The 72,089-nt window shown below is 47.3% G+C and overlaps 2 protein-coding genes, 1 long non-coding RNA gene and 1 other non-coding gene across 5 annotated transcripts; 3 read left to right on the top strand and 1 right to left on the bottom strand.

Moving 5' to 3' along the window:
* Positions 1 to 13,571: 13,571 nt before the first annotated feature.
* On the top strand, positions 13,572 to 13,644 carry TRNAA-CGC (transfer RNA alanine (anticodon CGC)). Its single transcript has one exon. It is a non-coding gene; the product is annotated as a tRNA-Ala (tRNA).
* A 4,776-nt stretch (positions 13,645 to 18,420) lies between these two features.
* Positions 18,421 to 41,658, top strand: LOC147976022 (uncharacterized). 2 transcript variants are annotated; one of them, XR_015601291.1, is made up of 3 exons: positions 18,421 to 18,838; positions 20,137 to 20,208; positions 41,388 to 41,658. It is a non-coding gene; the product is annotated as an uncharacterized LOC147976022 (long non-coding RNA). The 2 variants fall into 2 exon arrangements; XR_015601290.1 differs by lacking the exon at positions 41,388 to 41,658 and adding an exon at positions 33,895 to 34,187.
* A 10,868-nt stretch (positions 41,659 to 52,526) lies between these two features.
* Positions 52,527 to 53,328, top strand: LOC125553894 (uncharacterized). Its single transcript, XM_048717545.2, has one exon. The coding sequence runs from the start codon at positions 52,693 to 52,695 to the stop codon at positions 53,140 to 53,142; it is 450 nt and encodes a 149-aa protein (XP_048573502.1). The 5' UTR covers positions 52,527 to 52,692; the 3' UTR covers positions 53,143 to 53,328.
* Positions 53,329 to 55,144: 1,816 nt separating this feature from the next.
* Positions 55,145 to 56,650, bottom strand: LOC147976021 (uncharacterized). Its single transcript, XM_087519712.1, has one exon. The coding sequence runs from the start codon at positions 56,577 to 56,579 to the stop codon at positions 55,821 to 55,823; it is 759 nt and encodes a 252-aa protein (XP_087375838.1). The 5' UTR covers positions 56,580 to 56,650; the 3' UTR covers positions 55,145 to 55,820.
* Between the last annotated feature and the right edge of the window lie 15,439 nt (positions 56,651 to 72,089).

Here is a 72,089-nt window from a genome sequence, read left to right as displayed (position 1 = left end):
GGGGAGTTGTGGGTGCGGGCTGGTTTTTTTAGTTCGGGAACACCTAATCAGGCTCTATATAGGGTTTTGTGATCCAAATAACTATTCTAATCCCAGGATTAGAATAGTGTTGTCCTATATATATATATATATATATAGGTTTGAGGGGAGGAGAGGCAGTCAAGGGGCCGCCCCAAGTAGAAGAAATCCTACTTGGGGTCCTCCCAATTCGGCCTCCCCCTTTCCATGTATGCATGAAGAGGAAGAAAAGAGGGGGTGAGGGAAGGAAGTGGGAATCCTAATCCACACTTTCCTTACCCTTCCCCCTTTGCCTTCTTCTCCTCCTATAGCCTTATAGGGCAAGGTGCTGGTGTGTTCCTTCACAAGGCACCTTCCGGTGACCCGATAAGTACCTGATACCCTCCGGAACACTTCCGATGTACGAATACAATCGTCCTATATATCAATCTTTACCTCTCGACCATTTCGAGACTCCTCGTCATGTCCGTGATCTCATCCAGGACTCCGAACATTATTCGGTCACCAAATCACATAACTCATGTTGGGGAACGTAGCAGAATTTAAAATTTTCTACGCATCACCAAGATCAATCTATGGAGTTATCTAGCAACGAGGGAAAGGGGAGTGCATCTACATACCCTTGTAGATCGCGAGCGGAAGCGTTCAAGAGAACGGGGTTGATGGAGTCGTACTCGTCATGATCCAAATCACCGATGACCTAGCGCCGAACGGACGGCACCTCCGCGTTCAACACACGTACGATTGGGAAGACGTATCCTCCTTCTTGATCCAGCAAGGGGGGAGGAGAGGTTGACGGAGATCCAGCAGCACGATGGCGTGGTGGTGGAAGCAGCGGTGATCTCGGCAGGGCTTCGCCAAGCTCAGCGAGAGGGAGAGGTGTCACGGAATGGAGAGGGAGGCGCCAGGGGCTAGGGTGCGCAGCCCTCCCTCCCCCCTCTTTATATAGGGGTCCAGGGGGGCGCCGGCCCCTCTAGATCCCATCTAGATGGAGGGCGGCGGCCAAGGGGGTGGCTTGCCCCCCAAGCCAAGTGGGGCGCCCCCACCCCTAGGGTTTCCAACCCTAGGCGCAGGGGGAGGCCCAAGGGTGGGGCACCAGCCCATCAGGGGCTGGTTCCCCTCCCACTTCAGCCCATGGGGCCCTCTCGGATAGGTGGCCCCACCCGGTGGACCCCCGAGACCCTTCCGGTGGTCCCGGTACAATACCGGTGACCCCCAAAACTTTCCCAGTGGCCGAAACTGTACTTCCTATATATAATTCTTCAACTCCGAACCATTCCGGAACTCCTCGTGACGTCCGGGATCTCATCCGGGACTCCGAACAACTTTCGGGTTACCGCATACTAATATCTCTTCAACCCTAGCGTCACCGAACCTTAAGTGTGTAGACCCTACGGGTTCGGGAGACACGTAGACATGACCGAGACGACTCTCCGGTCAATAACCAACAGCGGGATCTGGATACCCATGTTGGCTCCCACATGTTCCACGATGATCTCATCAGATGAACCACGATGTTGAGGATTCAATCAATCCCGTATACAATTCCCTTTGTCAATCGGTACGTTACTCGCCCGAGACTCGATCGTCGGTATCCCAATACCTCGTTCAATCTCGTTACCGGCAAGTCACTTTACTCGTACCGTAATGCATGATCCCGTGATCAACCACTTGGTCAAATTGAGCTCATTATGATGATGCATTACCGAGTGGGCCCAGAGATACCTCTCCGTCATACGGAGTGACAAATCCCAGTCTCGATTCGTGCCAACCCAATAGACACTTTCGGAGATACCCGTAGTGCACCTTTATAGTCACTCAGTTACGTTGTGACGTTTGGCACACCCAAAGCACTCCTACGGTATCCGGGAGTTGCACAATCTCATGGTCTAAGGAAATGATACTTGACATTCGGAAAAGCTCTAGCAAACGAACTACACGATCTTTGAGCTATGATTAGGATTGGGTCTTGTCCATCACGTCATTCTCCTAATGATGTGATCCCATTATCAATGACATCTAATGTCCATAGTCAGGAAACCATGACTATCTTTTGATCAACGAGCTAGTCAACTAGAGGCTCACTAGGGACGTGTTGTGGTCTATGTATTTACACATGTATTACGATTTCAACACAATTATAGCATGAACAATAGACAATTATCATGAACAAGGAAATATAATAATAACCATTTTATTATTGCCTCTAGGGCATATTTCCAACAGTCTCCCACTTGCACTAGAGTCAATAATCTAGTTACATTGTGATGAATCGAACACCCATAGAGTTCTGGTGTTGATCATGTTTTGCTCTAGGGAGAGGTTTAGTCAACGGATCTGCCACATTCAGGTCCGTATGTACTTTACAAATATCTATGTCTCCATTTTGAACACTTTCACGAATGGAGTTGAAGCGACGCTTGATATGCCTGGTCTTCCTGTGAAACCTGGGCTCCTTGGCAAGGGCAATAGCTCTAGTGTTGTCACAGAAGAGAGTCATCGGGCCCGACGCATTGGGAATGACTCCTAGGTCGGTAATGAACTCCTTCACCCATATTGCTTCTTGTGCTGCCTCCGAGGCTGCCATGTACTCCGCTTCACATGTAGATCCCGCCACAACGCTTTGCTTGCAACTGCACCAGCTTACTGCCCCACCATTCAAAATATACACGTATCCGGTTTGTGACTTAGAGTCATCCAGATCTGTGTCGAAGCTAGCATCGACGTAAACCCTTTACGACGAGCTCTTCGTCACCTCCATAAACGAGAAACACATCCTTAGTCCTCTTCAGGTACTTCAGGATATTCTTGACCGCTGTCCAGTGTTCCATGCCGGGATTACTTTGGTACCTTCCCACCAAACTTATTGCAAGGTTTACATTAGGTCTGGTACACAGCATGGCATACATAATAGACCCTATGGCCGAGGCATAGGGGACGACACTCATCTTTTCTCTATCTTCTGCCGTGGTCGGGCATTGAGCCGTGCTCAATTGCATACCTTGCAATACAGGCAAGAACCCCTTCTTGGACTGATCCATATTGAACTTCTTTAATATCTTGTCAAGGTACGTACTTTGTGAAAGACCAATGAGGCGTCTCGATCTATCTCTATAGATTTTGATGGCTAATATATAAGCAACTTCTCCAAGGTCCTTCATTGAAAAACACTTGTTCAAGTAGGCCTTTATGCTTTCCAAGAATTCTATATCATTTCCCATCAACAGTATGTCATCCACATATAATATGAGAAATGCTACGGAGCTCCCACTCACTTTCTTGTAAACACAGGCTTCTCCATAAGTCTATGTAAACCCAAACGCTTTGATCATCTCATCAAATTGAATGTTCCAACTCCGAGATGCTTGCACCAGCCCATAGATTGAGCGTTGGAGCTTGCACACCTTGTTAGCATTCTTAGGATCGACAAAACCTACCGGCTGCATCATATACAATTCTTCCTTAAGAAAGCCGTTAAGGAATGCCGTTTGGACGTCCATTTGTCATATCTCATAATCATAGAATGCGGCAATTGCTAACATGATTCGGACGGACTTTAGCTTCGCTACGGGTGAGAAAGTCTCATCGTAGTCAACCCCTTGAACTTGTCGATAACCCTTAGCGACGAGTTGAGCCTTGTAGATGGTCACATTACCATCTGTGTCTATTTTCTTTTTAAAGATCCATTTATTTTCTATGGCTCGCCGATCATCGGGCAAGTCAGTCAAAGTCCATACTTCATTTTCATACATGGATCCTATCTCGGATTTCATGGCTTCTAGCCATTTGTTGGAATCTGGGCCCACCATCGCTTCCTCATAGTTCGAAGGTTCACCGTTGTCCAACAACATGATTTCCAAGATAGGGTTGCCGTACCACTCTGGTGCGGAACGTGTCCTTGTGGACCTACGAAGTTCAGTAGCAACTTGATCTAAAGTTTCATGATCATCATCATTAACTTCCTCTCTAGTCGGTGCAGGCACCTCAGTAACATTTTCCTAAGTTGCGCCACTTTCCGGTTCAAGAGGTAATACTTCATCAAGTTCTACTTTCCTCCCACTTACTTCTTTCGAGAGAAACTCTTTTTCTAGAAAGGATCCATTCTTGGCAACAAAGATCTTGCCTTCGGATCTGAGGTAGAAGGTATACCCAATAGTTTCTTTAGGGTATCCTATGAAGACGCATTTTTCTGACTTGGGTTCGAGCTTTTCAGGTTGAAGTTTCTTGACATAAGCATCGCATCCCCAAACTTTTAGAAACGACAGCTTAGGTTTCTTCCCAAACCATAATTCATACGGTGTCGTCTCAACGGATTTCGACGGAGCCCTATTTAAAGTGAATGCGGCAGTCTCTAAAGCATAGCCCCAAAATGATAGCGGTAGATCGGTAAGAGACACCATAGATCGCACCATATCCAATAGAGTGCGATTACGACATTCGGACACACCATTACGCTGAGGTGTTCCAGGCGGCGTGAGTTGTGAAACTATTCCACATTTCCTTAAGTGCGTGCCAAATTCGTGACTCAAGTATTCTCCCCACGATCTGATCACAAGAACTTGATTTTCCTGTCACATTGATTCTCAACCTCACTCTGAAATTCCTTGAACTTTTCAAAGGTCTCGGACTTGTGTTTAATTAAGTAGACATACCCATATCTACTCAAGTCATCAGTGAGGGTGAGAACATAACGATAGCCACCGCGAGCCTCAACACTCATTGGACCGCACACATCAGTATGTATGATTTCCAATAAGTTGGTTGCTCGCTCCATTATTCCTGAGAACGGAGTCTTGGTCATTTTACCCATGAGGCATGGTTCGCACGTGTCAAATGATTCGTAATCAAGAGACTCCAAAAGTCCATCTGCATGGAGCTTCTTCATGTGTTTGACACCTATGTGACCAAGGCGGCAGTGCCACAAGTATGTGGGACTATCATTATCAACCTTACATCTTTTGGTACACACTATGAATATGTGTAACATTACGCTCGAGATTCATTAAGAATAAACCATTCACCAGCGGGGCATGACCATAAAAGATATCTCTCATATAAATAGAACAACCATTATTCTCGGATTTAAATGAGTAGCCATCTCGAATTAAACGAGATCCTGATACAATGTTCATGCTCAAAGCTGGCACTAAATAACAATTATTGAGGTTTAAAACTAATCCCGTAGGTAAATGTAGAGGTAGCATGCCGACGGCGATCACATAGACCTTGGAACCATTCCCGACGCGCATCGTCACCTCGTCCTTCGCCAATCTCCGCTTATTCCGCAGCTCCTTTAGTGTTGCCGGCCTTCTTGTCCGCTAAGTATTTGGGGCAGTTCTGCTTCCAGTGACCACTTCCCTTGCAATAAAAACACTCAGTCTCGGGCTTGGGTCCATTCTTTGGCTTCTTCCCGGCAGCTTGCTTACCGGGCGCGGCAACCCCCTTGCCGTCCTTCTTAAAGTTCTTCTTACCCTTGCCTTCCTTAAACTTAGTGGTTTTATTCACCATCAACACTTGATGTTCCTTTTTGATCTCCACCTCCGTTGATTTCAGCATTGAATATACCTCAGGAATGGTCTTTTCCATCCCGTGCATATTGAAGTTCATCACAAAGCTCTTGTAGCTCGGTGGAAGCGACTGAAGGATTCTGTCAATGAACGCGTCATCCGGAAGATTAACTCCCAGCTGAGTCAAGCGGTTATGCAACCCAGACATTTTGAGTATGTGCTCACTGACAGAACTATTTTCCTCCATCTTACAACTGAAGAACTTGTCGGAGACTTCATATCTCTCGACCCGGGCATGAGCTTGGAAAACCATTTTCAGCTCTTCGAACATCTCATATGCTTCGTGTTGCTCAAAACGCTTTTGGAGCCCCGGTTCTAAGCTGTAAAGCATGCCGCACTGAACGAGGGAGTAATCATCAACACGTGACTGCCAAGCGTTCATAACGTCTTGGTTCTCTGGGATGGGTGCATCACCTAGCGGTGCTTCTAGGACATAATCTTTGTTGGCAGCTATGAGGATGATCCTCAGGTTCCGGACCCAGTCCGTATAGTTGCTGCCATCATCTTTCACCTTGGTTTTCTCTAGGAACGCGTTGAAGTTGAGGGCAACATTAGCGTGGGCCATTTGATCTACAAGACATATTGTAAAGATTTTAGACTAAGTTCATGATAATTAAGTTCATCTAATCAAATTATTCAATGAGCTCCCACTCAGATAGACATCCCTCTAGTCATCCAAGTGAAACATGATCCGAGTCAACTAGGCCGTGTTCGATCATCACGTGAGACGGACTAGTCAACATCGGTGAACATCTTCATGTTGATCGTATCTTCTATACGACTCATGCTCGACCTTTTGGTCTTCCGTGTTCCGAGGCCATGTCTGTACATGCTAGGCTCGTCAAGTCAACCTAAGTGTATTGCGTGTGTAAATCTGGCTTACACCCGTTGTATTCGAACGTTAGAATCTATCACACCCGATCATCACGTGGTGCTTCGAAACAACGAACCTTCGCAACGGTGCACAGTTAGGGGGAACACTTTCTTGAAATTATTACGAGGGATCATCTTATTTAACCTACCGTCGTTCTAAGCAAATAAGATGTAAAACATGATAAACATCACATGCAATCAAATAGTGACATGATATGGCCAATATCATTTTGCTCCTTATGATCTCCATCTTCGGGGCGCCATGATCATCGTCGTCACCGGCATGACACCATGATCTCCATCATCATGATCTCCATCATCGTGTCTTCATGAAGTTGTCTCGTCATCTATTACTTCTACTACTATGGCTAACGGTTTAGCAATAAAGTAAAGTAATTACATGACGTTTATGTTGACACGCAGGTCATAAATAAATTAAGACAACTCCTATGGCTCCTGCCGGTTGTCATACTCATCGACATGCAAGTCGTGATTCCTATTACAAGAACATGATCAATCTCATACATCACATATATCATTCATCACATCCTTTTGGCCATATCACATCACATCGCACATTCTGCAAAAACAAGTTAGACGTCCTCTAATTGTTGTTGCAAGTTTTTACATGGCTGCTATAGGTTTCTAGCAAGAACGTTTCTTACCTACGCCAAAACCACAATGTGATATGCCAATTTCTATTTACCCTTCATAAGGATCCTTTTCATCGAATCCGATCCAACTAAAGTGGGAGAGACAGACACCCGCTAGCCACCTTATGCAACTAGTGCATGTCAGTCGGTGGAACTAGTCTCACGTAAGCGTACGTGTAAGGTCGGTCCGGGCCGCTTCATCCCACGATGCCGCCGAATCAAGATAAGACTAGCAACGGCAAGTAAATTGACAATATCGACGCCCACAACTGCTTTGTGTTCTACTCGTGCATAGAAACTACGCATAGACCTAGCTCATGATGCCACTGTTGGGGAACGTAGCAGAATTTAAAATTTTCTATGCATCACCAAGATCAATCTATGGAGTTATCTAGCAATGAGGGAAAGGGGAGTGCATCTACATACCCTTGTAGATCGCGAGCGGAAGCGTTCAAGAGAATGGGGTTGATGGAGTCGTACTCGTCGTGATCCAAATCACCGATGACCTAGCGCTGAACGGATGGCACCACCACGTTCAACACACGTACGGTTGGGAAGACGTCTCCTCCTTCTTGATCCAGCAAGGGGGGAGGAGAGGTTGATGGAGATCCAGCAGCACGACGGCATGGTGGTGGAAGCAGTGGTGATCTCGGCAGGGTTTCGCCAAGCTCAGCGAGAGGGAGAGGTGTCACGGAAGGGAGAGGGAGGCGCCAGGGCCTAGGGTGCGTAGCCCTCCCTCCCCCCTCTTTATATAGGGGTCCAGGGGGCGCCGGCCCCTCTAGATCCCATCTAGATGGGGGGGCGGCGGCCAAGGGGGGTGGCTTGCCCCCCAAGCCAAGTGGGGCGCCCCCCACCCCCAGGGTTTCCAACCCTAGGCGCAGGGGGAGGCCCAAGGGGGGCGCACCAGCCCATCAGGGGCTGGTTCCCCTCCCACTTCAGCCCATGGGGCCCTCCGGGATAGGTGGCCCCACCCGGTGGACCCCCGGGACCCTTCCGGTGGTCCTGGTACAATACCGGTGACCCCCGAAACTTTCCCGGTGGCCGAAACTGGACTTCCTATATATAATTCTTCACCTCCGGACCATTCCAGAACTCCTTGTGACGTCCGGGATCTCATCTGGGACTCCGAAAAACTTTCGGGTTACCGCATACTAATATCTCTTCAACCCTAGCGTCACCGAACCTTAAGTGTGTAGACCCTACGGGTTCGGAAGACACGTAGACATGACCGAGACGACTCTCCGGTCAATAACCAACAGCGGGATCTGGATACCCATGTTGGCTCCCACATGTTCCACGATGATCTCATCGGATGAACCATGATGTCGAGGATTCAATCAATCCCGTATACAATTCCCTTTGTCAATCGGTACGTTACTCGCCCGAGACTCGATCGTCGGTATCCCAATACCTCGTTCAATCTCGTTACCGGCAAGTCACTTTACTCGTACCGTAATGCATGATCCCGTGATCAACCACTTGGTCAAATTGAGCTCATTATGATGATGCATTACCGAGTGGGCCCAGAGATACCTCTCCGTCATACGAAGTGACAAATCCCAGTCTCGATTCGTGCCAACCCAACAGACACTTTCGGAGATACCCGTAGTGCACCTTTATAGTCACTCAGTTACGTTGTGACGTTTGGCACACCCAAAGCACTCCTACGGTATCCGGGAGTTGCACAATCTCATGGTCTAAGGAAATGATACTTGACATTCGGAAAAGCTCTAGCAAACGAACTACACGATCTTTGAGCTATGCTTAGGATTGGGTCTTGTCCATCACATCATTATCCTAATGATGTGATCCCGTTATCAATGACATCTAATGTCCATAGTCAGGAAACCATGACTATCTTTTGATCAATGAGCTAGTCAACTAGAGGCTCACTAGGGACGTGTTGTGGTCTATGTATTTACACATGTATTACGATTTCCGGATAACACAATTATAGCATGAACAATAGACAATTATCATGAACAAGGAAATATAATAATAACCATTTTATTATTGCCTCTAGGGCATATTTCCAACAACTCATATAATACAAAATCGTCATCGAATGTTAAGCGTGAGGACCCTACGGGTTCAAGAACTATGTAGACATGACCGAGTCACCTCTCCGGTCAATAACCAATAGCGGAACCTAGATGCTTATATTGGCTCCTACATATTCTACGAAGATCTTTATCAGTCGAACCGTTATGACAACATACGTTGTTTCCTTTGTCATTGGTATGTTACTTTCCCGAGATTCGATCGTCGGTATCCACATACCTAGTTCAATCTCATTACCGGCAAGTCTCTTTACTCGTTCGTAATACGTCATCTTGTAACTAACTCATTAGTCACTTTGCTTGCAAGGCTTCTTATGATGTGCCTTACCGAGAGGGTCCAGAGATACCTCTCCGATACTCGGAGTGACAAATCCTAATCTCGATCTATGCCAACCCAAAAAACACCTTCGGAGATACCTATAGAGCATATTTATAATCACTCAGTTACGTTGTGACGTTTGATAACACACAAGGTATTCCTCCGGTACCCCGGAGTTGCATAATCTCATAGTCGAAGGAATATGTATTTGACATGAAGAAAGCAATAGCAATAAAACTGAACGATTAATATGCTAAGCTAGCTGATGGGTCTTGTCCATCACATCATTCTCCTAATGATGTGATCCCGTTCATCAAATGACAACACATGTCTATGGTTAGGAAACTTAACCATCTATGATGAATGAGCTAGTCTAATAGGGGCTTACTAGGGACATGGTGTTTTGTCTATGTATCCACACATGTATCAATTTTTCGGTTAATACAATTCTAGCATGAATAATAAATATTTATCATGATATAAGGAAATATAAAACAACAACTTTATTCTTGCCTCTAGGGCATATTTCCTTCATTTACCACCGAGTGAACTGAACTCGATGTGTGGGCCTCCACAATATTTGTGAGAAAATAGCCGTCACTTGGTGGACCCCCACCTTCCCTGACGAGGTGGCACCTGGATGTGTGGCTCCATCGTGTGGTTAATTGACTTGTGCGCTCGGGATGATGAAACATTTGGGTATTTTGAAATATTTAGTTATTAGCGATAAAACTTTGAAATTTTCATCTTACATTGTTTTCGAATTTCGTTACAAATCCAACGTCAGATTTTTAAGCATGACAAATCTGACGCTTGGGATGGCAAATTATGTTGTCCCGAGTATAACAATTTTCTTCGGCGTTTTTTCTTCGGACTTGCCATGCTGGCCGAAGTAAATTGACATACCCAGTGACAATTTATTTTGTCATTCTAGGTGTCAGATTTGCCATGTTTAATAATCTGACATTTGATTGTTAACATTTTTTATTACATGGTGAGGTTAAAACGAAAAATAAAACTATTTTATCATACCTTAATCACGCCTTCCCGAATGGTAGATTTCCGGTCATGGGAAATGTAAGAAAACATGTTTTCAGACTAAAATCATGCTTTTGTGACTCAAGCGAAAGATGAAAATGGAACAGGGAAAAGGCATCGTATAAAAACAATTCCTTATTTAACACTATCTTAAATTTCGTTTCCTTATTTAACACTGGAAAACTTTTTTTCCCTATTTGACAACGAGTCTAAAATTTTATGCCTTTTATAACACTTTCGTCCATTTTAAGCCTAAATGATACTTGAAAAGACCTTTTTGCCCCCCATATGATATATGTGTGTGTGAGGCAGTAGCATATGCACAACATCAATGGAGCAAATAGCGCACACACACGCATCAGCAGTAGCAAACACGCAGCAGCACATATGCACACGCACACACACTGTAGCACGCAGGCATGCATCAATGCAGCATCACACGTGCACAGCAGCACCCACGCAGCAGCAGCACACAAACACGCACGTACGCGCGACAGCCGGTACACGATACCCGAACAAGTATTTCATTGATCCCATTGTAAGAGCACATAGAGCTAGCTTGCCTGGGTACTGTGGGTATTTAAATATGTATATGTCCATGCAGCAGCCGGTACACAAATACCTGAACAAATATACATACATGGCTATGTGTATTGTGTACGTGCAGCACAGACGTGTGGGTATTCAAAAGTGTATGCGTACACCGGCTAGAGTCATAAACCACGTACATGCTACTACCGTGTGCATGGCCTTCGATGCATGCGTGCAATTGTACGTGGGCAATTTTGCCATGCATCACGTACAAAGCTAATGATAGACCATCTAATGTATGCATCTACTATATCATGTATCTATATGTACATATATTCTCCCGTGAAGACCGTGCACTAAAAAAACTTAGACATTCAAAATAGATTATGTGAGCTCCATATGAAAATCCAATAAATAATAATATAATAATTATTAATAAAGATGATAAAAAAATCATCGAACAGCACGCGGGCACAAACATACCACATGAGAGGCAAAATGGTATTTTCAAGTGTCATTTAGGCTTAAAATGGACAAAAGTGTCATAAAAGGCATAAAATTTAGACTCGTTGTTATATAGGGAAGAAATTATTTGTCGATGTCAAATAAGGCATAAAATTTAAGCACAATGTTAAATAAGGAATTCTCTCCATCGTATATGGCATACATATCTTGTGCTGAAATCCTCACACATATAGTACCGCTCTCAAGCCAACTCCAACGCTAGATCTTATCATGTCCGGTCACGTCCGTTTGAACCCAAACGAACACATAACCCGGCCCAGTGCACAACTTTGTCCTCAAATCTTGTCCTTTTTGATCCGCCTCGACCCATTCCAGATGCATACTTGGGCCATCTTTGCGGTCGCGCGGACAACGAACGGACGGGCACGTGTCCTCTCCGCGTCTGCGTCGAGCCCGTGTGTTGGTGGTTCAACTACCTCCCACCGCTCGCAGTCAATGCACACGTGTGGTTGGGCCCGCAAGTCAGCCACACAGACGCCCCTGACCACGTCCTTTTCTATGGGCAAGCCGTGGACTCCAGTCGCCGTCCCCATCCACTTCCCCACCACCACCTCACCATTGCCTCCCCAATCGGAGACACAGAAACCTCAGCCACCGTCGACCTTGCTCCCCCGCCGGCCATGGGGTTCTGGAAGTGGCACCCAGGCAAGAAGACCAAGCACGACCATGAGGCAGGCTCGTCTTCTGGTAGCGCGACCAGCCACTCGACCTCTCCGGTTCCGTTCTCCGTCTCCCCTTCGGTGGCCGCGCCACGCTTTAGGCCCTACGTCGGCGTCGAGGTGTGCCGCCGGTACTGGGAGACAGGCACCCCGCTGCCGTGGTCAGATGCCCGTCTCCCCAATAGGTGGCATCTGAGCCCGGATCGGGTGCCCATTCCCCCCGTGCGGGGGACAGGCCGCACCCGCCTGTAGGAGATCGCCTGTCGTCACGCCAGGATCCTGCGCGAGCTCCTCGGTGACCGCAGGTATGCCGTGGACTTGCCACTGTGGGACACCTGGTTTCAAGATGAGCACGACATGCGCCGCGCCACCTTTTTTGTCAGCCGTGGGAGCCCGCCCCGCGTATCCCACAGTGCGTGTGCGCTAATGCCGCCAAGCGTGCGCGGCCGCACGCGGATCCGTGACCTGATGCCGACGCCGTCTCCCTCTCCATCGCCGCCACCACCGGAACCTCCCGCCATGATGGTCGAGGAGGAGGAACAGCTCCTGCAGGCCGTCATGGAGGACTCCGAGAGGGAGTACATGCACCAACAGGAGGAGTGGCAGGCATGCAGTTCATACTTGAGTTCTCGACCTCCGGGGACGTCTATGTCCCAGAGTTGGACGTCAAGCCGGAGGTCAAGGCGGAGCCTGCAGAGGAGCGTGCACTGGCGCCGTGGTCGCCACCCCAGCACCAACGCCCCAGCCTCCTCGGCCGCCTACACAGTACGCCCCTGGCCCAATCTGGGGGCCGCCGCCGCACCTCTGGACGCCCCCACCCTACATCGACCTCACGAGCGATGACAGGGATGGTGGCGCCTAAAGACGACGGCTGCGACAACATCAGCGGCGACGAAGAGGTCTTCTGCGGCACGCGGGCCGGCCGCTTATCTTTTGCTTTGTTTTTTCGTTCAATGTTAATTAAACTAAGTGTTGTGGTTGGGCCGTGAGGACAGCGGACTTTTAAATATGTTTTTAAGCCTTTTAGCTATGTTATAAAATGTCTTATTTTGCTTTTGCATGTGTTCTTTTTCTTTGTCCACCGTAGACAAGTTGCGGTTGGGGCCGTGCCTTAGGCGCCTTGATGTCAGCCCGGCCTGACACGGATATCCGTTTATTCATTCCTATTTTAAACGGATGAAATCCAGACAAAACAAACGTACAAATGGGGTCTAGCGTTGGAGTTGGTCTTACTTCCACGTGAAACCGGCGAGCTGCAGGATTACACTTCCTTGTCCAGACAGTAGTCCCAGTGAACACTAAGTGATGACTTGATAATAAATCAATTAGGGGGTGTAGCTCATATGGTAGAGCGCTCGCTTCGCATGCGAGAGGCACGGGGTTCGATTCCCCGCACCTCCATTTCTTTTAATTTTAGGCCGCCAAGCTGGTTTTTTAAGGAACAACTTTGACCGTAGCAGTTTTCTTTCCTAATACTAGGTGAATGGGTCACGGGTGGGAGTGTTTGGACTGTGCCCACTCTACGCGCATGGAATCCTTCGTCATCGCCAAAGCACTTATCCGTAGCATCTTACACTTTCCATCACCCCAGAAGCACTTATCCGCAGCATCTTTCAGGGTCGTGGTCGTTTCTAACCTTGCAAAAAGGAACGAGCCGCCAGCGAACACACGGTGACTACATCGCTACGTTGCCAACGTCTACATCGCGTATGGCTTATGACTATGTTTACAGAGGGAGTACCTTGGAGTCTGTCCACTGCCTCTGTTACTCTGTCATCCCGTTGCCAACGCCGGATGTCTCATCTGTCTACTCCCCGTCAACGATGACCACGTGAGCATCATAATAGTGACCTCCCACTTATTTTGCATATTTAAAATTATCTCGTGTACCCTTGTGTCCAGTCCTATCTAAGGTCATCTTCATCGCCGACTCTCAAACCATCAACATCCATTTGAATCACGCATTTCAGATCGTGAAAGCCATCCAACGCGGTCTTGTATCGATCCGAGACACAGTCCGGATGTACTTTCTCTCGCAAACCGGAGACAAATGTGGGGCATTGCGGAAGTCCAGACCGCTGTCACGCCCGCTTCTTACCGCCCTGGCTAACCTAAACCTCCTCCTTCCTCGCCCGCGCGCGTTCCCGTTTGGCGCCAGCTGCCCACATCCATGCCGCTGTAGAGTGCACCGCTCCACATTGAAGACGGAGGACGGACGCGACCTCTCCGTGCCTCTACCATTGAAACGGCGCGTCAGCCGAGGATGTCACCCTCTGCATGCCTGGCTTCCGCCATTGAAGCGACGCGTCGGCCGAGGATGTCACCCACTGCATGACCGGCTGAACATGCCTCCTCATCGCATTCAAACACCTCCATTAAACCCATGTGGAAACCGAGAAACCTACTCTGGTCACACGTCCGTTCACGAGCGGGCCGGCATTAAACACAAAGCCGGGCAAGGACCTCTCGTCCGCCCTCTATTTAGAGGAGGCCAGACGCCGGGCAAGAATCGCCAGCGATTCCCCGCACCTCCATTTCTTTTAATTTTAGGCCGCCAAGCTGGTTTTTTAAGGAACAACTTTGACCGTAGCAGTTTTCTTTCCTAATACTAGGTGAATGGGTCACGGGTGGGAGTGTTTGGACTGTGCCCACTCTACGCGCATGGAATCCTTCGTCATCGCCAAAGCACTTATCCGTAGCATCTTACACTTTCCATCACCCCAGAAGCACTTATCCGCAGCATCTTTCAGGGTCGTGGTCGTTTCTAACCTTGCAAAAAGGAACGAGCCGCCAGCGAACACACGGTGACTACATCGCTACGTTGCCAACGTCTACATCGCGTATGGCTTATGACTATGTTTACAGAGGGAGTACCTTGGAGTCTGTCCACTGCCTCTGTTACTCTGTCATCCCGTTGCCAACGCCGGATGTCTCATCTGTCTACTCCCCGTCAACGATGACCACGTGAGCATCATAATAGTGACCTCCCACTTATTTTGCATATTTTAAAATTATCTCGTGTACCCTTGTGTCCAGTCCTATCTAAGGTCATCTTCATCGCCGACTCTCAAACCATCAACATCCATTTGAATCACGCATTTCAGATCGTGAAAGCCATCCAACGCGGTCTTGTATCGATCCGAGACACAGTCCGGATGTACTTTCTCTCGCAAACCGGAGACAAATGTGGGGCATTGCGGAAGTCCAGACCGCTGTCACGCCCGCTTCTTACCGCCCTGGCTAACCTAAACCTCCTCCTTCCTCGCCCGCGCGCGTTCCCGTTTGGCGCCAGCTGCCCACATCCATGCCGCTGTAGAGTGCACCGCTCCACATTGAAGACGGAGGACGGACGCGACCTCTCCGTGCCTCTACCATTGAAACGGCGCGTCAGCCGAGGATGTCACCCTCTGCATGCCTGGCTTCCGCCATTGAAGCGACGCGTCGGCCGAGGATGTCACCCACTGCATGACCGGCTGAACATGCCTCCTCATCGCATTCAAACACCTCCATTAAACCCATGTGGAAACCGAGAAACCTACTCTGGTCACACGTCCGTTCACGAGCGGGCCGGCATTAAACACAAAGCCGGGCAAGGACCTCTCGTCCGCCCTCTATTTAGAGGAGGCCAGACGCCGGGCAAGAATCGCACCACCAAGTCCGCTGCTCCCCATCTCCTGCTTCCATCATTTTCTCCACCCTTTCGATTGCATCCGACGAGCAGGAAGAGCAGTTCTCCGGCATAAAAGTCAGCTGGGTGGCCCGCCGAGTTCTCCAGATACGAGCGATACAACTCACTGCTCCACCTCCCTCGCCTAGCCCGACGAAGCAAGTTGCCGCCCCAAGCCGACGCGTAGTTTAGCACCTCGCCACTCCAAGCTAGCTCGCGGAGGAGTGACGAGTTGCTCCAGGTCGGCACGTGGGGAGCACAGCGGCACGAGCATCGTCGTTGCCGTGGAGGACGTCGCGTCGTACCGCGCCATCCGCCGTCAACGCACGTGTAACCGTGCCCTGCCAGCAGAGAAAGAAGCCGGGTGCACGAAGATAGACAAGTCGGTGTCCTACGCGTCCACGTCCGCCACCGACATCGCGGGAAAGTAGAACACGGGAGGCCGCCGCTTGGGTCCTAGGAAGGCCACCGCCAACGCATCCCCGACTTGTACAACCGGTGACCTGTCCGATTCTTTATCTTAAACCATAGTCGCCCCCCGCCTGGGCTCCACGGAAGCGGAGTAGCCCCCCTTCCCCTCCGGCTGAAGCATCCTTTTTGCCACTCTAATGAGCGGCGCGGCCAAACATAGAGAAGATACGGGGGAAGAATAACCTCTGGGGCTCCCGGCAGTCTAGTGAGCAGGGTGCCGGACATGAGGAAGACAAAGAGATCCGCCGCGGCCAGCCGTAGACTAGTGTAGTGTATCCGTGTCATGGGAGTGGAGCTTCGTGCGATCATATGTGCACATAGTTTTACCTTTTTAGTTAAAATATGTCCAAAATGTAATGTTTTCATTCGGTTCGTATGAAATCCGACATGTTTATATGAAATCCTGCCGTGTTTGCATGAATTTCATCTGGTTTGTTGAAAAAGTGTTTGAAATGTATGTGGCTACGGTTCGATGGCGGCCTTCCGTATCCGTGTCCGTGTACTGGACCCCCCCCCCTCCCCCCCCCCCCCCCCCCACCACACCCTCCGCGGACGGACGCATGAGGAAATTGACGGGTTACCGTTGTAGATGCCCTAACATCACACAATGTAGCTACCAAATTTAAAAGAAATATATGAGCCATTTCTCCAAAGTTTCAAAGGGCTACAAATTATATAATTCAAAAAAATTTAGAATATATTTTTATGTTTTTGGCGACCACAAGTTGTAATACACGTACCACAAGCGATCATGTATTATGTTTCCTATTTGCAAATAATAAAAGATGCATGCACTTCAATGTAAATGTTGGGATGCATATCGTAAAGTGTAAATGACGGTATTCTTAGATCGCAACAAAGATAACACTTCAATATGTGAAAGACAATACCTCTATGATTGCAAGAAATTTTTAAAACAAATAAACCAAAACAAAGACCAAATCTTATATATCTAAAAAGTCCATCCTCATCTCAACATGCAAACATGTCACATGACCAAACAATTATGGATGAGATAAGACCCACCTCAACATTCAATCATGTATGGGAAAAGATCCATTATCACATGCAACCATGCGTGTTAAAGTACCATTCATTCTTCTATTCTACTTACTAGATGTCTCGTTGCGACGCAGAGACCAACCACACGTATCGCAAAACTCCGCCAGCACTCAACAATGAAGTGACCCTTCTCACCACATCGATAGCATAGCATCTTCTCCTTCTTACGCGCCCACTTGGACGCTCTCTCAGACTCTATCCTGTCGCCTGCCTCAGCTGAAACACCAGTCCCAGGAACTTCTGCGTTGGCCAATGTCGTCACTACCTCCATCGCCTGGCTAGGCAGTTCGGTCGACTGAACGGGATCGGCTGCCACATCAGTAGCCTGGTGGTCCACAACGGCCGGTGACGGAGGCTGTCTGCGGTATCGACCACGACCACCACCACGGTGACCACGGTAGTGTAACACCCCTAGTGTCAAGCTACAGTAATCCCCTACTAATGACGGCAAGTCATCACTGTTACTGTTGCTAATCTCACTTTGATTCAAAACCAATTCAAATTCAATTTTAAAATAAAGTCAAATAAATTATTTCTCCAAACAGTAAAACAAAAATGTTCGCTGGGTTGCAAATATTCACTAACTAAATGTCATGAGTGATTCAACATCATTTGAGATAGCTACTTTCCCCTGGGAATTAAAGCAATTCCAAATCAGCATTTTTAAATGCTTTTCCATTTGTGAAAAATCCAAATCAATTCAAACTCCTCCCAAACTTTTTGTGGCAGCTGCCAAATATTGTAATGTGTTTATTTGGCCCAGTCCCACATTTTACAGAACCACTTTTGGCAGCTCAAATATTGCAAAGCATTTTCTGTAAAAAGAAAAGAGCTTTAGAAATAAAACAAAAAGAAAAAGGAAAAGCAGAGGGGAGAGAAAGCCCCTGCCTCCCTGGGCCTGGGCCCATCCGGACCAGTCGTCCCATCCTAGGCGGCCCACCTCCCCCGGTCGCTCTCTTCCTCCCCTGTTCAGCCGACCGGGGCTCCTCCTGCGCGTCCCCGCCACACCACCTCGCCGGCGCCGCCCCGAGGGGATAAGGGCGACAGCCGCGCCCCCTCGAGCTCCTACCCGCTCTCTTCCACCCACTCTCCCTCCTGGCTTCCCACTCCTCTCTCTTCCCCCTCCCCCAGATCTGCCGCGCCGTGCTGGCCCAGGCGTAGCCGTCGCCGCAGCCTCACCGTGCGCGTGGCCACCAGTGACCGTCCTCCATCCGCCTGCGTCTAGGAGACCCCCCTCGTCCTCGACCACGATGACCGCGACCACGCCACGGTCCTCAGAGCCCCTCTGCCTCGCCGGATCGCCACCTTCCTCCGCTTCGGTCGTCGCCGTCGCCGTACACTCCGGCCACCCCCTGCTGCTACTAAGTTGCCGCCGGGCCTCCTTGTGCCTTCCCGGTGAGCTCCGGTTCCTTTCCCCTCTCCTCGCGCCTCTCTTCTCCCCCCGTAGTTGCTTCCCCCCATCGTGCACGAGCTCGTCGCCGCGGTGGTGCTCACCGCCGTGGCCACGGCTCGCAGAGCTCGCGACCGACCACCCCGTCGTGCTCAGCACCTCCGCCTGCACCCACTGCACGCACCCGCTACTCCTCCCGCTTCCCCTGGCGCCGTCCTTGATGGGCCAGTGCTTCGGCCGCTGCTGCGAGCTCGTCTCCAGTGAGCTCATCGCCTCCCGCCTACTGTCGACTGTGGCAATGGATCCGCGCAAGCACCAGCCGCCCGTAGAGACGCTCCGCGCGGCAAGCCCTGTCCCGAAGCCCCATCGTCGTCGAGCGCCCGAAGGCCACCGCCGCCCGTGCTCCACGCCGACGCCATTTCCGGCCGCCCCGGGGCCGGCCACCACCACGGTTAGCTGCGGCTCGCCGCTCCCGTTTGAACGGCGTCGGCCGCGTCCGTTTTGGCCCCCTGTAGGCGAAATCCGGCCTCCTGAGCGCCTCCGCCGCCTCTCTGTGTCGCCGACGGCTGAACACCGGCCGCACCGACGTGGCCGACCGAGGGCCACCCCCAGGGCACTGCCCGGTGGGTCCCAGGGGCCCCAACTGACCCGTTGACCCCGGTCAAGTGTGCTGACTTGGCGCTGCAGCCACTGACCAGTGGGCCTGTCCCATTTAGTTAAACTAATTAACTCGGTTTTAGTTAAAACCTAATCTAATCGGTTAATTAGCCACTGGCACGTGCCCCCCACATAATTAACCTAGATTTGTTAGTTTAATGCATTGTTAGACTAACAAAGGCTGACATGTGGGTCCCACTGGACCCAAAGGTCGGGTTTGACCTGGCCAGCGAGTCTGTTGACTGCTGACGTCATCAACACGTTATGCTGACGTCATAGTTCCTTTTCTGTCAATTTAAATAATTTCTCGAAATGCTTCAATCTTTGAAAAATCATAGCAATTAAACCGTAGCTCGGATAAAAATGTTTTCTATATGAAAGTTGCTCAAAAAAATCCAACGAATCCGAATACGCGGTCCATTCACCCGTCGCATGCCCCTAGCATGTTGAACATGGAACCGTACCCTCTCTTTCATCTGTCGGAATTCGTCTAACGCCGGGGATTCATCCTCGGATGTTTATCCCCTCCGTCTGCAACATGTAGTACTATGTTAGGACAACCCTAGCTCTGCCTATCAACTTGTTGTCCTGTTATGCACTTGCTTGCTATGTATTTACTGTTTCTTTCCCCTCTTCTCTCCGGTAGACCCCAAGACCGATGCCTCCCCTGTGATCGACTACCTCGACGACACTTCTCCCTTTACAGCAGAGCTTCCAGGCAAGCAAACCCCCCTTGAGCATTCCGATATCGCCCATTTCTTTTCCCCTCATGCTTGCATTAGAACTGCTATTGCTTTCAATATGATCCTACTCTGATGCATAGCCTGTTGTTGTTGCCTGCTTTCATACCTTACCTGCTTATCCTAAACTGCTTAGTATAGGTTGGTTAGTGATCCATCGGTGACCCCCACCTTGTCCCAGTTGCCTCGCTTTATGTTCGATGACTCGATCGACGTGATCGACGTCTAGGCCCCGACACCGCACATCACCCCCCCTAGTTGAACGACTCTGCAGAGTTACCATCGAGTGCCGAGGGTGGAACCTCATACATCACTCCTGATGAGAACTCTGTAGTGTAGCTAATCGGTAGTGGTCATCGAGGGTGATTTCCTCCTTAACCACTTCCGATACGGCTCTGTCGTGCAACCCCTCAAGTGTGAACCTCGAGGGTGGATCCTCTTATGTTCACCTTGATGATCACAGCGAGTGGAATTCACCGGGGGTGATTCCTCGGGTTTTTCCTTTGGTGTTAGATACACAGTTACTATGGTTACTATGACTTTACACTGAACCATGTTACTAAAGACGGGTCGGCTCTGAGGGGTACCCGCGCGAGCTTAATAGCGAGTGATGTGGAGTCGGGTTGACCTGGAAGGTGCCCGCGAGATACTTACGAGGCATGGCCGGGCATTCTTAGCCCTTGCCGCAATGTACTCGAGACGGGGCGACGGGGTCACATCGATCGTGAGTCTCTGCTCGTTACCACGTGCTCCTAATCCACTACGATTTGGATATTTGATCCGAGGGGCCTTTGGCCTGATAGCACTAATCATCACGTGGGCATAGTATGGGCGTTCTGTGTCGTATACATCAGTCGAAGCTTAATATACGTCAGCAACTGAGCGGCGCGTGCCGGGTTGGACTGCGTAGGCTCCTGCCTTGTTGAAGGAGGTAGCTAGGTCTGCTCACCGGCCGCGTACGCAACGTGCAGGAGTTCCTAGGGAGATAGCCCATGACCCCTGGGGGCATAGGCTTAGTCCGGCATGTTGACCTCTCTATTAAGCCTAGGTCGGGTTGCGGCGTATTGTTTGGCCGAGGCCAGTCATGACCCAGGAAAGTGTGTCTGGCCAGAGTTAATCGAGCGTGGTGGGTAAGTTGGTGCACCCCTGCAGAAAACATGTAACGACCCGACCTCAGACGGTCAAGCCTCTGTGTATCAGTGCCATCACTAGATCAGTATGCTGGCACACACAGTACATCAATGTATATATCAAAGGGCAATCACATGTATAAATAACGTAAAACTGATATATACCTTACAAGTCTCAGCGGAAACAATCAACGGGTGTGGAGTCCCATCAACGCCATCGGCAAGTTGAGTGTAGATCGTAACCCTATGACGTAACTCTTACTCGTCGGAAGAAACATATCTGCAACATGAGACGTTGCAGCCGTGTAGGTCAGTGCATTGAATGTACCGGCAAGATCACTGTAAGAAAAACAGATGATAAACTATACTATATGCAATATGGCTTTGTGGCTCTGTATCTGAGTTTTGATTGCATAAAAGCTGGTTTTATTTTCCCTACATCAAAGGAATTAACCAGAGTCTGTACTACGGAGTTTTCTATCATGACATGGTTCCGCCAACCGATGTCGCATAGCCCAAATCATCATAAGTTGCCCACAATTAAGTTATCAGTCTGGTGTTGAGAGTTCCGAGATAGATCCAAGTCCAGAGGCTCAAATTGTCCGTAACCGGGGACACGGATAATCGATTAGGTTTTAACCCTCTGCAGAGGTTTGTACACTTTACCCGCAAGATTCGATCCCTCTCTTTACATTCTCGCACTTCAGGGTGTTTGAGAACAAGATGACCGAAACATGGTCTTCCGAAGAGCTCCTCTGAACACTGTCCGATGCTCATCCAATCCTACTGTAGTTCTAGATCTGCTAGCACCGTCCCAGCCAGAGTCACAACTAAGGTCAACCAAGCCAGAGCCCATAGTGACTTGCGGTTGCACAGGTAAGCTTCCGAGCATGAAGTATTCTTCTGTCTCTTTGAGTCTGGGTGAAGCTTTCCGCAAGATGTCATGGCGCTTCTCCATGCATCCCGACCAACCACTGGTTTCTGCAGGGTGCCCGTCAACCGTCCTTCACCCAGTAGTGTGTATTGAATTCTTGTCTCGAGTCTCGAAATCTTGAGGAGTCCTGAAGATGCAGTCCTTGCCGGTGCCATCATGAAGTTGTCGCCACTGACGTAGAGTCCTCCTTCTTCACACCACTCTCATGCACTCATACCAAACCCCGTCTACTATAGCGTAGCATTAAAACTATGTAACGTCCCGGGTTTGGTAACAGGGGGATGGGTTTCTACCTCATGCATTCTACTCAACTACAAGATTCAATGACACTACTGGAGAGCTTGTTGAAAGGGTGCTACTACATGCAAATAAACATAGGTATGGAGAACATGGTCAAAGTGAACTTGCCTGGTAAGTTGATGAAGATAACAACGCTCTCGAAAATAATGACTTGTAGAACTATTCGTCACTCCGTTGGAATCTATATAATCAAACGTAGTATTCACATAAGCAATCAATTCTAGCAATCAATACTATCAATCAAAAGAACACTTAACTAAATAAAATAAATAAAGAAAACAATAATGAAATCAAAGAAGACCAAAATAAATATCCAAAGAAAACTTTAAAGAAAACTAGGGAAAACCAACACACTATCAACCAATAACTTTCATAACCACACTAAATTAATCTAAACAATTTCTTAATAGAAAATAAAATCTCTTTCCATTAAAACAACAGAAATAAATTATCTAAAATAATTTCTAGCAACAATAACTACAATACTAGCTATTACATTCACTATATACTAGCTATGCTAAAACTGAAATCCTAAACAGTAGCAAAACTAATAAAAATAATTTCTAAAATCATGTACTGAAGTCTAACATATGTATATTTCAATCAACAAAACTTTGCGAAAAGAATTAATTAAATCTAAACAAAACTTAATAAGTTACAAGCAAAACAAAACTACATAGAAAACAGTACAGTTTTTCGCTAAAACCCTAATTTAAATAAAAACACTATAATCTACTGGATAGGCAAAAGTCCTAGTGACCAGGAGCAAAGAGAATCAACTTAAAATATATTTTCAAACTCAAGTTATGGCCAAAATAGTGTTTGAGGAAAATTCATGCAAATTCAAACTACAACTACTCAAAATTGAAATCCAAGTACACAAACAGTAACTTCAACAAATTTGTGACACAGTGCAAAAAGAATCAATCAATTTGGATCTAAAACATAAAAGTTATAAGCAATATAAAATCAGAACTATTCTGTTTTTTTAAAACAGAAACAAAAATAACAAAAAAATGGGGCATTTACATCTATGCCCCTAACTTGATCCCACTACTCAGATTTGCCCCTAATTTCGAAGGGTGCTCAAATTTACCCCTCTGCCGTTAGTTGCCCTTATAAAAATGTCCTTCTGCGTCGTTACTGTCCGGTCAAAGGGCGTCAAAGGGCTTTGACCGTTTTGAAAAAATAGCAAAAAAATCAAAAAAATCTGAAATTTTGTGGGATCGAGGATACTCATGTGCACAAGGTGCGTGCAAATTTTCATGCTATTTGCACACTCTAGGAGCTCATGGCAAAGGAAAAACAGTAAATATGTATGCCCGTGAATAGTAAATTCAAGAAAATAGCAAGAAAATTAAAAAAAAATATGAAATTTTTTGGCATACAAGATGCTCGGCTGCGCAAGGTCTGTGCAAAATTTTGTTGTGTTTGGACAATGTAGGAGCTTCTGGAGAAAAAAACAAAATATGGCTAGGAAAAAACTTTGAAAAAGTACACTATTTTGTTTTTTTGCTAGAGCTCCTCGCATGCCATTTGATAGCAAAATTTTGCACACGCCTTACACAACCGATCATCTTGGATGCCAAAAAAATTCATATTTTTTAAAATTTTCTTGCTATTTTATTTGAATTTACTATTCATAGGCGTACAGATTTATTTTGTTCTTTTGGCATGAGCTCCTAGTATGTCTAAACATCACAAAAAATTGCACGCACCTTGCGCACCTAACTATCTTCGATCCCACAAAATTTTAGATTTTTTAGATTTTTTTGCTATTTTTTTCGAGACAGTCAAAGCCTTTTGACCGGACGATAACGGCGCAGAAGGGCATTTATATAAGGACACCTAACGACAGAGGGGCAATTTTGAGCATCCTTCGAAATTAGGGGCAAATCTGAGTAGTGGGATCATGTTAGGGGCACAAATGTAAATGGCCCAAAAAAATTAACGGGCGCTACGGGGTGTGCGAGCTGAAACTAAACAGCGCTCGAGCGGAAAATAACCAAAACGCGTACGGGCTAAAAGAGAAAGACCGATCGGCTAAACTGACTATACCTGAACCGATCTAAACCTAATAAAAACCGAAACTAAACCAATCTATAAACAGAAAAACCAAACCGTTTGTTAGATCTAATCTGGCACGTCAATAACAGATCGGACGGTGAAGGGGAAGTGGAGAGCTCACCGCGGGGAAGGTCAACGGCGAGCGGCTTGGACGTCGGCGACGTCGGCGCTCCGATCGTCGGCGGGCTCCGGCGAGGGTACGGGCGGACGCGGCGTTCGACGGCGAGTCCAGCGGTGGTCGAGATGGTCCCGTAGGTGGACGGAGGAGGTCGGCGGCGAGGTCGAGGCGGCGGTTGCGTTCAGGCGTCGTCGGTGGCGGCGCTCCGGTGGGTTTCAGGCTCACGCGAGCGCATAGGGAGGTGCGGACGAGCGAGGGGAGTGCAGAGATGGTCTCGGGAGGCGGCGAGGGGGTCGGAGTAGCTCGGTGGGGAGGCAATGGCGCGGCGGCGGCTTCGGCTCCGGCGAGCAATAGGCGGCGAGGGAGAGAGGTTCGAGCGTCTTTTAGGGGCGAAACGGAGAGGAGAGGGGTATTTATAGAGGGGAGGCCGACTTGGGAGAGGGGGCGAATCAGGGAGAGGATCCCGCGATCTCCGGGATGCGGCGGCGGCGGCGCGATCTTGCTGCGGCGGTTGCATGCGGAGGAGGAAGAAGACCGCGGGTGCGCCGAGCTGGGCTAGTGGGTCGTATGTGAGGGGAGAGGGAGGGGACCTGTTGGGCTTCAGCCGTTTTTTTATACATATATATATAAGCACACACAAGAAAATAAAGGAAAAACAATGAGAATTTTATATAGACATATTATATACCAAAATTTTCAGAATAAAATTTCCTAAAACATGAATATATTTTCAGAGGCAAATAAAATCTACAAAAAATTCAAATAAAGTAAATAGTGGTACTGTTGCATTAAAACCCAACAAAAATCATTTTTAAAATACCAAAATGACTTCCAAATTATTTTCTCCTAATTTTCCATTGAAGGGAATCATTTTACCCTTATTTCCATTTATTTAATTTTAGGAGAAAAATAATTTGGTTAAAAGTCAGATAACTCCTAAATGGTTTTAAATTTGAATTTCAAACCACTTCCAACTCTATTTCTTATAATTTGAAGAAGTCATTTTATCTTCTCTCATGAAAATCATTGAGTTGCATAAAGCTTCTGAATTTGAAATATATCCAAATGGAATTCAAATCTTTTCAAAACCTTTTTTCATTTTAAATGGAAGAAGTCATGTCTTCTTCACTCTAGGGTTTTGTGTTTGAATTCTTGGAGATAAAGATGCAAGGTGAAAGTTTGGGAAAGTCATTTCATTCCCTCTCATTCAACTTTCAAAAAGTTTCAAATTCCACTCAATTTCACACAATCAATCACACAACAATCAAACAAACAATCATAAATATCTATTTAATATAACATTCCAAAATTTAGAATTTTGGGATGTTACAAACCTACCGCACTTAAAATGAATCTCGTCCTCGAGATTCGAAGAGGCTAGAAAGAAAAGGTTAGGGTTTGGGGGTCTTCCAGCAAATATTTTGGTCGGAAGGGTCTAGTGTGCTACCACACTTAAAAGCATGGGTATGGTTCCGACAAAACTCATGTACTCCATCCTTTTGTGCTGCCGGTATCGGTGTTCTCATATACTCCGGAATAGCTCTTTCACGGGTTCTCTTCCGGTCGGGGCATAACCTTTTCCTCAAACACGTGTCCTTTCATCCTGGTGACATTCTTCTGAGACTGTGTCTTCTTAGCTGACTGGTCTGTCGCCAATACTAAATAACTATCGAAATTCTCATGGTGGTCAACAATTTATGGCTTCTCCTGCAGGAAAAATGGCCCGGGTTGAATCTCACCGTATATCCTACGATTGGCAACGGTTGTCTGTAAAGGGTTCCATCATCCTACCATTCTATGGTCTTATGGCTTGATGTGTCGACACTCTTCTAAGGTTTTCATGGCTCTCTGATTCTCCATCAACATATGATAGTTCATGATAGAAGTCTCCGCTATGGGGGCCAATCCATCCCGTACTTGAACCATTACTACATATGCAGACATCGAATCACGTATTCTAACACTTGGGCATACTCACAAGCATTGCATAATTTCTCTTGTCGACGAACTGAGTTCGAATAAATCCATTGTTTCTGCAAGCTGAACGAGACATCTAACGTTTCTTCACAACCCTCGGGTTTTCGTATCCTCCTAAAAATGTTGGCTGATTAACTCAGAGTTTTCTTATAAAATATCTTCCTTTAGCAAGAGTGTGCTTGCTTATTATTAACTCCTGGGCCTGTGGGTTATGGTCCACTTCAACTCTTGTACAATTTTAACTCATATATTCGAGGATTATCATTCCATATTCCAACATTACGTCTCCTTTAAATCCAATAGTACTTCTTCCCTCATACCCTTGTGGTGACGATCATACAAAACTCCAACTTATTTGGTCCAGCTCCCTTCTATGGACCGTCATGAATAACACATTTCTTTCTTCATTGATCATGTGTCTTTACGGAGTACTACCACAAAAACTGCACTAGTTTATCCATAAATCATATTATTTTCATATCAAATATTTTATTACATCCTTAACCATTTTTCGTAAATCCAAATTCCAAAAAGTACTTTATTACAAATGCTGCCACCCACATGGTTTGGTATGGTCAGGCATTACGTCCAACTTTATTAATCTTTTCTCCTTGGGGATTCTTCAGTCCCACTGGAATTGTGCGACATGCGCCTTGAAATTCAATCTTCTGTTTCATCGTGGTGGCCTTGAGCTTCATCTCCATCATCTCTGCATGCACTTCTCTTAGGTATTCCTGAGTATAACGGAGTCTTGCTTCAAGTATATCTCCGATCTGGCGTATGGCTTCCATGGCTGCTTCACGAACAGCGTCAAAGAAAGTTGCTTGTGGTACACGTGAGATGAAAAAGTACGGCCCCATCGTCTTTGGGCAAACTCCTTTCATACGGTGGAGGTGTACCTCCACATACCAAAGTTCCACTCCCTTTTTCATGAAGGGGTAGCCTTTGTAGACTGCATCTCCTTCAAGGTGAATATGCTTCATCATGTCCTTCAGGATCTTCAGGTAATCACGATCACTTGTCAGGGTCATGATCGTTTCTGGGACCTTAAGGAAAGACTCATAAAGGGTCGTCATCTGCAGTTGTAAAACAAAAATGGTGCTCAGAATAAGGTACATATCTCCTTGGGTACACATTCATATCATCCAAACAAAACTTCAAACTCAATTTCCAACATCCAGTTTATGCATCACAACTCATTTTCTTCCATGTTCACTCAAAATATTAATTTCCAAGATAAGGCATAACAACTCCTTAAAGCCTTTCAGCATATGACATATCAACTTTACTGAGTCATGAATTATTACAATCTCGGAGTAATCTATTACATAACTCAACCCCGTGTTCTCATGAAAAGTGTTTTCCTTACTACCCTTATTACTGATATCAACATCTCCACTACTCAACTCCAGATTTCTCATGATTTGAACAATCCCTAGCAAAATGTCCTGCTTCCTTGCAACGAAAACAAATAACTTCCGGCATGCCTCGAGGCTTCTTGGTGATGGTGCCTGCTCCTTGAGTTCCTTGCTTCCTTTCGAGACAATCATTGGCATAATGTCCGACGTCCTTACATTCAAAACAGGTAATATGACTCTTGTCCCTCTTTGCAGAAATTGGGTTGTTCTGAGGGTGTCTTTGTTTTCTCTTCCTGGTTTTCTTCGTTCTGATCAAACGTTCTATTCCCTGTGGATCAAACTCCAGTGCTTCTGTCGGGAAGTATCCCAGATACTCTTTTCTTTCCTTGGTGCAATACTGTGAAAAATGCCCTTCTTCTCCACATGAATAACAGGCACTGGAGTAAAATCTGTTGAGGCTTTCTCCATCAGGGTCTTCAACACTTTCCTTAATCACAGGTTCTTTCATAACTTCTCGGAGGGCTTCTTTCATTCCTTCTTCCTGCTTCTGAATAGTTTGTTGCACCGTGGGGTAAATGTGACACTGAGATGGGTAGTGGGTGTTTCCTTCACACAAGAAACAAGTCACCTGACTAGTTGGGCATTCCTCAGCTGGGTGTTTCTCCTCACAATGAGGGCATCTATCCTTGTGTTCCTCCTGGGTGTGTCCTATTTCTCCGCAAACCTTGCAGGCACAAGGTTTATTTCTTGGGGTATCATGGTGCTTCCGGATAAGACGGGATCTTGTCAGAGTCCTCTTGAATTCTTCCCAAGTCCTTGCTCCATTCCATCCCTGTATAGCTTGATGCATCTGCCACCATGTTGCAGCACTTCAAAGTACTGAAGAGCGTACAATACTTCATTCTTCCTTGAAACCAAATTGCTCCCGAAGTGATTCTCATGTTCTGAATCCATAGCTCTGCCTCCAGCTGGGTTTTCGGTCCAGAGAATACCAATCCAACTTCATTCATCATCTACTGGGTCCAAGGGTTTTTAGGGTGAGATAAGAGAGAGGTGGGGAGGGATACACACAGTACAAACAATAGTTTTGAAGAAACGAGTTTTATTTTGTGGCTGTCGAAAAAACATCAAACAAATGATAGCTCACAAATTGTCGCATCTAACGGAAGTGTATAACAGGGGTTTGGTCCTCTAACGGTCAAATAATTCTTCTGATTCTTCAAGTCGTCGGAGTCTTCAACTGGTGTAGCATCAAATCTTCTAATGCATGGTCAAATCATGTTTACTCTGAAATGGTCATTGGTTGTCCAATATCTTGACCTTCTTGGAGCGGCTTCAGTTGATCCTTCGTGTGGTCAAAAGGGAAAAGGGGTATATTCTAACTATTTGAGGTAAGATAGGATATTTTATAAAATCAGTAAAGATGCGAAGTAATGGATTCTTTTGAAAATAAAGTTTTAGAGATTTTCTGTCCTAGGAGCTTTCCGATTTCTAGGGTCACGTCCTACAGTCAACATGTGCTCTGATACCATATCTGTAACGACTCAACCTCAGACGGTCAAGCCTCTGTGTATCAGTGCCATCCCTGGATCAGTATGCTGGCACACACAGTACATCAATGTATATATCAAAGGGCAATCACATGTATAAATAACGTAAAACTGATATATACCTTACAAGTCTCAGCGGAAACAATCAACGGGTGTGGAGTCCCATCAACGCCATCGGCAAGTTGAGTGTAGATCGTAACCCTATGACGTAACTCTTACTCGTCGGAAGAAACATATCTGCAACATGAGACGTTGCAGCCGTGTAGGTCAGTGCATTGAATGTACCGGCAAGATCACTGTAAGAAAAACAGATGATAAACTATACTATATGCAATATGGCTTTGTGGCTCTGTATCTGAGTTTTGATTGCATAAAAGCTGGTTTTATTTTCCCTACATCAAAGGAATTAACCAGAGTCTGTACTACGGAGTTTTCTATCATGACATGGTTCCGCCAACCGATGTCGCATAGCCCAAATCATCATAAGTTGCCCACAATTAAGTTATCAGTCAGGTGTTGAGAGTTCCGAGATAGATCCAAGTCCAGAGGCTCAAATTGTCCGTAACCGGGGACACGAATAATCGATTAGGTTTTAACCCTCTGGAGAGGTTTGTACACTTTACCCGCAAGATTCGATCCCTCTCTTTACATTCTCGCACTTCAGGGTGTTTGAGAACAAGATGACCGAAACATGGTCTTCCGAAGAGCTCCTCTGAACACTGTCCGGTGCTCATCCAATCCTACCGTAGTTCTAGATCTGCTAGCACCGTCCCAGCCAGAGTCACAACTAAGGTCAACCAAGCCAGAGCCCATAGTGACTTGCGATTGCACAGGTAAGCTTCCGGGCATGAAGTATTCTTCCGTCTCTTTGAGTCTGGGTGAAGCTTTCCGCAAGATGTCATGGCGCTTCTCCATGCATCCTGGCCAACCACTGGTTTCTGCAGGGTGCCCGTCAACCATCCTTCACCCACTAGTGTGTATTGAATTCTTGTCTCGAGTCTCAAAATCTTGAGGAGTCCTGAAGATGCGGTCCTTGCCGGTGCCATCATGAAGTTGTCGCCATTGACGTAGAGTCCTCCTTCTTCACACCACTCTCATGCACTCATACCAAACCCCGTCTACTATAGCATAGCATTAAAACTATGTAACGTCCCGGGTTTGGTAACAGGGGGCTGGGTTTCTACCTCATGCATTCTACTCAACTACAAGATTCAATAACACTACTGGAGAGCTTGTTGAAAGGGTGCTACTACATGCAAATAAACATAGGTATGGAGAACATGGTCAAAGTGAACTTGCCTGGTAAGTTGATGAAGATAACAACACTCTCGAAAATAATGACTTGTAGAACTATTCGTCACTCCATTGGAATCTATATAATCAAACGTAGTATTCACATAAGCAATCAATTCTAGCAATCAATACTATCAATCAAAAGAACACTCAACTAAATAAAATAAATAAAGAAAACAATAATGAAATCAAAGAAGACCAAAATAAATATCCAAAGAAAACTTTAAAGAAAACTAGGGAAAACCAACACACTATCAACCAATAACTTTCATAACCACACTAAATTAATCTAAACAATTTCTTAACAGAAAATAAAGTCTCTTTCCATTAAAACAACAGAAATAAATTATCTAAAATAATTTCTAGCAACAATAACTACAATACTAGCTATTACATTCACTATATACTAGCTATGCTAAAACTGAAATCCTAAACAGTAGCAAAACTAATAAAAATAATTTCTAAAATCATGTACTGAAGTCTAACATATGTATATTTCAATCAACAAAACTTTGCGAAAAGAATTAATTAAATCTAAACAAAACTTACTAAGTTACAAGCAAAACAAAACTACATAGAAAATAGTACAGTTTTTTGCTAAAACCATAATTTAAATAAAAAACACTATAATCTACTGGATAGGCAAAAGTCCTAGTGACCAGGAGCAAAAAGAATCAACTTAAAATATACTTTCAAACTCAAGTTATGGCCAAAATAGTGTTTGAGGAAAATTCATGCAAATTCAAACTACAACTACTCAAAATTGAAATCCAAGTACACAAACAGAAACTTCAACAAATTTGTGACACGGTGCAAAAAGAATCAATCAATTTGGATCTAAAACATAAAAGTTATAAGCAATATAAAATGAGAACTATTCTGTTTTTTTAAAACAGAAACGAAAATAACAAAAAAAAAACTAACGGGCGCTACGGGGTGTGCGAGCTGAAACTAAACATCGCTCGGGCGGAAAATAATCGAAACGCGTACGGGCTAAAAGAGAAAGACCGATCGGCTAAACCGACTATACCTGAACCGATCTAAACCGAATAAAAACCGGAACTAAACCGATCTATAAATAGAAAAACCCAACCGTTCGTTAGATCTAATCTGGCGCGTCAATAACAGATCGGACGGTGAAGGGGAAGTGGAGAGCTCACCGCGGGGAAGGTCGACGGCGAGCGGCTCGGACGTCGTCGTCGGCGGCGCTCCGATCGTCGGCGGGCTCCGGCGAGGGTACGGGCGGACGCGGCGTTCGACGGCGAGTCCAGCGGTGGTCGAGATGGTGCCGTAGGTGGACGGAGGAGGTCGGCGGCGAGGTCGAGGCGGCGGTTGCGTTTCGGCGTCGTCGGTGGCGGCGCTCCGGTGGGTTTCGGGCTTGCGCGAGCGCACGGGGAGGTGCGGACGAGCGAGGGGAGTGCAGAGATGGTCTCGGGAGGCGGCGAGGGGGTCGGAGTAGCTCGGTGGGGCGGCAATGGTGCGGCGGCGGCTTCGGCTCCGGCGAGCAATAGGCGGCGAGGGAGAGGTTCGGGCGTCTTTTAGGGGCGGAACGGAGAGGAGAGGGGTATTTATAGAGGGGAGGCCGACTTGGGAGAGGGGGCGAATCAGGGAGAGGATCCCGCGATCTCCGGGATGCGGCGGCGGCGCGATCTTGCTGCGGCGGTTGCGTGCAGAGGAGGAAGAAGGCCGCGGGTGCGCCGAGCTGGGCCAGTGGGCCGTATGTGAGGGGAGAGGGAGGGGACCTGTTGGGCTTCGGCCGTTTATATACGCACACACGAAAAAATAAAGGAAAAACAATAAGAATTTTATATAGACATATTATATACCAAAATTTTCAGAATAAAATTTCCTAAAACATGAACAAATTTTCAGAGGCAAATAAAATCTACGAAAAATTCAAATAAAGCAAATAGTGGTACTGTTGCATTAAAACCCAACAAAAATCATTTTTAAAATACCAAAATGACTTCCAAATTATTTTCTCCTAATTTTCCATTGAAGGGAATCATTTTACCCTTATTTTCATAAATTTAATTTTAGGAGAAAAATAATTTCGCTAAAAGTCAAATAACTCCTAAATGGTTTTGAATTTGATTTTCAAACCACTTCCAACTGTATTTCTTATACTTTGAAGAAGTCATTTTATCTTCTCTCATGAAAATCATTGAGTGCATAAAGCTTCTGAATTTGAAATATGTCCAAATGGAATTCAAATCTTTTCAAAACCCTTTTTTCATTTCAAATGGAAGAAGTCATGTCTTCTTCAGTCTAGGGTTTTGTGTTTGAATTCTTGGAGATAAAGATGCAATGTGAAAGTTTGGGAAAGTCATTTCATTCCCTCTCATTCAACTTTCAAAAAGTTTCAAATTCCACTCAATTTCACTCAATCAATCACACAACAATCAAACAAACAATCATAGATATCTATTTAATATAACATTCCAAAATTTAGAATTTTGGGATGTTACAAAACATCTACCGATAGCCTGTCCTACGGTAACGGACACTTGGAGTTGTATCCCGATCGATACAACTAGAACTGGATAATGGATATGAGAAATGGATATGAGAAATGGGTTGTGATGAGAAATGGATAGTATGGCTCTGGGATTGCTTTCTCGCAGGGAGTCGAGAAAGGATCTCTGGCCGAGGTTGATAACACTACTGCTACTTTATATTATGTTGATCTGTACTCTTCTATATGCTACAAGATGCTTGAAGATGCTAGTCTTCGATAGGCTAGGCTTTCCCCTTCTCTTCTGGCATTTTGCAGTTTAGTCCACAGATACAGCCCATTTCCTTTGATACAGATGCATACTTAGTTTAGATCTGATGTAAGTCATGCGAGTACTTTGGATGAGTACTCACGGTTGCTTTGCTACCTGTTTTTCTCCCATACCCGTTTGTTGCAACCAAATGACGGATCCCAGGAGCCAGACGAGACCACTGATGACTACTGCAACCCCGAGGGTGCCTACTACTACGTGACGGTCGCTGACGACTAGGAGTAGTTAGGAGGTTCCCAGGCAGGAGGCCTTGCCTTTTCGATCAGTGTTGTTTTTGTGCTAGCCTTCTTAAGGAAAACTTGTTTAACTCATGTCTGTACTCAGATAGTGTTGCTTCCGCTGACTCTTGTGTATTCGAGCTTATGTATTCGAGCCCTCGAGGCCCCTGGCTTGTAATATAAAGCTTGTATTATTTTAATTTGTGTCTGGAGTTGTGTTGTGATATCTTCCCGTGAGTCCTTGATCTTGATCGTACACATTTGCGTGTATGATTAGTGTACGATTGAATCGAGGGTGTCACAAGTTGGTATCAGAGCCGACTGCCTGTAGGATCCCCCCTTTCCAACTCCTTGGCCGCAGTTGAGTCTAGAAACCGAAAACCGTTTTACTAACTTGGATGTGTGTCTTACAGGCCCACGTCGCCAATTGAGTGGTATTAGGATCTTTTATTCCTCGTCTATACTATGGGACTCTAATCTCTCTTCTATTCGGGTTAAATGGTTTTACTAACTCGAACATTAGGATCTCGTGATCACATCTGCCCGGAGAGCCCCTTATTTCAGATGATCGCCTGCTGCATCAGAAGATTCCGAAGATACTCTACGATATTCTCTCGAGACTTTGTGCTTGTTGCCTTTGCAATTCCCTACCACTGCAATATCCTTATGGATAACTACACACACTTGCCAATCTTACATTCTAACCCATTGATCTTGTTATTACAAGATGCCCTGAACTGCTCTCCTTTTTCTGAGAATCCTTTGACCTTACTGCCTTGTAGTTCCTTGTCATCTGAATACCCCTAAGGATAACTTGGTGCACCTATCGAGTATCCGCTCATCCTCAGTTGATTCATGTACTTCACAAAAGTCTTCTAATACCATCCATTCTTGTGAAAATCCTCAACAGCCTATTGTTCTTGAATTTCTTGCTTGCTTGCATTATGGTTAATACCATAAGTCTAGTAATCTTATTGTCAGCCTTGGTCATTATCATTTTGAGTCCGTTGATACAATATGTTGCGAATGCTCGCAATCCTCAATCAGATCCTAGAATTCATCCTTCCAGCTCAGACGTCATTCTAACATGTGCTGGATCTCGACCAATCTAATCGCCATCAATTGTACCCCTAAGGCTATTCTACCTATCCATCCCTAATCAAAGCATTGCTTCTGATCCCTTGTCTTGGAATTCATAATTCCTTTGCAATTGAGCTTTGAGTTAGTCAGTTGTTTCTATAATCTAATCTCCTTGCATTCTTTCTTCCTCTGGTTGAATACTGATGCTCACATCAAATCCCTTGTGGACCACCAGACCCCTTTTCGGATTTTATCCGACAACATCCTTCTTATTCAATAAGCTTGTGATCCTTTCCTCGGATACACAATGCTTTTGGTAAATTGTATCCTCTGCTTTCTCAAACATGCTCTACTCCCGAGTTTGTGTTATTTACTCTTGAAATTTATGACATATGCTCCTAAGATGCCTCGATGGGTTGAAATTGTGCCTTCCCTAATCTGCGTGAACTCAAAAGTTATGCGGGTTATACTCTACTGGCTTTTCGTCAGATAAAATTTCAATACTACAGCTTCATCAAGAGCGAGAAGTAAAATGAAAGGTTATGCATTGTAGAAGTGGGAGTCGACCCTGAACCTTGTGTTCATGCCCACGGACACGGTGTGGGACTTATCATGAAAGCTTCTTGCAAGGATATTTAATCATTTGAATATTCTCCCGGTATCGTAAATTGGATCCCTTGCAGTTATGGTCTCAACCATATTTCCTCCTTGATCTCATTCACTGGGTAAGTTAAAATTACCTATCCTCTGCAAATCATTTCCCCCGTCCAACCTCTACTCTGATTTGCCTTCTGGCATTGCACCTAGTACTTGATACTGCGAAGCTTTATGCCCCATCACATCATTCCTAGCCTGATCGGCTATATTTTTTATCTTGTCAACTTCTTAACTGTGCTACCTGATCCTTATGCCCGGAGCAACTTCCGATGATGAGCTAAGCTTACGGCGATCTTCCTCATCTTATCATTTCACCTCGAACAACAAGCTTGACTTTGAGCTTGTGTCGAATCCGTGGTTCTCATAGCCTTTCACTTCATCCTTCCTTTTCTGCTCGATGGCATCTTCTTAGAGTCTCTAGACAAAATTTGTCTTAATCACCGTCAACACTTTGGCTTCTTCAGAGATGCCAACTGAATTCATGGCTAGAAATACCACCCTTGCCTCTCGATGACTTGTGTCAGCATCAACAACATTCTTGTCTCCCCCCAACACAAACTTGATCATATTAATTTTGGGAATACATCCTTTTTGGCATGTCGATGGGTTGTGGCTGAGCCCATCGACCACATCCTCATCTTTTCCCTGCTAAAATAGTGTGACTTATTTTCTAAGTTGTTTCCGATGGATCCTTGGTGTATCCAAAGTCTGACCTTTGCTTGAAACCATGTCAACGCTATCTCGAAGCATGTCTGTGGTAATACGATCTCCAATAAGAACATTTGAAGCACGATACTAAATTTTCTTTATCAATTATCTAAACACCATTGTATGGGTAATGTCATGAATTTTCTTCCCCCTTACCTAATTGGTTTTATACTTCTATCCTGTCATGGATATCATGCTCTGCTTGTCCTTGGGAAGGATATACCCCTGAATTATGTGTTTAAACACATTTTCCTTTCCATTGTTCTGTTTAATCTGACAATTACATTTTCCTTTCCATTGGTTTGTTTAAACCTTATTGTGATCTAAATTATATAAGCAGTAATATTTCCCTGCTTATGTAAACACCTCGTTGTATCACTCTGTCAGTAAGACCCTGTTACTATTGTTGATGACATTCCGATAGCCACCGATGGACGAGAACTTTGCCTAATGGCCCGCCTCGTTCAACGAGTAGGAAAATGGTTCTCTTCATCCCTCGCCCTTGGTACCGACGTTGTTGCCGACATAACTGACAGGCTACCCTCTGAGATGCCTTGCTATCATGACCGTGCAAAATGCTAGCACCCTTTCTACTTTTAACCCACATGGTGGGCCCATAACCCACAGTCCCACAGGATCGGAACTTGACTCTCCTGTATATCTTTGATTCCAAAATATTCTTGCAACTGGCTTCGTATCATGTCACGACCACCTTTCGAGAGATGATCTATGTCCGATGCTCTGAACCCCTTTCTCACACTCTGTTCAGGTATCAATTTGTCCATTCGCATGAAACTTCCTACTGTACCTTCATACTTTGCTCTCGATGTTTATTAAGTTTCAGCTCGAGAGATACTTCTGCCTCATTCCCTGAATTGTTCACTAGATAATTAACCCTATAAGGGTCAGTTCTCCGAAGTTACTCTTTACTTCCCCAATTAAATCTCGGGACGACATTTTTTGTAGTGGAGGAGATTTGTAACACCCCTAGTGTCAAGCTACAGTAATCCCCTACTAATGAGCCAAGTCATCACTGTTACTGTTGCTAATCTCACTTTGATTCAAAACCAATTCAAATTCAATTTTAAAATAAAGTCAAATAAATTATTTCTCCAAACAGTAAAACAAAAATGTTCGCTGGGTTGCAAATATTCACTAACTAAATGTCATGAGTGATTTAACATCATTTGAGATAGCTACTTTCCCCTGGGAATTAAAGCAGTTCCAAATCAGCATTTTTAAATGCTTTTCCATTTGTGAAAAATCCAAATCAATTCAAACTCCTCCCAAACTTTTTGTGGCAGGTGCCAAATATTGTAATGTGTTTATTTGGCCAAGTCCCACATTTTACAGAACCACTTTTGGAAGCTCAATATTGCAAAGCATTTTCTATAAAAAGAAATGAGCTTTAGAAATAAAACAAAAAGAAAAAGGAAAAGCAGAGGGGAGAGAAAGCCCCTGCCTCCCTGGGCCTTGGCCCATCCAGACCAGCCGGCCCATCCTAGGCGGCCCACCTCCCCTGGTCGCTCTCTTCCTCCCCTGTTCAGCCAACCGGGGCTCCTCCCGCGCGTCCCCGCCACACCACCTCGCAAGTGCCGCCCCGAGGGGATAAGGGCGACAGCCGCGCCTCCTCGAGCTCCTCCCCGCTCTCTTCCACCCAGTCGCCCTCTTGTCTTCCCACTCCTCTCTCTTCCCCCTCCCCCAGATCTAGCGCGCCGCGTCGGCCCAGGCGTAGCCATCGCCGCGGCCTCATCGTGCGCGTGGCCACCAGCGGCCGTCCTCCGTCCACCTGCGTACAGGAGACCCCCTCATCCTCGACCACGACGACCGCGACCACGCCACGGACCTCGGAGCCCCTCTGCCTCGCCAGATTGCCACCTTCCTCCGCTTCGGTCGTTGTCGTCGCCGTACACTCCGGCCACCCCGTGCTGCTACTAAGTTGTCGCCGGGCCTCCTTGTGCCTTCCCAGTGAGCTCCGGTTCCTTTCCCCTCTCCTCGCGCCTCTCTTCTCCCCCTGTAGTTGCTTCCCTCCGTTGTGCACGAGCTTGTCGCCACGGTGGTGCTCGCCGCCGTGGCCACGGTGGTGCTCGCCGCCGTGGCCACGGCTCGCAGAGCTCGCGGCCGACCATGCTCAGCACCTCCGCCTGCACCCACTGCACGCACCCGCTACTCCTCCCACTTCCCCTGGCGCCGTCCTCGATGGGCCAGTGCTTCGGCCGCCGCCGCGAGCTCGTCTCTAGTGAGCTCGTCGCCTTCCGCCTACTGTCGACTGCGGCAATGGATCCGCGCGAGCACCAGCCGCCCGTAGAGCCGCTCCGCGCGGCAAGCCGTGTCCCGAAACCCCATCGTCGTCGAGCGCCCAAAGGCCACCACCGCCCGTGCTCCACGCCGACGCCGTTTTTGGCCGGCCCAGGGCCGGCCACCACCACGGTTAGCTGCGGCTCGCCGCTCCCGTTCGAACGGCGTCGATCGCGTCCGTTTTGGCCCCCTGTAGGCGAAATCCAGCCTCCCGAGCGCCTCCGCCGCCTCTCTGTGTCGCTGACGGCTGAACGCTGGCCGCGCCGACGTGGCCGACTGGAGGCCACCCCAGGGCCACTGCTCGGTGGGTCCCAGGGGCCCCAACTGACCCATTGACCCCGGTCAACTGTGCTGACTTGGCGCTGCAGCCACTAACCAGTGGGCCCGTCCCGTTTAGTTAAGTTAGTTAACTCGGTTTTAGTTAAAACCTAATCTAATCGGCTAATTAGCCACTGACACGCGGGCCCCCTACATAATTAACCTAGATTTGTTAGTTTAATGCACTGTTAGACTAACTGAGGCTGACATGTGGGTCCCACTGGACCCATAGGTCAGGTTTGACCTGGTCAGCGAGTCTGTTGACTGCTGACGTCATCAACACGTCATGCTGATGTCATATTTCCTTTTCTGTCAATTTAAATAATTTATGGAAATGCTTTAATCTTTGAAAAATCATAGCAATTAAACCGTAGCTCGGATGAAAATGTTTTCTATATGAAAGTTGCTCCGAAAAATCGAACGAATCCGAATACGCGGTACATTCACCTGTCACATGCCCCTAGCATGCTGAATATGGAATCGTCCCCTCTCTTTCATATGTCGGAATTCGTCTAACACCGGGGATTCATCCTCGGATGTTTATCCCCTCCGTCTGCAACGTGTAGTACTACGTTAGGACAACCCTAGCTCTGCCTATCGACTTGTTGTCCTGTTATGCACTTGCTTGCTATGTATTTACTGTTTCTTTCCCCTCTTCTCTCCGGTAGACCCCGAGACCGATGCCGCCCCTATGATCGACTACGTCGACGACTCTTTTCCCTTTACAGCAGATCTTCCAGGCAAGCAAACCCCCCTTGAGCATTTCGATATCGCCCATTTCTTTCCCCTCATGCTTGCATTAGAACTGCTACTGCTTTCTGTATGATCCTACTCTGATGCATAGCCTGTTGTTGTTACCTGCTTTCATACCTTACCTGTTTATCCTAAACTGCTTAGTATAGGTTGGTTAGTGATCCATCAGTGACCCCCACCTTGTCCCAGTTGCCTCGCTTTACGTTCGATGACTCGATCAACATGATCGACGTCCAGGCCCCGACACCGCACATCACCCCCCTAGTTGAACGACTCTGCAGAGTTACCATCGAGTGCCGAGGGTGGAACCTCATACATCACTCCTGATGAGAACTCTGTAGTGTAGCTAATCGGTCGTGGTCATCGAGGGTGATTTCCTCCTTAACCACTTCCGATACGGCTCTGTCGTGCAACCCCTCAAGTGTGAACCTCGAGGGTGGATCCTCTTACGTTCACCTTGATGATCACATCGAGTGGAATTCACCAGGGGTGATTCCTCGGGTTTTTCCTTTGGTGTTAGACACACATTTACTATGGTTACTATGACTTTACACTGAACCATGTTACTAAAGACGGGTCGTCCCTGAGGGGTACCCGCGCGAGCTTAATAGAAAGTGATGTGGAGTCGGGTTGACCTGGAAGGTGCCCGCGAGATACTTACGAGGCATGGCCGGGCATTCTTAGCCCTTGCCGCAATGTACTCGAGACGGGGCGACGAGGTCACATCAATCGTGAGTCTCTGCTCGTTACCGCGTGCTTCTAATCCACTAAGATTTGGATATTTGATCCGAGGGGCCTTTGGCCTGATAGCACTAACCATCACGTGGGCATAGTATGGGCGTTCTGCGTCATATACATCAGCCGGAGCTTAATAGACGTTAGCGACTGAGCGGCGCGCGCCGGGTTGGACTGTGTAGGCTCCTGCCTTGTTGAAGGAGGTAGCTAGGTCTGCTCACCGGCCGCGTACGCAACGTGCAGGAGTTCCCGAGGAGATGGCCCATGACCCCTGGGGGCATAGGCTTAGTCCGGCGTGTTGACCTCTCTATTAAGCCTAGGTTGGGTTGCGGCGTATTGTTTGGCTGAGGCCGGGCATGACCCAGGAAAGTGTGTCCGGCCGGAGTTATTCGAGCATGGTGGGTAAGTTGGTGCACCCCTGCAGGGAAGAAAACATCTATCGATAGTCTGTCCTATGGTAACGGACACTTGGAGTTGTATCCCGATCGATACAACTAGAACTGGATAATGGATATGAGAAATGGATATGAGAAATGGATTGTGATGAGAAATGGATAGTATGGCTCTGGGATTGCTTTCTCGCAGGGAGTCGAGAAAGGATCTCTGGTCGAGGTTGATAACACTACTACTACTTTATATTATGTTGATCTATACTCTTCCATATGCTGCAAGATGCTTGAAGATGTTAGTCTTCGATAGGCTAGGCTATCCCCTTCTCTTCTGGCATTCTGCAGTTTAGTCCACAGATACAACCCATTTCCTTTGATACAGATGCATACTTAGTTTAGATCTGATGTAAGTCTTGCGAGTACTTTGGATGAGTACTCACGGTTGCTTTGCTACCTCTTTTTCTCCCATACCCGTTTGTTGCAACCAGATGGCGGATCCCAGGAGCCAGACGACACCACTGATGACTACTGCTACCCCGAGGGTGCCTACTACTACGTGACGGTCGCTGACGACTAGGAGTAGTTAGGAGGCTCCCAGGCAGGAGGCCTTGCCTTTTCAATCGATGTTGTTTTTGTGCTAGCCTTCTTAAGGCAAACTTGTTTAACTCATGTCTATACTCAGATAGTGTTGCTTCCGCTGACTCTTGTGTATTCGAGCTTATGTATTCAAGCCCTCGAGGCCCCTGGCTTGTATTATTTTAATTTGTGTCTAGAGTTGTGTTGTGATATCTTCCCGCAAGTCCCTGATCTTGATCGTACACATTTGCGTGTATGATTAGTGTACGATTGAATCGAGGGCATCACAGGTAGCCACCTCTCTGTCGGTAGTCCGGTCCTGAAGCTCCCTCGACAAAACCGCCCGGAGGGCCTAGAAATGGACTCTCAGCAGAACCATCACTCTGCCAAGCATAACCACGACCACCTCCCGTAGATGACAATCCACGGTGTTGACCATCCCCATGAGCATCATAGCCATCGTCCCCCAACTGTCCCCGGGGCGGATCATTAGACTCTCCAGCCACCACGTTCTGCCTCGTCTGCGTTGGGCCCGAGCGCTTTTGCGTCGGCCTCGCGACGTAGTGAGGTGGTGGCGCGGCACGAGGCTGTACGCCGGCAAAAGTGGCCTGGACAACCGGCCGTGGGCCATTGGCCTGGACAACCGGCCGAGGGCCATTGGCCGAAGCATGCACCGGCGGCCTTGGCAGAGCAGCTCCACGCCCCACAGCCGCAGAAGTCGGAGGCCTCGGCGGAGCAGCGCCGCGCCCCAAAGCCGTAGGCGCCAAAGCCGGCGGCGGTGGCCGAAGTTCGAGGTCGCAGCCCCGGCGGCGCGCCACGCCCTGCCGGCAGCACCGGCCGCTGCCCTAGCTGACCGCCACCACGTTCATCCGGCGCCGCCCCGGCCCCCACATGATTCTTCGGATCGGCGGAAGGAGCGCTCCCCCGCCCAGCCATGGAAAGAGGAGGAATGCGAGTGGCATGGCCAGGTACGCACCGAGGAAAGCCATGCACCACCGTACGCTTGGCAACCCTAGGCGGCGGCAGAGAAGATCGATCGCGATGATCGTCGTCCCTGCATGGCCCGATATGCACAGCAGGAGCATCCAGGCTTTCCTGGGCCACATACCCATTGATAGCCGGTCCACTAAGCCCCTCCTCAGCTCCCCCATGTTGGGCCACATACCCACGCACAGGCTCACAGCCGGCTCGCTCATCGACAGCCCCCTCTCGGCCCAATATGAAATTCAAACGAGCAGCCCTAGCCGCCCGGATCTCAGTCGTCGTGCTGATCTCCGGCGCCGGCGGCGCTGCCTCCGATCTCCCCTTCCTCTTCTTTTTCTTACGGACAACCCGAGTCCAGGCATCTTGCGGGAAAAAATCTGACAAAGTCAGGGGTTGGATGCATACCTTAGGTAGAGGCCCTTTCCAAGGCCGGATCGCAGTCGCCGCCGTCCTCCGGTGAATGATCCGGCGAACAACCTCCACCCTATCCTCTGTACGCAGCCCGATCCGCGCCGGATCATCGCCCAACACAATGTCTTCGACCAACGTGGCCACCTCTTCTTCCGAGTACCCAGGGCTGAAAGCGTCGCAGATCACGTCGGATGGCGTCGGTGAGTAGTCGGCCGGCGATCTGTCAGCGGGATCCCCGTCGTCGTCCGAGCCCGCGAGAACCCAGAAACGCCCCCTACACGCATCATAGAAGGTCCTGCAGGCACCGGTGGCCGGCTCGCGGCGTTCGCCGCGGGCGCTTCCCGAGTCACCTCAGTCCCCATCATTTTTGAGTCCCCATCATTTTATGTACAACCTATGACCTGGAATAAGCTTCCAGCAAGCAACAAAGGAAATCGAGGAGAAAATCCTCGGAGCCAGTAAACGTAAGTCAACTCAACATTGACAATCGTCTGATGGATAGTATACACCCAGTGGAAGGGAAACCTTCACAATCTAGCTTCAGTTTGCACACACTAGTTGGACAATCGAAACACTTAGACTCACGTGTATTGAGAAATCACATTGAGTCATCAAGGGTGCATGGAATTTTCACCAACTATATCGATTCTAGAGAATCTTTCGACCGTAAGTCTATAATTTTCGACATTTATTTTTCTATTACAATTACAAAAACCATTCTGAATGATCATTATACAAGGACAATCGTGAGCTCCGACTGCCTCAATGGAAGGATGCAATACAGGCGAAAATTGCCTCGCTTAACAAAAGAAAGATATTCACTGAAAGAATACCGACACCTCCCAATATTTTTCCTATGGGGTTCAAATGGGGTTTTCTCCAGAAATGGAATGAGAACAATGAGGTGGTGAGATATAAAGCAAGGCCTGTGGAACAGGGGTTCACGTAGAGACCCGACATTGATTTCAACGAGACATGTTCTCATGTAATGAGTGGAATCACTTTTTATACCTTATATCTTTGGCAGTGCAAAATCGTCTATCTATGCAGTTGATGGAGGTTGTGACCACGTATATTTATGGGTCACTAGATTAGGACATATACATATGAAGGTTCCTGATGGACTTACGTTATGAATGCAAGCGCAAAATACAACATGTATTATGTAAACTGGATAAGTCATTATATGACTTAAAGTAGTCGGGATGGGTGTGGTACAACCGACTCGGCGAGTTCCTTCTTCGGAAAGGTTACTCCAAAAATGATGATTGCCCACGTGTCTTATCAAAAAGTCCTTTACATGATTTTGCATCATTTCAGTACACGTCAATGACCTCAACATCATTGGCAACACACAAGACGTTGATGAAGTACACAATCACCTAAAGATGGAATTTGAGATGAAGGATTTGGACAAAGACAAATTTTGCTCAGGTCTTCAACTTGAGCACCTTTCCTCAGGAATCATGGCACACCAAGTTACCTATGTCTAGAAAATATTTGAGAAATTCAGTATGAAAAAATCATATCCATCTAAAACTTCCATGGTGGTTCATTTTTTAGACGTAGAGAAAGATATGTTCGGGCCAAGGGATGATGGAGAAGAAATGTTGGGACCCGAGGTTCCATATTCGAGTGTCATTGGAGCACTCATGTATCTTGCAAATTGCACAAGACCCGACCTTGCATTTGCAGTAAATCTAATTGCTAGACACAACGTAGCTCCCACCAACCAGCATTGGTCACGCGTGAAAAAAAATCATACCTCCAAGGCACATATGATCATGGCCTATTTTCCAGTTCTAGATAAATTAAGACTCTAATATGATTGGATACACAGATGTTCGCTATTAATTTGATCCCCATAATGGGTGATCATAGACCGGCTTTGTGTTCCTACATGGTGGGGCTACCATAGCATGGGAATTTTTCGAAACAAGTGGAAACATCTACCAATCATTTTGAAACAATTTCATTATATGAGGCATCACGTGAATGTGTGTGGCTTCAAAGAATTATAGACCACATACAACAGTCATGTGAAGAATCACTTGCAATTATGTATGAAGATAATGTGTCTTGTGTTGCATAGATGCAAACAAGTTACATCAAGAGCAATATCACTAAGAATAATGCTCCTAAGTTGTTTTCCCCCATGAACTCTAGAAAAGCGGGGAAATAAGAAACTTGCAAGTTAAATTATGCGAAAATTTTGCTGATTTATTTACCAAGTCTCTACCAACTTCTATATTCTAGAAATATGTTCATGAAATTGGTATGCGACGATTTCGGGACTTGCAAGAATTAGAGCGAGTATCTTCCTGAACTATGTCTGTTCAAAGCATCATGTTACACTCTTTCTCTTTGTGAGTTTATGTTTCAGATCCTCATCAAGGATAAGAATTGAAGAACTTTTGAAGGAGAATCCTTTCGAGGTGATGGTACTACAATGGACAATCTTTCAAGATGATGGTACTACTTGGAAAGTCGTGTGAACATGGACAAGCATATATTAGGGTTAGTGTTGTGATTAATTAGCACACACTCCTTAATCAGATGGAAATCTCCCCTTGCGCAATCATCGTTCGGTTGCCATCTGCAACTGACACATCTTTCTATTCTTTCTCAGTCTTCGGCAACCAACGTCTCTCTGGATCGTCGTGTTTGTTCCATCCACAACGATGAAACTTTTATTGATTAGTTTCCTGTTTTTTTGTTTTCACTTTTTTAGTTTCGTTTATACTTTCAAATATTCAAAACACATATATTACAAAAGACACATTACATAAAAATATTTGAAAAAAATGCTAACCAAGCATTTGGAGTTGTTAAATGTCCATAATGGAAATATTTCTCATGTATATGAAAAATACACAATATGTGTGAAAGAAGTTGATCATGTGTTTAAATTTTTTAATCAAGCATTTGAAAAAAATGTTAATCACGCGTTTGAAAAATGTGTATAGAAAACGGTTGACCACGTATTGAAAAGAATGTCAAACTTGTATTTGAAAAATGTAAATCAAGCATTGTAAACTTTCAAAATATGTATAGAAAATAATATTGACCATGTATTAAAAAATATTAATCAAGCATTTGAAAAATGTTTAAAATGTGTATAAAAAATGTTGACATTATATTAAAACATGTTAACGAGCATTTAAAAAAATGTTAAATGTGTATAAATAAAATTTCATGTATACCAAAAATACTTTATACAGCAAATATACAATATGTGCGTAATTTGATCATGTATTTAGAAAATTTTAATCAAGCATTTGAATAAATAAATAAAGATGTATTTGAAAAAAATTAAGCAAGCATTTGAAAAATGTTAAATGTGTATAGAGAAAGTGTTGACCATGTATTAAAAATTATTAATCTTATATATGAAAAATGCTAAAGTGTGCATAGAAAAAATGTGAACCATGTATTAAAAAATGTTAATCTTGTATGTGAAAAATATTAATCAAGCAATTGAAAAATGTTTAAAACGAGTATAGAAAAAATGTTGACCATGTATTAAAAAAATGTTAATCTTATATTTGAAAATGTTAAATACTCCCTCCTTCCCATATTGTAAGACGTTTTTTGACACTACACTAGTGTCAGAAAATGTCTTATATTATGGGACGGGGGAGTATGTATTAGAAAAATATGATTTACATATATGAAAAGTGTAAAATGAAAACCAAAAGAAATAAAATAAATAAAAGAAAGGAAAAAATGAAAAATCAAAAAAGAAACAAAATAAATCAAAGAAAAAGAAAATGAAAAAAATAAAGAAACAAGTGCAAAATGAATGGAAAACAGAAAGAAACTAAATAAAACCAAAAAGGAAAAGTAAAACCATTGACAAAAAATTGTTGTAAAAAAGACACAGTAAACTGGCCGGCGCAGAAACAACAAGAGGAGGAAAAACATTCAACAAGATGAGAGCTATTCTCACTGTAATCGAGATGTAGCTCTCACGGCGGTGCAGGTACATACATTAAACATTAGTAGAAGAAAAGCCTTCGGCTAATATGAACGTTGGGCTGGCCTGGATACCTTGTGCCAGATAACAGGCTTGAATTAACCCATGACCTCAAATTTGGACACACCCCGCACGTAAAATGCAAAACCACCCCTCAAGAAAAAACGGAGCTCCTCGAAATCATTATTTAAGAAGTACTCGTTGCAAAAAACACTTTACTTTTTCAAGCCGTGACAAGTGGCGCACATGCAGCGCGCCACTTGTCGCAACCTGAGAGTTTTTTTCTTTTTTAGTAGATCCGTTTATTCAAAATGTTTTATCTTTTAAACCGTGTGTCCAAATCTCGAACCGTTTTCATCATTGGATTCCTCGCGTCGAGATTTTCAAAACTAGATCCCATGTTGATAGGTTTTGACGAACTTTTTTTCACGGAAAAAATCGGGTGAAAAACCAAACCGGGAATATGTTTTTTTTCTTTCCGAAAGAGGCACGCCCGTGCCTCTCGCGAAATCACACCCGTGCCTCTCGTGGAAACAAAACCGTGACTCTCGTGGAAGGAAAAAACAGAAAACACATTTTTTTTTCTCCGAGAGGCACGGCCGTGACTCTCGCGAAAGCACAACCGTGCCTCTCGCAGAAGCAAAACCGTGACTCTCGTGAAAAAAAACAGAAAACATGTATTTTTTTCCGTTGCCGAAAGGCACGGCCGTGACTCTCGCTAAAGCACAACCGTTCCTCTCATGGAAAAAAACCGTGACTTTCGCGAAAAAAAAACAAAACGTGTTTTTTCCGCACAAAAAAAATAATCGATTTTTTTTTCGAAAAGTTAAGGAAGACCGGGAAAAACCAAAACGTCGAAAAAACCTGTTTAAAAAGTCGAAAACGCGTGTGAAAAAATAAAAAAAAAAACAAAATCCAGAAGGAGCGTCCATTGCGCGACACGTGGCGAATGGCTGGAAGCGCGCCAAATGACGCTGATTGTTGCGAGGCTCCCGAAGAAGCGTTCGTTAACTAGTTGCTCCCCTTCGATGCCGATTAGGAGAAGCTGTGCCTGCAGCAAGGACTTGTGGGCTACTTCTACTTTGGCCCAACTTACGACTGGTTTTGGAAGCGTTTTAGCGAATCATTTTTTCCTTCGTTAAAGCCAGGTCTCGATTCGTTACTGTTTTCACGAACTGTTTTCAAGCTGGATTCTAAAGTAGATGGCAAAGAAAAAACAACCAGAATCAAAAGTAAAAAAGCTAGTGAACTAAATTGTTAATTTTGAACGAATATCATCGATAAAATATATCCTCTGAAACAATACTTGAGGAGGACATAAGCTACAATTAACAATTTGATCATCATTTCAAGGGAAAAAATTGGTCAACAGTATTTGAAAATGAAAACACAAATAAATAAATAAAATGTATATTTGAGAAAATTCAAGAATTTGAAATTTTTCACAAATTTAGTATAAATTTCATGAAATTTCAAAAAAAATTACAAGTTTGAAAAAGGTTCATCGATTTTGAAAAAGTTCACCGATTTGATCAAAAGTTTAATAATCATAAAAAGTTCATTGATTTTGAAAAAAATCATCAAATTTGAAAAAAGTTCGTCGGTTTTGAAAAAAGTTCATCAAAATTGAAAAAAACATAGATTTGAAAAAATTTCACGAAATTGAAAACAAAAGTTCATCAATTTTGAAAATAAGTTCAGCAAATTTGAAAAAGTCCATAAAATTTCAAAAAGACTTCTTCTATTTGAAGAAAACATTCACATATTTGCAAACAGTTCATCTACCCGGAAGAAGAGAAAAGAAAAACAAAAAACAAAAAAGAGAAAAGGGAAAAGGAAAACATAAAAAGAAAAAGAAAGAAAAACTAAAACCGTAAGTGTCAAATAGGATCCACCGCCTAAAAGCTATACCTTTGGTACTAGTTCCTTCGCCTCATAATATAAGGGCGTTTTTTACACTATAAAATAAAATGTTCAGTTTCCTGTGGTTACAAAGTTCCAAGACAGGAACATCAATTAGTTTACCGCCGAAATGAACATCAACTTTTTCTTTTGAGTGTGACATGAACACCAAATTAGTTGCACACGAGGTCATCAAATCCCGCAGCCTCTAGAAGGTCAGGCATATTAAACAAACCATCTAGTTTCCAGGACTCTTTCGGATATGACGGTGATGGATTAGGTTAGGTTCTAGTTTATGCCGTCTTCCAAAGCTAGCTTAGTTTTTCATTTTTGAGCTGGAAAGCTAGCATAGTTAACTAGACGTACCAAGGGTGACCACATAACTAATTTCCCCTTCTTGGAGTATATAAAATAGCGAGATAATAGAGAGATAGGGCGGAGGACCAATAATGAAGTACTCCTATGCTGCTTCCATTGCTTGAGTCGTAGGCAGTTGACGAAAATCTGGTCAGGGGAGACATTTTCCGTCGGTCCGAAACTTTGAACAGTTCTTGACCAACCATGGAGCAGGGACCGGGTTTGCCGCGCTGCTAAGTACTACTCCTCCGTAGTAGGAGTACGTGCCACCAAGCCGGATCTGGCACCGTTTCGCGCTTCATCAGATTGACAAAAAGGATGTGCTCTAGAGTCTAGCTAGCCTCTTTGATTTCTTTGTCTTAGCTTGTGCGCGTACTGATCTGTGGCTCAAGGTCCTTTGCGGAAACGCATTGTTTACTACTGTTTATTACTCGGTTCCTTCCGATTCCAAGAAAAACACGCTGCGGAGCTGGGTCTCTGGAGTTTACCCCCCTTTCTTTCTCTTCAAGGTACCGATGAGCTGAGCGATGAATATATGCAACTATTTTTACGTGTTGGTTGTGGAAACGCATTGCTTCTAGGGGATCAAAAAGTTAGCTCTCCAACGCAACCATGGTTGACCTATTTGTTAACAAATTGGAGAGGCTCAACGCGACAGACCTGGTCCAGCTAGCCAGGCAACGTCCGGATGCATGCATTGTTAATTGATCAAGCTGGTTGACATGATTGCCGTGCGTTCGCTGCTGTAATCAGTGACATGATCAAACCTCACTAGGTGACACTAGCTACATACTTAACTAGTAGGTGCGGTTGTGTTCATCTGTAAACGTGATGTTAATCAAGAAGTAATCTGACCAAGCTGCACTTGTCAATATGCCAGTATTGTTTGAAGCTATCAATCCAGGGAACAACTTTCAGAGACCGAGTTCTTTCAGTTACGTTGGTAAGGCCCCGATGAGTTTGTTAATCAAGGGCCAAAACATCAATCAGCCTACATAGTCGTGGAATTTTTTGTATTTTACAGCAAAGACATTGGTGACTGGAATCAGTGCAAGGATTTTATAACCTTCTGCGGGAAACGTTCTTCCTGTGAAATTCTCGTGTTACAAAGGGATTACGTAATCGGCCGATGTACACTTTTTCCAGGGAAAAGTGGTTAAATAAACTAACTAGTTGAAATCACTCTCTGACTACACTATCTACTTGACCGAGCGACGTGCAACGAGTTGACTCCATATTATCAAACAAACTTTAAAACGCCACGTCATGTCCTAACGATGCAGCTGATTGAGGGGATATATTTGACCCTCGATTAATAACTGGTCGGGGCCTTTGGTCTACTTCTCCACGTTAAGCTTGGCACGTGGTCCACGATCGACCCTCCTGCGTATCCCAGAACTTCAACAATGAATCTGGTAACTGGAATAGAGAGAAAAATGGGCAAGACACCCCAATAGTGAAGCAAATGATATCCGGACGCCAAGATGCATGGCTCCAAATCAGCGACCTCACACTTGCACAAAAAGGATACAGGTGTACACATTCAGAGAAACAAGGATACATTTTTTTTTGAGGGTCAGAAACAAGGATGCATGTGCATGGGGCGCTGCCTTCCTGGATACCTCGATGGCGATCGGGCGACAGGGACCTTCGGCGCACCTTGACTAAGAGTGGAATTTCGGTGACATCGCTGCCGCGAGGAAACTTCGCCCGGACTGGTCCTGGACGTCGCCTCAGCATGTCCTTCCTACCGTATCGACCAAGATCACACTGTTCCGACCAAAATGGCTGGTGGTTATTCTTTCTCCCCCGTCCATCTCCGTAGTTCCCTTAGGCCTTGGCGTCCGTGTCGCGCCATTGCGATCTAGGAGTATTTAACGGCCGTCTTCTTCCCGAGCCTTCCTCCAATTCACCCCGCCCCGGTGCTGATCACTCTCTGGTCGCCTTACCAAATGACGGGAACACTCAGGCGTCATCGATTGCGCAACACGTACGTAAGCCCGGGTGTTCAACTTCAAGTGAAAAAACTAACCGATCCGGCGAGTCACTGTCTCACTGACACGCGAGTTCGTTCGATGGATACGAGTAGAAGCGTGCATTGTTGTACTTGTACGTCTTCCACAAGCAATCATCCAGACACGTATCATGTTCTCCGTTGGAACTTGGAAGTGCAAGGTCGGCGAGCTTGAGCTTTGACCACGCATCCTGCTCGTTCAGCTGATAGAAGAAGCACGCGCCGGCCCAGCCGGTGAATGCCAACGATCGTGGCGTCCCATCATAGATCCTATAAGTGCTACTCCCTCCGTTCCAAATTACTTGTCACAGGTATGGATGTATCTAGATGTATTTTAGTTCTAGATACATCCATTTCTGCGACGAGTAATTTGGAACGGAGGGAGTACACGGCCACAAAATCTTGGACCGGGAAAATAATTAATTAACCAAAATCGACAAGGACTCTGACATTTTTTAGTTGGAATATATACTACTACTTGGATTCTTTCCACAACAGGCAGGTTAGGTGGGTTGAGCATGAGAAACTGACTGATTATCTATGTTTTTCGAACCCAAACCGTATTGCTCCATCTAATTAACTAGTGGCGCCTCTTGAAATTAGACTGAGTTCGAATTTGGTAGCTATAACATCAGTCTGACGGGGATATATATGCGCGAGATGTAGGGTGAGGTGCAGAAGCATTCCCCTACCAATTAGTACTTCGTTACTAGCCCCATTCTGAAACAACCTTATATCGATCAATTAAAACTGGCAGTGAGAAAATTCAGACGTGTATCCCCATGGTCTGGAAGCAGGCACTTTCCTGCCACGGGAAAATTCACACTACGGATGCACGTGCATGTGGTACACACAGAGAAACGAAGAGACATCTCGATCAATGCCGATCGCCACGGCGCCAAACAGATTTTCTCCGTGGAGCCGTACGTGGACTGGAACAGGAAGACCGCCGAGATGTTGCATGGTTTGAACTGAAAGGCTAATACACCCCCTTTCAGATACACTAGTGCTACAAGCCTATGCACAAGTGAACAAACGGTCACGCACACAAAAGTAACCAGACGTCCACGTCCATGTAACTCCAGCGCCCTGCTTTTCCAGGAACCTTCACCTCTCGCTCTCAAAATCATCCCGCGCCGGTCGTCCAATCAACCCACTCACCAACTTTCCCAGGCAACGGTACGATGCGCACGAAACCGTCACGCCCTATGACCTCAATCAAAGCCCCATGTGCCACAATTCGGCCCGGCCGGAGCCCGCAACAAAATTATTATCCGGCGGATTCCGGGAACCTGCGGGGGCCAATCCACAGCCACAGAAGCGCAATGGCGATATCTTGAAACAAAGATCGTCTCCCTGACCGGACCTTGTAATCTTGCGGCCGCGCAACCCTATATAAACGCCCCGCCAACAAAACCCCCCATCACCTCCTCATCCCAAAGCAGCTTAGCTTAACCAACTTGGCTCAGCTGGTTGATCGCTCAGTCCGCTTCAGCTTCATCGCGCGCTCTCCTTGGCTTCGTCTCATTGCTGCTGCTGCTGCTGCTGTACGTGTTCGATCGAGATTGTTGGGATGGACAAGCTGAGCGTGCACCACGGGCAGCACAACGGCATCTCCAAGCCGCCGGTGCACCACCACGGCAAGGGCGGCGGGAAGGGCAAGGGCGGCGGCAAGGGGATCAAGGTCGTCTACATCTCCAGCCCCATGATGCTCACCGCCAGCGCCGAGGAGTTCCGCGCCATCGTGCAGGAGCTCACGGGCCGCGACTCCAACGTGGCCGACCACGACCTCCCGGGCGTCCCGTCCTACTACTCCTCCTCGTCCTCCTCCTCCTACTCCTCGTACGGGCGCGCCTCCCCGACGGCCGGGGCTACGGCCGCTGCGGGCGCCCGGGCTTTGCCGCCGGCGATGCCGTCCACGGCGGACTACGCGGCCGGCGCCGGAGCCATGCCTCCGCCGTTCCAGAGCATGTATGACCAAACGGGAGGCGCCGGCCTGCTTTACGGCCCAGACTACTGGTAGGATCGGAGATCGGTCACCTCGTGGCGGGCGACGGTTCGGCATGCCATCCAATCCATCACTTGCATATGTGTGAATTTGCTGTCTACAGTCATGCTTCATGTTTCTTCGATTTTCGATCGACTTGTACTGGAGATGGTAATGTCATGTTGATACGAGAGCTTAGTACATATTTTCGTTTACTTGTTTTTTGCCTTTGTTGTTCGAGATCTTCTCCCGCCGTCATGGCAGCATCACCTTTCATTTATGCTCGTATATGTTTGGAATCAAGCTACTCTCTTTTGCTTTGGATCATGATAAATATCACACGGGTGGTACAAACACATACAAACTCCAAGGTTTTTTATGGCAAGTTTAGTGACGTGAGGACGGCAACTTAATTGTCAAGCATGGCAACTTTTTTTTCGGCTGACAAGTTTCAAGATCTTTTAGGTTTACATTTTCTTTTCGAACGATAATTTTACTTGTAGAAAACATCAGGGCCGGAGTGCTTCATGCCACACATGCGGCACTTATCATTTAAAATTGTTTTATTACTAGCAATGTGTCCGTGCGTTGCAATGGATCCAAAGTAAAACAATACACTAAAAATATACTCGTATTAGGTTACACTCAAAATATATTCCTTGTTTTTTTATGTGAGGCAGGGATGTAGTTGCTTTCAAAATACTAAGGGTTTTCTATAAATTGAAGCAGAGAAGTGGGGTCTTGTTACAAAAATGTCACAGCTTACCTCACAATCATTGAATGTAGATCTGATGGTCGGAAATGACGGATGATAGACACACCATCAACACCAACAAAGTCTTTTATACGACTAGAGATACGATCCCACTAATCCTATTTTTTAAAGATATATAAAAAAAGCCAGTTGCTCCATTTGTTTCATAATTTTTGTCAACATGAATTATGAAACGAAGGGAGTAATAAATAGCATGATTATTGTGTGGAAAATCTCTCATGTTTCATATTAATTAAACAAGTTATATATGATGCCTCTTTGTCTGCGTGCAATGTTTGCATTAATAAATATTATAGTATGAGGCAGCTTTATGATCAGTAGTATGGTTAAGGTACCGACGTATCAAACAAAAGATTGAATTGCATTTGGACACCTCGGTGGTTGTTTGGATTAGAAGAATTTAAGTTAGATCGGGATTTAGGAGAAATTTAAGAAAAAACAGTTTTAGTTAGTTTTATGTTGTCATACGTTTGTGCATTTTTTGTTTGGATTAAAAAGACCATTCTTATAATAGATTTGCTAATTTTCATCTAGATGATATTTAGTTATGTCTTGTCTAACTTTTAAAACCGTAGGATGCTTGTTACATGGGTGGGGGGGGGGGGGGGGGGGGGGGGGGGAGGCGGTCCACTGGTGCACACATACGCGTTTTCGTGGGAGGTCCTTGCTAACTGGGTCAAATAGTCGACCTGTCGTAGGCAACAACCGACTGGACCGGCCCATCAAGGATGCACATGGCGTGACATTTTTTTAGGGTACTTATTTATCATGTTTTATATTTTGCAAATATGGTTCCCATTTTTGAAAAATTGATCGGCATTGCCAAAAAATTATTCAAAATTTCAAAAAATGTTCGTAAAATTAAAAAGTGTTCATGTTTTCAAATTTGTTTGAAATATCAAAAATTGTCCGTGTTTTTGAATATTATTCAAAGCGTAAAATAAGTGCTAGTGTTTTAAAAAATATACCTGTTTTCAAAAAAATATTCAGAATTTCAAATTTTATACCTGATTTTCTAAGTTGCAACATTTTCTGAAATTCCATATACTTATTGGAAAAATAACAAAATAAGATACTACAAATAATTTTAAAAAAATCCAAATATTTTTGAAAAAGGTAAACAAGTGTGAACCTTTTGTTGAAAATGCAATTAGGTTTGAAAATTTTGAACATTTTTTGAAATCACAAACATATTAAAAATTAAAAACTTGGTTTGGAAACATGAACAATTGTTTCAAAGTCTCCAACTTTCTTTGAAGAATGTGAACACTTTTCAAATTTGCAAATATTTTTTAGAATTTTCCCTTTTTATAAAAAGGGAAAATTTCAAAACTGAGAATAATTATTGAATTTTATTGGGTTTTTGTTCAAATTTTGAATTTTGAACATTTTTGTGGTGAAGACGAACAATTTGTTTAAAAGACATTGGAAATTTTCGAAATTTGTGATTATTTTTTTAAAAGGAAGGACAAGAAAGAAAAAAAACGTCCCTGTATATCTTGAGGACTATTTGGCGCTCACAGGATTTCCCCGTTTTCGTGCGTTTCCCTTGCCGTCTTCGTTTCTTGTTGGGTCGGCGGCAGGTTGCTAGGGATCTTCTCTTGCTAGGGATTTTCTCTGTACCGTGGGATAAAGAAACCGCCTTTGTTCAATGCACCTTCTATAAGAGCAGCTCCAGCCGTTCGCTCCCACAGGACCTAAAAAAACGACGTCTGGGGTCGAATCAACGTTTGCTTCCGACGTAGGGGCGATTGCGTTCATAGTCGCCGCCCCAGGTCGCCCCCGGCGCACCCCTTAAAATCGTGCAAACTCGGCGATCTGATACGCCGGCACAAACTCGGCGATTTTCATTGAAATTTGTATAAAAACGGAGAAAAAAAGGCAAACTACGCCTAGAACTACCCCTAGCCCTGCTACGCCGCGGCCGCCGCCCCGTCTTCTACATGCCGAGGAGTCTGTAGAACCGGGTGTAGTCGCCGCCGTCGCCGTCGCCGTCATCGCCGCCGCCCTGCGCCTCGCTGGAGCCGACGCCGTCCCTACTGCACCCCTGCCCAGGGTCGCCGACGCGCGGGGGGTTGGACGGCCTGGGCTCGTCCTCGTCGTCGCTGTCGAGGACGATGACGCCGCCCTCCTCGCGTCCGCGACGCCGGGCCTGGAGCTCCGCGTATGCCCGACGCTGGCGGAGCACCTGCTCACGGACGTAGTCCGCCTTCGCCCACTTGAGGGTAGTCTCGTCGGCGGCGGCCATCTCCGCGTGCTCCGGCTTCATGGGGAGCAGCTCCGACACGGGCTTCGGCCGAACAAGGCGGAGGGAACGCGGGGAGGAGGGGCGGCCATCCTCGTTGATGACGAGGGCGCCGCTGCGGGTGCGGCGCCGAAGTGGCGTCTCCTCCGGCTCCGGCTTGACGGGGCGGAGCGCCGGCGAGCCGGAGGAGAGCGAGCCAGAGCCTGACGATGAGGAGGTCCCCGCCACCATTCGCCGCGGCGTCCAGGAGCTGCCACAATGGCGAGAGAATGACGGGCCCGGCGGGTAATCGAGATGCGGCGTGTTGCCGGTCTCAATGTGGTCGAGGACGGCCTCGAGGGTGCGGCCGGGCACACTCCACCACTCGCGCCGCCCGTTGGCGTTGAGGCGGCCGCGGGGGATGATGCCGTTGATGGAGGCGATCTGATCTTCGCGGCGGCGCTCGAAGTACATCGTCCATAGCGTGTGGCTGTCGGCAGCGTACCTCGGCTCATTCCGTTGCGCCTCCGTTAGTGACGAGCGGATGCGGGCGATCTCGGCCCGCCGTTCAGCCCTAGTGGGCACCGGTGGTACCGGGATGCCGCCGTGCCGCCGACGCTCAACTTCCACAAACCGGGCACCCGCATGTCTGGGGGCGTCGGATAGTCGGCCTCGTAGAGGAGGCACGCCTCGTACTCATGGAGATGGCGTCAGCCGAAGCCGTTCGCCGTCGCGGAGTCGGTGAGGGGAAGAGGGGGAGAGGTGGCTTCTGGGGGCAGACGAGGCGAGAGAAGGCATGTTGTGGCTGCTGTAGCGTTCACCGGCGGGAGGTCCGCTTTTATAGCCGAGGCGGGGCGGTGAGCGGGCGGGACGCGTGTCGCGGTGCCTGCATGCCAGGCGACACGTGGCGGAAGCGGACGGGACGCGGGTCGCGACGCCTTCACTGCGCCGCACATGAGGCATCAATGGAGGCTCACCGGCGCGGCAACACGGCAGCCTTGGTATTGATTTCCGCGGGAACCGAGACGATGAGGACGATGAAGCGGCGTATCGCTGACTCGGCGGGCCCATTCCCGTTCGCATCAAAAACGCTTTCCCAGGTGCCCCCCAGCACGCCGTGTTCGCTCTGAATCCGCCGGCGCCAGTTTTGATCCAGACCGGCGAAAAAGGGCTTTTGAGACACGGCTGGGCCATTTTTCGAACGCCGGCGGCAAAAGATGGCATGGGAAGGGGGAAGGGGCTTGTTGTGGGCGTGACTGAAGATGCTCTAAGTTTTCAATGCACAGGCCGGTTTTCACTTTGTGCTGTTTTTTTTTGTTTTTTCTGTTTTATCTATTGGTTTTATCGGGTTATTCTTGTTCGCGGGTCAATTTTCTTTCAATGTGATGCATGTTGTATCTGTCTAATGGGTGAGAGTTACATGTCTACCTTTACCACTTAGCTTGTCCAACCTAGTTGTGTCCACCCACCATTTAGCGTGAATATTGAGCTATATCAAAAACATTGAGCATCAGTAGGTATTACGTATGGTTAGTACTGCTGCCTTGCGTAGCTTGTGGGTGTTATACTGCTCATACAATCCGTGTGAGCGGCGTCAGTAGGTACTCACCTTCGTAGGTGGGGATTTGAGCCTTACTGACCGTCGTAGACTCGTAGTACCTCAGAGTGTGTAATGCACACAGGCCGATCAATTTAGTTGCAGATGTAAGAAAGGAACGACCATCAAATTGTGTGATTACCTGCAAAAGTTCGTGCCAATGACACGAGGGAACCTAGTGCCTCATCATTCCTTCGGTGTGGGCCAACCAGCAAAATATTCCATGACCCATCTAAATTGTGTGGAGGTCGGACTAGTAGAACTGCAGAATGTGCAAGAACTTGACAAGGGGTTGAAAGATGGTCAGTTGGAGATGATTAATACAGTACAATGGACCAATCGATTAAAGCTGACACAGCTAGTCCGCTGTCTTTCCTTGACCTTCGGGCGGACCTGGGGACCCCGGCGCCGATGGCTCTGGTCCCGGCCGCGCCCACCTCTTCGCCGACCCGCTCCTCGACCTCCTCGTGCATCGTCCTGGGTGGGGTGTCGACGGTGGTGGTCACCCCGGTGGCCGCTCCTCCACTCCCGCCTCGGTCTGCGGCGTACTCCAGGAGGGGCCGGTCGACCTCGACCCCAGTGACCTTCTCGCGACGCAATGCTCGGATTGAGGCGGCCAGACCGGCGGGCAGCCCGGCTCTGCCCATCCCTGCGCGTGCTGCTCTCCGGGCCGCTTCCTGGAACCTCGAGTCAGGTACCCCGTCCATTCCGACCACCTCTGCTACCTGTTTCTTCTCTGCGTTGGAGTCGATTCCGCTTGGCCGCCTCGTTAAGGTGGCAGCGGACTCGGCCATAGTGTTCAGGGGGGAGGTTGCCCCCCCTCTAGTTCAGATCGAGGCGATACGTGCGCGGGAACTCCTTGATGGTTGTCTGGCTGAGGCCCGCGCACGTCTCTCCTCCTCCTCGGCCACCCCTACCGGGGCTGTTCCGAGCGTCGGCCCTCTTGCGGCGGCCGCCCCGGGTGAGATCCGGGGCCGCACCCGCGTGCGTACTGTAGCCCTCCGCGCCCAGAGCGTCTCACGTGTCTTGGGGTCAAGCAGCCCCCCGATGGATGCGTGATGCGGACCATCTTCTGGAACATCCGCGGTTTCGGCCAAGCTGGTCAGCGCCGCCAACTCATCGACTACATGCGAACCGAGCGAATCGACATTGTGGCAATCCAAGAGACGATGCGGACTGAATTCTCCTTGTCGGAACTTGAGCATCTAAGCTCCGACTTGTTTGCTTGGCATTGGCTCCCTTCTAGTGGGAGTACGGGCCACTCAGGTGGCATCCTCCTAGGCGTGAAGGATGCCACCTTCGAGGTAGGAAGCATGAACCGGGGAGAGTTCTTCGTTAGCATGGAGGTGTTTGAGCGGGCTCTCAATTTCAAATGGGAAATCATCGCGGTTTATGGCCCTGCTGATCACCGCCGATCTGAGGCCTTCCTCGTGGAGCTCCGTAGGAAGGTAGCCTCCGCCCAGCTACCGGTGGTAGTGGGCGGTGATTTCAACCCCATCAGGACGGAAGAAGGCAAGAGCAATAATTTAGTGAATTTCCCTCGCATGCAAATGTTCAATGACTACATTGCTGACATGGGGTTGCGCGAGCTCGATCAGGACGGGGCGAGATTCACTTGGACTAACCGCCAGGTTGATCCGACTCGCTCGGTCCTCGATCGGGTCTTGGTCTCCCCTGAGTGGGACATTCGTTGCCCCCTAGCGTCGCTTCGGGCGATTACGCGGATTGGCTTAGACCACGCCCCCCTTCTTCTCTCTTCGGAGAATGATCGCCCTCCCCTGCCACCCCCTTCCGCTTCGAAACCTTCTGGCTACGCCAGCCTGGATTTACTGCTGCGGTGGCTGCCAGATGGTGGGAGGCGCGGGATGCCCCCCACCGTGCCCTGTCCGCCGTTGATTCATGGCATTTCTCTGCCAAACGGTCACGACAATTTATGAAAGGATGGGGCGCCAATGTGGGTAGGGATATCCGTGAGAGGAAGAAAACCCTCCTTGAGGGCATTCAGGCCCTTGACCTGAGGGCTGACGCCGCCGGCCTGTCGGCAGACGAATGGATGCTTAGATACGATCTGGAAGATCAGCTCACGGTCATCTACACCGACGAGGAGGCATACTGGCGATTACGAGGTACGCAGAATTGGGTCCTCAAGGGGGACGCCAATACGGCCTACTTCCAGGCCATCGCTAATGGCCGCAGACGCCGTAACTCCATCCCCCTCCTGTGGGACGGAGCGACCCTTCTTCAGCGGCCGGAGAAGATCCGGACCCATGTAGACGGCTTTTACAGAGAACTATTCTCTGCGTCCCCTCGGGGAGGTCTTGCCTTAGCGCAAGACATTTGGCCTGCCCACTGCTGCGTTACACCTATGGACAACGCGGCCCTCACGGCCCTGTTCTCCGAGGCTGAAGTATGGGAGGCAATAAAGGGCATGAACCCATCTTCGGCCCCTGGGCCGGATGGACTCCCAGTCAAGTTCTTCCAGACCTTTTGGGAGGTGATCAAATAGGAGGTGATGGCCCTGTTTGACGAGTTCTTTGTTGGGTCCATTGACCTCAACCGGCTGAACTACGGGGTAATCACGCTCATCCCCAAGGTGGCTGGGGCGTCCGACATCCGTCAATTTCGGCCGATTACGGTGATTAATGTCATCTTCCGCATCCTTGCCAAGGGGTACGCCATTAGGGCGGCTCCTATCGCCGACCGGATCACCCACCCGGACCAGTCAGCCTTTATTCAGAGCCTTTATATCCTTGATGGAGTCTTGGTGTTCCATGAAGCGCTCCATGAGGTGCACTCCAAACACCTCAAGGCAGTCTTCCTGAAACTGGATTTCCACAAGGCCTACGACACGGTCAGTTGGACCTTCCTTCGGGAATGTCTTCTCCGTAAGGGCTTCGACGACCGGTGGTTGACTAGGGTGATGCAGATGGCGTCCTCGGGGCGCACCGCGGTTAACATTAATGGGGAGATCGGCCCTTTTCCCCCCACATTTTGTGGGGTTCGTCAGGGTGACCCCTTCTCTCCGTTCCTATTTAACATGGTGGTAGATGCCCTGGCGGCCATCCTTGAAAGGGCCAAGGCGGCTGGCCACATTAAGGGAATAGTTCCACATCTGGTTGGGGGGAACGGTGTATCCCTCCTCCAATATGCGGATGACACCATTATCATGGTGGAGGGCTCGGAGAGTGATATCGCCAACCTCAAGTGTTGGAAATATGCCCTAGAGGCAATAATAAATTAGTTATTATTATATTTCCTTGTTCATGATAATCGTTTATTATCCATGCTAGAATTGTATTGATAGGAAACTCAGATACATGTGTGGATACATAGACAACACCATGTCCCTAGTAAGCCTCTAGTTGACTAGCTCGTTGATCAATAGATGGTTACGGTTTCCTGACCATGGACATTGGATGTCATTGATAACGGGATCACATCATTAGAAGAATGATGTGATGGACAAGACCCAATCCTAAGCATAGCACAAGATCGTGTAGTTCGCATGCTAAAGCTTTTCTAATGTCAAGTACCATTTCCTTAGACCATGAGATTGTGCAACTCCCGGATACCGTAGGAATACTTTGGGTGTGCCAAACGTCACAACGTAACTGCGTGGCTATAAAGGTGCACTACGGGTATCTCCGAAAGTGTCTGTTGGGTTGGCACGAATCGAGACTGGGATTTGTCACTCCGTGTGACGGAGAGGTATCTCTGGGCCCACTCGGTAGGACATCATCATAATGTGCACAATGTGATCAAGGAGTTGATCACGGGATGATGTGTTACGGAACGAGTAAAGAGACTTGCTGGTAACGAGATTGAACAAGGTATCGGGATACCGACGATCGAATCTCGGGCAAGTATCGTACCACTAGACAAAGGGAATTGTATACGGGATTGATTAAGTCCTTGACATCGTGGTTCATCCGATGAGATCATCGTGGAACATGTGGGAGCCAACATGGGTATCCAGATCCCGCCGTTGGTTATTGACCGGAGAGTTATCTCGGTCATGTCTGCATGGTTCCCGGACCCGTAGGGTCTACACACTTAAGGTTTGATGATGCTAGGGTTATAGGGAATAGATATACATGGTTACCGAATGTTGTTTGGAGTCCCGGATGAGATCCCGGACGTCACGAGGAGTTCCGGAATGGTCCGGAGGTAAAGATTTATATATGGGAAGTCCTATTTTGGTCACCGGAAAAGTTTCGGGGTTTATCGGTAACGTACCGGGACCACCGGGAGGGTCCCGGGGGTCCACCAAGTGGGGCCACAGGCCCCGGAGGGCTGCATGGGCCAAGTGTGGGAGGGGACTAGCCCCAGGTGGGCTAGTGCGCCCCCCAAGGGCCCAAGGCGCCTAAGGGGAGGAGGGGGGCAAACCCTAAGGGCAGATGGGCCTTAGGGCCCATGCCTGGTGCGCCTCCCTCTCCCCTCCACCTGGCCGCCACCCAGATGGGATCTGGGGGCTGCCGCCACCCCTAGGGAGGGAACCCTAGGTGGGGGCGCAGCCCCTACCCTCCCCCTATATATACTTGAGGTTTGGGCTGCCCAAGACACACGAGTTCCTCTCCTTCTTGGCGCAGCCCTACCCCTCTCCCTCCTCGTCTCTTGCGGTGCTTGGCGAAGCCCTGCTGGAGTACCACACTCCTTCACCACCACCACGCCATTGTGCTGCTCCTAGATGGAGTCTTCCTCAACCTCTCTCCTTGCTGGATCAAGGCATGGGAGACGTCACCGGGCTGTACGTGTGTTGAACGCGGAGGTGCCGTCCGTTCGGCACTAGGATCTCCGGTGATTTGGATCACGACGAGTACGACTCCTTCAACCCCGTTCTCTTGAACGCTTCCACTTAGCGATCTACAAGGGTATGTAGATGCACTCTCCTTCCCCTCGTTGCTGGTTTCTCCATAGATAGATCTTGGTGACACGTAGGAAATTTTTTAATTTCTGCTACGTTCCCCAACAGTGGCATCATGAGCTAGGTCTATGCATAGTTTCTATGCACGAGTAGAACACAAAGTAGTTGTGGGCGTTGATTTTGTTCAATATGCTTACCATTACTAGTCCAATCTTGATTCGGCGGCATTGTGGGATGAAGCGGTCCGGACCGACCTTACACGTACTCTTACGTGAGACTGGTTCCACCGACTGACATGCACTAGTTGCATAAGGTGGCTAGCGGGTGTCTGTCTCTCCCACTTTAGTCGGATCGGATTCGATGAAAAGGGTCCTTATGAAGGGTAAATAGAAATTGGCATATCACGTTGTGGTTTTTGCGTAGGTAAGAAACGTTCTTGCTAGAAACCCATAGCAGCCACGTAAAACATGCAAACAACAATTAGAGGACGTCTAACTTGTTTTTGCAGGGTATGCTATGTGATGTGATATGGCCAAAGGATGTGATGAATGATATATGTGATGTATGAGATGATCATGTTCTTGTAATAGGAATCACGACTTGCATGTCGATGAGTATGACAACCGGCAGGAGCCATAGGAGTTGTCTTAATTTATTTATGACCTGCGTGTCAACATAAACGTCATGTAATTACTTTACTTTATTGCTAACCGTTAGCTGTAGTAGTAGAAGTAATAGTTGACGAGACAACTTCATGAAGACACGATGATGGAGATCATGATGATGGAGATCATGGTGTCATGCCAGTGACGATGATGATCATGGAGCCCCGAAGATGGAGATCAAAAGGAGCAATATAATATTGGCCATATCATGTCACTATTTGATTGCATGTGATGTTTATCATGTTTATACATCTTATTTGCTTAGAACGACGGTAGTAAATAAGATGATCCCTCATTAAAATTTCAAGAAAGTGTTTCCCCTAACTGTGCACCGTTGCGAAAGTTCGTCGTTTCGAAGCACCACGTGATGATCGGGTGTGATAGATTCTTACGTTCGAATACAACGGGTGTTGACGAGCCTAGCATGTACAGACATGGCCTCGGAACACATGCAAAACACTTAGGTTGACTTGACGAGCCTAGCATGTACAAACATGGCCTCGGAACACAAGAGACCGAAAGGTCGAGCATGAGTCGTATGGTAGATACGATCAACATGAAGATGTTCACCGATGTTGACTAGTCCGTCTCACGTGATGATCGGACACGGCCTAGTTGACTTGGATCATGTAATCACTTAGATGACTAGAGGGATGTCTATCTAAGTGGGAGTTCATAAGATGAACTTAATTATCCTGAACATAGTCAAAAGGTCTTCGCAAATTATGTCGTAGCTCGCGCTTCAGTTCTACTGTTTAGATATGTTCCTAGAGAAAAATTAGTTGAAAGTTGATAGTAGCAATTATGCATACAGTAGAAGGCTTATGTCCTTAATGCACCGCTCAGTGTGCTGAACCTCGAACGTCGTCTGTGGATGTTGCGAACATCTGACATACACATTTTGATAACTACGTGATAGTTCAGTTAAACGGTTTAGAGATGAGGCACCGAAGACGTTTTAAAATGTCGCGAAACATATGAGATGTTTCGAGGGCTGAAATTGGGATTTCAGGCTCGTGCCCACGTCAAGAGGTATAAGACCTCTGACGATTTTCTTAGCCTGCAAACCAAGGGAGAAAAGCTCAATTGTTGAGCTTGTGCTCAGATTGTCTGAGTACAACAATCATTTGAATCGAGTGGGAGTTGATCTTCCAGATGAGATAGTGATGTTTCTCCGAAGTCATTACCACCAAGCTGCTAGAGCTTCGTGATGAACTATGATATATCAGGGACATATATGATGATCCTTGAGATATTCGCGATGTTTGACACCACAAAAGTAGAAATCAAGAAGGAGCATCAATTGTTGATGGTTGGTGAAACCACTAGTTTCAAGAAGGGCAAGGGCAAGAAGGGATACTTCATGAAACGGCAAATCAGCTGCTGCTCTAGTGAAGAAACCCAAGGTTGAACCCAAACCCAAGACTAAGTGCTTCTGTAATAAGGGGAACAACCACTGGAGCAGAATTACCCTAGATACTTGGTAGATGAGAAGGCTGGCAAGGTCAATAGAAGTATATTGGATATACATTGTGTTAATGTGTACTTTACTAGTACTCCTAGTAGCACCATGGTATTAGATACCGGTTCGGTTGCTAAGTGTTAGTAAACTCGAAATAAAAGGCTGCGGAGTAAATGGAGACTAGCTAAAGGTGAGCTGGCGATATGTGTTGGAAGTTTTTCCCAAGCTTGATGTGATCAAGCATCGCACGCTCCCTCTACCATCAAGATTGGTGTTTACGTTGAGCATAGACATGATTGGATTATGTCTATCACAATACGGTTATTCATTTAAGGAGAATAATGGTTACTCTGTTTATTTGAATAATACCTTCAATGGTCTTGCACCTAAAACAAATGGTTTATTGAATCTCGTTCGTAGTGATACACATGTTCATGCCAAAAGATATAAGATAGTAATGATAGTACCACCTGCTTGTGGCACTGCGACGTAAGTCATATCGGTATAAAACGCATGAAGAAGCTCCATGTTGATGGATCTTTGGGCTCACTCGTTTTGAAAAGTTTGAGACACGCGAACCATGTCTATCGGTGTGTATGCATGAAGAAACTCCATGCAAATGGACCATTTGGACTCACTTGATTTTGAATCACTTGAGACATGCAAATCATACCACATGGGCAAGATGACTGAAAGCCTCGTTTTTAGTAAAATGGAAATAGAAAGCAACTTGTTGGAAGTAATACATTTTGATGTGTGCAGTCCAATGAGTGCTGAGGCGTGTAGTGGATATCATTATGTTCTTACTTCACAGATGATTTGAGTAGATGTTGAGTATATTTACTTGATGAATCACGAGTCTGAATTATTAAAAGGTTCAAGTAATTTCAGGGTGAAGTTGAAAGATCGTCGTGACAAGAGGATAAAAGATCTATGATATGATCATAGAGATGAATATCTAAATTACGAGTTTGGCACAGAATTAAGACATTGTGGAAATTGTTTCACAACTAATACAGCCTGGAACACCATAGTGTGATGGTGTGTCCGAACATCATAACTGCACCCTATTGGATATGATGCATACCATGATGTCTCTTATCGAATTACCACGATAGTTTATGGGTTAGGCATTAGAGACAACCACATTCACTTTAAATAGGGCACCACGTAATTCCGATGAGATGACACCGTATGAACTATGGTTTAGAGAAACCTAAGCTATCATTTCTTAAAAGTTTGGGGCTGCGACACTTAAGGTTCGATGACGCTAGGGTTATAGGGAATAGATATACGTGGTTACCGAATGTTGTTCGGAGTCCCGGATGAGATCCCGGACGTCACGAGGAGTTCCAGAATGGTCTGGAGGTAAAGATTTATATATGGGAAGTCCTGTTTTGGTCACCAAAAAAGTTTCGGGGTTTATCGGTAACGTACCGGGACCACCGGGAGGGTCCCGGGGGTCCACCAAGTGGGGCCACAGGCCCCGGAGGGCTGCATGGGCCAAGTGTGGGAGGGGACCAGCCCTAGGTGGGCTGGTGCGCCCCCCAAGGGCCCAAGGCACCTAAGGGGAGGAGGGGGGCAAACCCTAAGGGCAGATGGGCCTTAGGGCCCATGCCTGGTGCGCCTCCCTCTCCCCTCCACCTGGCCGCCACCCAGATGGGATCTGGGGGCTGCCGCCACCCCTAGGGAGGGAACCCTAGGTGGGGGCGCAGCCCCTACCCTCCCCCTATATATACTTGAGGTTTGGGCTGCCCAAGACACACGAGTTCCTCTCCTTCTTGGCGCAGCCCTACCCCTCTCCCTCCTCGTCTCTTGCGGTGCTTGGCGAAGCCCTGCTGGAGTACCATGCTCCTTCACCACCACCACGCCGTTGTGCTACTGCTGGATGGAGTCTTCCTCAACCTCTCCCTCTCTCCTTGCTGGATCAAGGCATGGGAGACGTCACCGGGCTGTACGTGTGTTGAACGCGGAGGTGCCGTCCGTTCGGCACTAGGATCTCCGGTGATTTGGATCACGACGAGTACGACTCCTTCAACCCCGTTCTCTTGAATGCTTCCGCTTAGCAATCTACAAGGGTATGTAGATGCACTCTCCTTCCCCTCGTTGCTGGTTTCTCCATAGATAGATCTTGGTGACACGTAGGAATTTTTTTAATTTCTGCTACGTTCCCCAACATCAAGTTCCTCCAGCTGTGCTTCCAGCAAATGGCCGGCCTGAAGATCAACTTCGACAAGAGTGAGGTGATGGTCTTGGGCTACACCCAGGAAGAGCGCCAGAGCATTGCGGATCGGCTTAACTGCCACCTCGGGTGCTTCCCCACGACTTACCTGGGGATCCCCATTAGTGACTCCAGGCTTACGGTGGCCGAGCTGCGCCCCATGGTGGGGAAGCTTCAGCATCGGATCGAACCCTGGCAGGGTAGATGGCTCTCGAAAGCAGCCCGAATGGTGCTCATCAACTCCTCCCTCTCCAGCCTACTGTTATTCATCATGAGCTTCTACAGCCTCCCCGAGACCCTCCATCATGAGATTGCCTCCGTCCAGGGGCGTTTCTACTGGGCCGGCGAGGGTGATAAGCAGAAGTACCACATGGTCAAGTGGTCGGAGATCTGCAAACCCCGCGACCAGGGCGGTTTGGGTATCATGTCCTCCAAACGCATGAACATTGCCCTACTAACTAAGTGGCTATGGCGGATCGCTAATGGAGAAGGTGGACCGTGGCTCCGCATTATTCAGCAGAAATACCTCCGCGGTCAGCTCCTCGCCTTCTGCCAGCATTCTGGGGGATCACAGTTCTGGCAGTCTATCATCCAGCTCCTCCCTGTCCTTCGGATCGGAACCTCGATCGAGATTGGCTCCGGCACTGCAACCTTGTTCTGGTTTGACAGATGGGCGGGCGACTCGCCCCTTGCGGCCCGCTTCCCGAACCTCTTCTCCATCGCGGTCGCGCCACAGATCTCCGTGGCAACCGCCCTTACTGACCTAGGCAACTAGTGTTCCAGAGACCTTTCGGTCCGGTTGAGATCGAGGACTGGCAGGAGCTGCTCGACTGCATAGCTCTTCACGAACCTAAACTCTCGACAGACGACGACCGTGCCAGATGGCGGTTAGAGCCATCTGGGCAATTCTCCACCAAATCTCTCTACCTCGCCATCGCCCCTTCGCTTGGTCACGAGGCGCTTTCCTCCATTTGGGAGATTCGCCTCCCCTGAAGATTAGGATCTTCTTGTGGCAATGGATTCGTGGCCGCCTCCCTTCTGGTGTTGAGGTTCTGAACACAATGGCCCTGGAGACGGGCGCTGCCCGCTCTATGGACCTGAAGAAGATTTGAACCATATCTTCTTCACCTGCATGTCCGCGCAGTTTCTCTGGAGCTGTTTCCGCGAGATTGTGGGTGGAAACTGGGACCATAACAATTTCCCCGCTCTCTTTGCCGAACTGCAGGCGATCCCTCCCGCGTTGCGCCACACTAGGTGGCTGACCATTGGGGTCCTGGCATGGACGTTGTGGACTGTTAGGAATAAACTTGTGATTTAGCATATTCCTCTTTGTCGTGCGACTGATGCTTTGTTCAAATGGTCTGGTTACTTGCAGCTTTGGCGGCCGCTTAGCCGGCCCAGGGAGAGAGATGCCATCACCTCCATCATCACCCAGCTCCGTGCGATGGCCTTCCGCTTAGCTGGCCCAGATTAGATCGTCATGTTGTTGACTCCGCCGCCACCGTCTGGGATTGTGTCTTCGTCCTTTTGTGTTGGGCGTGATGTGCTGTGCCCACAGCGGAACTTGGGTATTGTGTGTGTGTCTGTGCTTGTTGGTGTGGTTCCTGACTTGCGGTGGCGTTGCGTTTGTGTGTGTGCTGTGTTCTGTTGTTACCTTGATACTTTGTGCTTGGTGGGTGCTTTATTTATAAAGCGGGGCGAAAGCCTTTTTCGGTAAAATGGACCTTGAAACATCCAGCTGGACAAAGACGTATGTGCGCTTATTCAACAAAATCATGGCAGTCTGTTCGGTTTATGTTTTTTTATGGAAATTGGTTTATGTTGTTAGAGCATCTACAACCGAAGACGTCAAATCCACCCCCTCGAACGCGTCCGCGGGCACTAACCGGGCACTCATTGTTTTGCTGCGTACGCACCCGTGTATCTCAAATCCGGCTTCTCATATACATGCAACACATGCACGTATGAAAATGAACTTATGTAGATCAACGAACTAGCACCAAATCTAGTAAAATCATGCATAATTGTAGCAAAAACGATCATTGATCAACCAAAAGATGCAGTTTCAATTGGACAATACCCTAAACATATGATAAAAAAGTTAATAACACGGCGGAGGGTGGAGGAAATCACCATTTCCTCACCGCCCCATCCCCTTGCAGTCGGTGGTGCTTCTTTGGCCTTCGGTGTAGCTTGATCTGTCATCGGAGTCATCCAACAGCTCCATGTGACCCCCAGCAAGCCTCCGGAGCAAGGCTTCCCGCTCCTCGGTGTGCCTCCTCGCCTATGCCTTCGCTGACGCCTCGCGCTCTGACTGCTCGATAGCGACCCAGAGCGCTTTGGCATTCTTCCATCGCAGCCATCGTGCATCCATCTTCGCCGTTGCCAAGGAGCATCGGAGGACGGATGCAAAGAGCGCGTCCTCGGGATCGACAGGAACGCGTGCAAATTCCCGGCGCCTCGCCGACGCATCGCCCGCCGCCATGGCGCCCCTCACGTGTTGCCACTCACGCAGTGCGGCCCACGTCTCCGACTTAGGCGTCCTCAAGCGGCCCAGCGCCGATGAGGATACACGCACCCAACGGTGCCCGTGGATGCCTTCCGGAGGTAGAATGGACATGGTGGCGGTGGGGTGGCGTACTTGGAGTGGGTGTCGCTCCCACCAGTGTTGCGCGCCGGATGATACGTCTCCGTCGTATCTATAATTTTTTATTATTCCATGCCAATATTATACAACTTTCATATACTTTTGGCAACTTTTTATACTATTTGATGCAGAGCATCCCAAGGTCATCCCGTGGACGCACCTACACCTCCAACGACACCACTTGGACCAATGACACGAGCCCAAGCCAAGGCTATCGAAGATAAGGTGAACTCACTCCTCTCCTAAGTCCGAGGTGTTGTGCATGATTAGGCACCAAGAGGGCCCTCCCGAAGATGCGCATGAAGATGTACAAGTCCCCAAGTCCACGGATGAGGAGAACCAACGGAAGGAGCCAAGGGCATCTTCCAGGCCCCGGACATCCGGCCAAGGCCCCGGACATCCGGCCCTTGGAGCGTCATCCACTAGCCCGGAAATCCGGCCCCTCCAAACCCGAGAGCAACAAATGCCACCACTCCAGCCCGGACATCTGGCTTCGCCTGAAAGCTTGGACATCCGGCCCGACCCGCCCGGACGTCCGGCCTCCCCTGTGTGGGCACAGTGAAGGGCCGAGGCCCGTGTATCCCTTCTCCCCCTAGACTATTTATACTCCACCTCGTACAACTTTCTAGGGTTAGCATTGCTTTAGCTCATTTTAGAGATAGAGCATTGCTCATCCACATCGGATCTACTCCACGAGAGAGACCGCAGCCTCTATGGAGAAGATCCCTTTGGATTCAAGACCTCCTTTTGGAGAAGAACTTCAAGACCTCCTCACGGAGAAGACCGGTTACCGTGTATCGTCCCTAGTTGATTGTGGATCGTGTATCTTACTTTATGTACTCGAGGATCTAGCACATGTGTGACTATTTCTTGTTGGCTGAGTGATTCTCTCGTGTTTCCCCTCGTGATTTCCCTTGTTTTCCCCTCGTGTTCTTCGCGGGATCCGCTCCTTTCGTGAAAGATCGGGCGATTAGGGTTCTACCCTACATCATCTTGGTATCATGAGCCATGTTGATCACGATTTTGGAGCCTCCTCGTTGTGTTTCCAGCCTTGTTTTGTTGTTTTTCGTCCTAATTCGAAAATTCCCCACCAAAAATAGCCCAATTTTTTTTTGAGATTTGTTGGTGTGTTGAGATTTTGCTGGTTCGGATCCGTGGATTTGCTTTGTTTTCAGTGGATCTAGCTTCCCATCCTTTCCCCCCCAATTTCCATCCACCAATTCCTCCGAATTTCGCCCGGATTTTACCTCTCCACGCGGTGTTCATCCCGTTCGTCCCCGTATCCAGAGCCCGGACATCCGGCCCGTCAAGCCTGGACATCCGGCCTCCGGACATCCAGCCTTCCACCTGGACATCCGACCCCTGGCAGCAACATCTCTATCCACCGCCCCATTTCCCGTCCATTTTTCACCAAATTTTGTTTCCGGTGCCTACCATATACCGTATATACTTCCGCATACCTCCACCACTTCCGCATAACCCAACCATTTTTGGACCGTTTCACTCTCCGACACATTTGCTACTTCGAGGTTTGAGAATTTGAGTGCGGTACCGTATCCTCGTGTGCAAGGACAATGCACCACAAACTAACACTTCTCACACTCTTCCTCTCGTGTTGTCTTCTATTTTGCAGGAATTTCAAGATGTTTTCCCCGATGAGCTACCTCCGGGTCTACCTCCTCTACGAGGCATTGAGCATCGAATCGACCTCATCCCCGGAGCACCTCTTCCGAACAAAGCTCCATACTGTGTCAACCCCGAAGAAACCAAACAAATACAAAGGCAAGTAAAACATCTCATCGACCATGGACATGTGCGTGAAAGTTTGAGCCCTTGTGCTGTCCTGGTCATTCTTGTGCCAAAACGTGACGGTAGCTTTCGCATGTGCTCCGATTATAGACCTATCAATGCTATCACCGTTCGCTATAGGTATCCCATTCCACGCCTAGATGATATGCTTGATGAGCTTAGCGGTGCCACTATATTTTCCAAAATTGATCTTAAGAGTGGTTACTATCAAATCCGCATACAAGAGGGTGATGAATGGAAAACCGCCTTCAAAACCAAGTTTGGTTTGTATGAGTGGTTAGTCATGCCTATGGGTCTTTCGGAAGCACCGGGCACTTTTATGCGCCTTATGAATCATGTCTTTCGCCCTTACATTGGTATATTTGTTGTGGTTTACTTCGATGACATTCTTGTGTTTAGCAAATCTATCAAAGAGCATGTCACCCATGTCCGCACCGTTTTGCAAACTCTTAGAAAAGAGCGCCTCTATGCTAATATGGAGAAATGCCTTTTTGGTGTTGATAAGCTCGTTTTCTTGGGTTTTGTTGTTTCTTCTAAGGGTGTTCATGTCAATGAATCCAAGATCAATGCTATTAAGACTTGGCCGCAACCAACCAACTTACATCAAGTGTGTAGTTTTCTTGGCCTTGCGGGTTTCTATCGTCGCTTTGTGAAGGATTTTAGCACCATTGCTTCGCCTTTGCATGCTTTGAGCAAGAAGAATGCGCCTTTTGTTTGGG

This window comes from Triticum urartu, chromosome 4A (assembly GCF_056163025.1).
Source record: "Triticum urartu cultivar PI428250 chromosome 4A, HENAU_Tu73, whole genome shotgun sequence".
Taxonomy (NCBI): Eukaryota; Viridiplantae; Streptophyta; class Magnoliopsida; order Poales; family Poaceae; genus Triticum; species Triticum urartu.
Note: the sequence above shows the minus strand (reverse complement) of the source record. Positions and strands in the feature narration are given on the sequence as shown.

Excerpts from the sequence above, each read along its gene's own strand:
- LOC125553894 (XM_048717545.2), top strand. The coding sequence starts at position 52,693 with ATGGACAAGCTGAGCGTGCACCACGGGCAGCACAACGGCATCTCCAAG.
- LOC147976021 (XM_087519712.1), bottom strand. The coding sequence starts at position 56,579 with ATGTACTTCGAGCGCCGCCGCGAAGATCAGATCGCCTCCATCAACGGC.